This window comes from Lithobates pipiens, unplaced genomic scaffold (assembly GCF_037356315.1).
Source record: "Lithobates pipiens isolate NorthernLeopardFrog02 unplaced genomic scaffold, aLitPip1_a1.2 Scaffold_27, whole genome shotgun sequence".
Taxonomy (NCBI): domain Eukaryota; kingdom Metazoa; phylum Chordata; class Amphibia; order Anura; family Ranidae; genus Lithobates; species Lithobates pipiens.
This window is the reverse complement of record NW_027507788.1, coordinates 12,407,818-12,479,906: the sequence shown is the minus strand read 5'-3', so window position 1 is coordinate 12,479,906 and position 72,089 is coordinate 12,407,818. Positions and strand designations below refer to the sequence as shown.

General features: G+C 46.2%; 2 protein-coding genes across 4 annotated transcripts in view; both read left to right on the top strand.

The window, feature by feature from the left end:
- The window catches only part of LOC143933535 (uncharacterized), a 74,443-nt gene extending 64,355 nt beyond the window's left edge, over window positions 1–10,088 (top strand). For all 3 annotated transcript variants that reach the window (XM_077456448.1, XM_077456447.1, XM_077456449.1), the window contains one exon: window positions 1–10,088. This exon is cut by the window's left edge and continues 767 nt beyond it. The gene's annotated coding sequence lies outside the window, so the exon portion shown is untranslated.
- Window positions 10,089–22,783: 12,695 nt separating this feature from the next.
- LOC143933530 (uncharacterized) lies at window positions 22,784–58,366 on the top strand. The gene is made up of 9 exons (XM_077456442.1): window positions 22,784–22,988; window positions 33,357–33,429; window positions 35,074–36,569; window positions 40,268–40,537; window positions 44,923–44,976; window positions 45,997–46,257; window positions 49,726–49,912; window positions 57,536–57,598; window positions 58,056–58,366. Exons 2-9 carry the CDS (start codon window positions 33,407–33,409, stop codon window positions 58,156–58,158), a joined length of 2,457 nt encoding a protein of 818 aa, XP_077312568.1. The 5' UTR covers window positions 22,784–22,988; window positions 33,357–33,406; the 3' UTR covers window positions 58,159–58,366.
- The last annotated feature ends 13,723 nt before the right edge of the window (window positions 58,367–72,089 follow it).

Sequence of the window (72,089 nt, the reverse complement as noted above, 5' to 3'; positions counted from 1 at the left end):
GGAAAAGTTTTGTCCTGAAATGCGTACCCCATTCAAGTCTATGGGAGCCGAACATGAGAAATCAAACGTCCCCATTTTGAAGGCTTATATGCAAGTAATTGGCCATAAAAAGGGTATGGGGGCCTGGGTACTGCCCTGGGGGGCACGTATCAATGCAAATTGTTTAAAGTGAAACAAAAAAAAAAGAATATTCTTCAAATATAGTGTCTGGGGAGGTCCCCTTAGTCTGCCTGTAAAGTGGTGCATCTGTAGCATGTATAGAACCTGCTGCAGGAAAAAAAGACATTTCCAAAGAAAAAAATCATGAGTCAAATCACATTTAAATTGACTCGCAGTTGCAATTGCTATCACCTGTCTATTTTAAAAAAGTAAGAAAAAAAATGGCGTGCAGTCCCCCCCCCCCAGTCCATAGCAGGCCCTTTGGGCGGACTGCTGATGACTAATCCATTGTTAAGGACACGGCAGCTGGCTTCCCGGCCACACTCCTTACCAACATAATGACTGTGCGTTTCAGAGAACACCCGAAGTGCGGGTCAAAATTTTGCTTCTTGGCCCAAACCATTGGCTCAACACTACTTGCAACTGGCCCTTAGCATTCTGCCACTGTGGAGGGCGGGAGGAGGGGGCGCTGCAGGACTGTAAAGTTTAGTTCACACTGATGTGACCCCAAAGTCGCGTGACTTGCTTATGATTTCCTTTCAACCTTTTTTTTTTATTAAGACCGCACCCATTGAAATGATTGTGCTTTGACTTGTCATGCGACTTTATGTCGCATGACTAAATCCCCCACGATGGGAGTAAAAGGCCCCAGGTTCAGTGGGGTGGGCCCCAGGAGTGGAGGATAGAGACCCCTGGGACCAGAGGAAAGGGCCCTGGGACCAATGGAAAGGGCCCCGGTGTTCTGGCAAAAACTGTCCCTCCATCGGATAGTGTCCGCCCCGTACTGCACAGGCGCAGCGCTTGCGCAGTACGGAGGATAGGGAGACTCCGAAGGTTTCCAAAAATGAACGGCGCCTGCGCACTAAGTCCAGGTTCAAGCCCCACCATCCATGTGGACATACGGTAGCACTTAGTAAGAGGGCCCCTTGCGGGCTCGCTTTGCTCGCCACGCTTCGGGCACAGCCTCGCTATGTTAGGCAATTTTTTATTCTAACTCTATGTCCACTTGGATGGTGGGGCTTAAAGTGCGCTCAGTGCGCAGGCGCAGGCGCCGTTCATCTTCAGAGACTTTTGGCATCTCCTTGTCCTCCATACTGCGCAAGCGCAGTACAGGGCAGACACTATCCGATGGGGGACAGTATTCTACATAACACCGGCAGTCAGGGGGGCCCTTCATGGTTTGTTGCACCGGGGTCCTGAAGGTTCTAGTTATGCCAGCTTGCAAATGACTGAGGATTCTCTCCGTGTTCCAATGTGATAGCTGTGAATGCCAGAATGGCAAGTCGGCACTATCATGTGGGAGGAAGCGGAGGTAGTCATATGATCCCCTATACCTGGAAGTACTTTGTTGACCTGATCAAATAGAGCAAACGGGGAATGGAGGAAAAGTAAGCATAAGCAGCTGCAGGGGTGTTCTTTAAGAAGCCATTCACACCATTTTCATATGTTGAGGTGCTTAGCATTATGTAGCTCTTTTGAATGGCCTGTCAAAACACCCCAAAAATATTTGCAACGGAGCATCTGCCCCCTTATGTTATGCTGCAGGTACACTAGAGTGAACTGTGTATGTGGATTGGAGTGCAATTACCAATAAGAGTCAATCCATTGCAACACACCTACTGTATGCAGTGCATTAGCATGCGTTGTGGTAGTGCATGCTATCACACTTTGTGGTTTTAAAGTGCTGTTAAAGCCAATTATTTATTTTTAAATGGCAAACATATTATATTTACCTGCTCTGTGTAATGGTTTTGCACAGAGCAGCCCCAATCCTCCTCTTCTTTGGTCCACCTTCTGTGTTCCTGGCACCTCCCTCCTGCTGAGTGCTCCCAGAGCAAGCAGTTTTGCTATGGGGGCACCCAAATAGGCTCACTCCCAAGCCACTGTCCATTCACACACAGACCAGGGGTTCAGTTCCACCCACTCTCTCTCCTCATTGGCTCACTGGCTGTGATTGACAGCAGCGGGAACCAATGGCTTCTGCTGCTGCTTCAACCAATGAGGAGGGACAGCCTCCAGAGAGCCGAGGCTCTCGAGCACAATGCTGGATCGTGATGGGGCTCAGTTAAGTATTAGGGGGGTAGCTGCACACAGAAGGTTTTTTTTTTTACCTTCATGCATAGAATGCATGATGGTAATAAAAAAACTTGAGCCTTTGCAACCACTTTAGGAAGTCCTTAAAGTGGAAGTAAACCCTCCTTTCATATTCACCCAAGGAAGCCGCCATCTTGGCCTCTGTTTGATCTTCAACTGCCATGATGCTGCACATGCAATCAGTTATGACTCCAGCCATTGGATGATTTGACGGTTTGGTTGAGAGCAGGGGCGTACCTAGAGCATTTGGCACCCGGGGCGGATCCTATATCTGGCACCCCCCCCCCCCCACCATAAAATGTAAAAACACCCACCGTGTCCCCTGCATACCTCTGCATCCTTCAATATCTTTTTGTCACTACTGTGTACCCCCCTCCACAACTGCACCTCTGGACCCCTTTAAATTACACAGCACCCTGCACCTCTGGACCCCTTTACATTACACAGGACCTTGCACCTAAGGACCTCTTTACATTACACAGCCCCCTGCACCTCTGGACCCCTTTACATTACACAGCAGCCTGAACCTCTGGACCCCTTTACATTACACAGGACCTTGCGCCTAAGGACCTCTTTACATTACACAACAGCCTGCACCTCTGGACCCCTTTACTTTATACAGCTCTTGTACCTCTGGACCCCTTTACATAACATAGCACCCTGAACCTCCTGACCCCTTTACATTACACAGCCCTTGTACCTATGGATCCCTTTACATTACACAGCACCCTGAACCTCTGGACCCCTTTACATTACACAGCACCCTGCACCTCTGCAACCCTTTACATTACACAGCCCCTCACAGCTCTGGACCCTCTGCATGTTACACACATCCCCTACAGTGCAGACCCCCCTCCCTACCATACAGACCCCCATCTACAGTGTAGACCCCCCTACAGTACAGAATCCTCCCCTACAGTGCAGACCCTCCTACAGTACAGACCCCTCCACCCTATAGCGCAGACCCCCCCCTACAGTGCAGACCCTCCTACAGTACAGACCCACCCCCCTACAGTGCAGACTCCCCTACAGTACAGAATCCTCACCTACAGTACAGACCCCCCTACAGTGCCGAATCTTCCACTACAGTACAGACCCCCCCTACAGTGCAGGACCCCTTCTACAGTGCAGGACACCCCTACAGTGCAGGACCCCTTCTACAGTGCAGGACCCCTATAGTGCAGGACCCCTTCTACAGTGCAGGACCCCCCCTACAGTGCAGGACCCCCTACAGTGCAGGACCCACCACAGTAAAGAACCCCTTCTACAGTGCAGGACCCCTTTTACAGTGCAGACCCCCCTACAGTGCAGGACCCCCCCCCCCTACAGTGCAGGACCCACCACAGTAAAGAACCCCTTCTACAGTGCAGGACCCCCCTGCAGACCCCCCCTACAGTGCAGGACCCCCCTACAGTGCAGACCCCCCCCCAGTGCAGGACCCCCCCTACAGTGCAAACCCCCCTACAGTGCAGGACCCACCACAGTAAAGAACCCCCCTACAGTGCACAGCCTCCCCTAAGGACCCATAGTGTACCTGGCAAGGCAGCGGCATTGCAGGGGGGAGGTGTGGGCAGCACCCGAGTGGAGTGTCACCTGGCTGTCGGCTCAGTGATGCGGGACCCGGCGCACGTGACTCCGGGACTCTGTAATCCACTATTCAAAGGCTCCATTGTTAAGATGGCCATCTGAACTCTTGCAGGAATTGGACACCTTACCCAAAGAGAACTAATGAAGGCTCTCCAAGGGGACAATATTCCCTAACAGACTCCCCTTCCCCTATAGCACTGATACAATTCCATCCACAGGAAAGAAGAATACCTGTACTTGCCTACATAGTATACATAACATTTCTGCTTCAGGATCAGTCTAACTTCTATTACGGACACCAAAAAAAAAAAAATCGCAATGTTGTGACACTCATTGACCCATAGTGTACCTGGCAAGGCAGCGGCATTGCAGGGGGGAGGTGTGGGCAGCACCCGAGTGGAGTGTCACCTGGCTGTCGGCTCAGCGATGCGGGACCCGGAGCACGTGACTCCGGGACTCTGTGGTCACGTGACTCACGTCGCGCCGTTCTGATCAGTCTCGGGCATCGGCTGTCACTCACAGCCGAGCAGAGTGAAGCCACCTCCCCCTCCTTGTCTACACAGTGCTATGCATGGAGAAGGGGGAGGCGGCTTCACTCTGCTGGGCTGTGAGTGACAGCCGCTGCCCCAGACTGATCAGTTGCGGAGGGGGGGGGGGGGGTGCTGGCCTGACACCCCCCCCCAGTGTGTGGCACCCGGTGCGGCACGCCCCCCCCCCCACTTAGTACGCCTCTGGTTGAGAGCACAACCAATGTGACAGTTACATTCCTGACACACACCGGAAATGTAACTGTTTTTTTAAACTGTTAAATCGATGGGTTTACTTCCACTTTAAAAAGGAACTAAACCCTTGAAACTGTGCCCAAAAAAGACTGGCAGAGGCAAAAAAAAAAAAAAACAGGTAACTAGTATTGCCTGTAATCTCCCTACAGCTTGATTTTCCTGTTACTGACTTATTATGCACTGTTCTGCACTGCGGAGGCGGCCATCTTGGTAGAGGCAGGGTTTGGCTTCCTCGTGTCAGATCCTCCAGCAAGGAGAACAGTGAGCAGCACAAATGTGATATCATTGAATCTCACTGAAAAAACCCCTGAGATTAGCACTCGGAGGCATTAGAGGCTCCCACTGCAGATATACAGCTAGGAGACTACAAAACAGGAGTGCCCGGGCACACCTACATACCTGGAAGTACACTGCATTTTGTTAGAAAGAATTCTAGCTAAAAGGTAGATTTTTTCATGGTACTGCTTAAAAGCAATTCACATTTCTAGATCTTCCATATCATATAGGATAGGGATATGCAATTAGCAGACCTCCAGCTGTTGCAGAACTACAAGTCCCAATAGGCATAGCAATACTCTGACAGCCACAAGCATGACATCCAGAGGCAGAGGCATGATGGGACTTGTAGTTTTGAAACAGCTGGAGGTCCGCTAATTGCATATCCCTGATATAGGATATCTTGAGGGTGCCCATATTCCCTTGCGGCCAGTGTTGATGGGCTGAAAATGTAGCCCACTCGTGACATCAGCCTGAGATCCTTCTGCAATCATTCAGACTCTATTGCAGGTGCATTTTACCTAAGTTAGCTCTTTCTGACCTGCTTGAAGCTGCTTTTGCATTCCCATAGATTAGTATTGTAAGTGAAGCAGCTCTGGATGCAGACCCTTATAGCATGGATGGGCTGCAGTTCCCATTATGACAATAAGGCCCCATTCAGATTTGGGCGATTCTGCCCATGATTCCAATTCTCAGCAAAACGCACGACGCGCGTTCGAGTGTCATTCATCCTGAACGGCATCCCAAACATGGTGCAATTTTGCTGCAATTGTTGCACAATGAACATGGTAAAGCATGTGTGTAAAATCATGCCTGGCTCAAGGCATGACAAACACACATAGGGCAGCCCATACAAGCCCTATGTGCAACACGCGGATACGAGTGTGAATCGCTCTTTTAAAATCACAAGTGGGAACGTGGGTTCCCGCTACACAATATAAAAATGGGGCCTTATGAGGTCTGACGAACCCCAAATTGCGTGGAGCGCCTGGGGAAGTTGTATTGAACACAGTGACACACCAATTTTTCTTCAAATGTCGGTGACAAAAATTATCAAATTTAAATTTTATGTCTTTGCTAGGCAGCTATGTAAAGTGAATAATTTGACAAAAAAAAAAAAAAAAGATGCCAGCTTCAAACACATTTAACTAAAGTCAAAACCGTTATAAAACACAACTAAAAACATTGCAAAGTAGAAGCAATACCTCCATTAGCCAGATTCCACTCTCAATGCAGCCCTGTCCTAAATGGCCAGATCATAAATAGTCTGGCAGAACAGCTAAGTAATACACATCCTGACTGAGTCTGTTTTTTTTTAACTACCAAAAGCCAAACTCTATCCATATTCCATAAATCCTGCAGTGGTGGGGTTACCTTCATAAAAAGTGGATACACTGATGTGTGGGAAGATGATAGTCAGTTAAACACCAACAATGCTGTATAGGACACTAGAGTTGGGTCCTGGATGGGAGACAGCCCTTGTACACACGATCGGAGATTCCGACGGAATGTGTCTGATCGGAGCGTTTTGTCGGATATTCCGACTGTGTGTGGTATGCATCGGACTGTTTCCGTCGAAATATCCGTCGGACCAAATTTTCCAACTTGCCGGAAATATTTTTCGGCAAAATGCTCCGATCGGACATACTCCGATCACGCGTATTGAATTCCGATCAGACAAAGTGCCACGCATGCTCAGATCAAATTCCTACATCAAAGCTATTGGCTACTAGCCTGAACATAGTCCCGTCGTAACGAAATAACGTCATCACGTTCTGAACGATCGGATTTTCCGACAACTTCGTCCGACCGTGTGTATACAACAGTTTCGGACAAAATCCGTCGGACAAAATCCGACAGACAAAATCCGACGGATTTGGCTGTCGGAATCTCCGATCATGTGTACAAGGGAATACTCAAGAGTTCTCACCCGTGTGGGTTGAGGGGTTTTGTTTGGAAAGGGGTAAATCGGTTTGCCCAGGAAATCCTTGGTAAGTCCTTATATGGAAACTGGAATTTGGAGGTTCGGAGAGACTTTGGGTTAGAAAGAGCCTCCAATCTTAAGTACTGAGATTAGTTCTGAATGGATGAATCCACCTGCAGGGAAGGGCCTGAAAGGGGCAGTAAGGAGTCAACACCTGTCTGCGAGGTGGAGAGTGAGGCATGTCACAGCTGTGTGTGCTGTCTGGCAACTGAGACAGTGTTTGCAGAATTCCTGTGGCCTTTGCAGCACCCTGAGGCAAACGTGAACCATAAAACCCTGGTGTGAGACTGGTATACTGGCTGTGAGCCTCCGTGTTCTTTTCTTTATGCTACAATTATGGACTGTTTGCATGTACTTTTGCTGAAGAAAGCTATTTTGTTTGCTTGATTTTTTTAAAACAAAGACTGTTTTACTTTTACAAGCGGCTGGCTGGTGATCCTGGGCCCCCTATATTACGACACCTAGGTCCCATTCACTTAGCAATTTGTACTCGTGAGCGAAATTGTAAGCGCAATGCGCGTGTGGGTGCTTTTTATTGTAAATGGCAACTTAAACATGGTGATGTTTTGGGCGATTGTTACATAGTTACATATACGGTAGTTGGTAAGGTTAAATAAAGACACCAGTCCATGCACAAATTATGCTGCGATTGCGGCAAAATGTGACATTAAACATCGTGTGAAGCCTCTCACCCCAAACAGGAGCAGGAGCTTTTTTTGGCGATAAACGTGCATTGAAGTGAATGGGCTGCCCAATGTGTGACATGTGGAATCCTGTGACAATCGCTCACACAAAATCATGGATGGGAACACGAGTTCTCGTTGCGTGAAGTGTGAATGGGGCTTTAGGCTACAAGGTCCAGCAGGATAATAAAACACGTTAGACCTCTTGAGTGAAACATACATATTATCCTCATATCCAGTCTCTAACAAATCATAATTTCATTCTGTTCTATAATATGTTGGTTGTAGACTTGTGCACAATGGAAAATTTTGTTTAGTTTCGGTTCGTTGTCATTCCTAAAATACATAATTTCGTTCTGTTATATTCGTTATGTTACGTTAATAAGTTTTCGGATAATTCGTTATTATTCGTAGAGTGTCGAATTCATTCATTCGTATTCGTTGAAATTCGCTATTTATGTATGTATAGACATTCGTGATAATGATTCGTAGTTTGGAAAGTCGTTTATTTATTGAATCTTTTAACACACACAATGACAATGTCTCTTCTCCTCGGCTAAAATACAATACAACACCCTTCTAACTCAGTTCTCAGGAATGCACTTTGCCAGTAATCCATCCTCCGGCACAAAATGAATTAACTGATTGGACTATAAGATTTACTTTGAGCTGAACTTTTGTTTCATTAGATCTTTAAAGAATTACCGAATCATGTCGAATTCATTCAAATTCATTTGTTATATTTCTTTCATATTTGTTGTTATTCGTTATTTTTTTATTCGGACAGTCGAATGCATCCGAATGTCCGAAAGATGCAAAATTTGTCAGAATTTTGATTAGTTACGAAACGAATCGCACAAGCCTAGTTGGTTGTCAGATAGTAAAATCGTGTCAGATTATTGTTAGCATTATTATTATTAGCATTAGAAGTACATCTGCTGAAAATACTTTGCCACACCTATCAACAAATCACTCAACCGTTTGATTGGATGTCATTAGATCTGTGAGACCCTCTGACTGGACAAAAAATGCTGTTGCTTTTGTCAACTACTGCGAAACTCTCATTAACCATTGAAACTATAAAGGAATGCTTAGAATGATTTATGAGATTTGGTGGTTTCCGATCAGATTGGACTTACTCTGCAAACGAATTGCACAGGAACAATGTGCAAGGATAAAGGAAGGCCGTAGACATGGTGTATCTAGATAAAGGAAGGCCCGTAGATGTAGTGTATCTGGATTTTGCAAAAGCATTTGACACAGTTCCCCATAAACGTTTACTGTATATAATAAGGTCCATTGGCATGGACCATAGGGGGAGTACATGGATTGAAAACTGGCTACAAGGGTGAGTTCAGAGGGTGGTGATAAATGGGGAGTACTCGGAATGGTCAGGGGTGGGTAGTGGGGTCCCCCAGAGTTCTGTGCTGGGACCAATCCTGTTTATTTTTTTCATAAACTACCTGGAGGATGGGGTAAACAGTTCAATCTCTGTATTTGTGGACGATACTAAGATAAGAAGGGCAATAACTTCTCTGCAGGATGTGGAAACCTTGCAGAAAGATCTGAACAAATTAATGGGGTGGGCAACTACATGGCAAATGAGGTTTAATGTAGAGAAATGTAAAATAATGCATTTGGGTGGCAAAAATATGAATGCAATCTATAGACTGGGGGGAGAACCTCTGGGGGAATCTAGGATGGAAAAGGACCTGGGGGTCCCAGTAGATGATAGGCTCAGCAATGGCATGCAATGCCAAGCTGCTGCTAACAAAGCAAACAGAATATTGACATTAAAAAGGGGATCAACTCCAGAGATAAAACGATAATTCTCCCGCTCTACAAGACTCTGGTCCGGCCGCACCTGGATTATGCTGTCAAGTTCTGGGCACCAGTCCTCAGGAAGGATGAACTGGAAATTGAGCGAGTACAAAGAAGGGCATCCAAGCTAATAAATGGTCTGGAGGATATTAGTTATGAGGAAAGGTTGTGAGCTCTGAACTTATTCTCTCTGGAGAAGAGATGCTTGAGAGGGGATATGATTTAAATTTATAAATACCGTACCGGTGACCCCACAATGGGGATAAAACTTTTTTGCGGAAGGGAGTTTAACAAGACTCGTGGCCACTCATAGAATAGAATTAAAGAGGTTTAACCTTAAAGTATGTAGAGGGCTCTTTACTGTAAGAGCCGCAAGGATGTGGAATTCCCTTCCACAGGCGGTGGTCTCAGCGGGGGGCATCGATAGTTTCAAAAAACGATTAGAAAAGCATCTGAAAGACCGCAACATACAGGGATATACAATGTAATACTGACATATAATCACACACATAGGTTGGACTTGATGGACTTTTCAGCCTCACCTACTATGTAACTATGTAATGACGGGGGGAACCTTGCTTAAGTATTATCCAATCCCATTTGTTTTACTGCTGTTTTCTGCTTGTTTTATTGTGTATTTGCTGTAAATAATTCCTGCACTGTTTTTCTATTCTTTTCATTAAAAAAAAATATTGAAAAATCGCTAAGCTAAATCTCTGAATGCTCTAATTTGAAATTGAAATAACTTTTGCCTCTGTGGGGACCTACCATATTATAAACTCTGTTACATTCCTGTCTGGGAGTGGCAGCGAGTGATATGGACATTATTCTTAAGGGTCAGAATTGCAACAACATATGCTGTTATTGGTGCGTTTCCCTTAAATCACAAGGTGGCGGCTGCTGTACTTGAATGATGTATCTGGTAGAAGAGCCTGAAATGATGAGGAAGGCCTCTCTTACACCTCTGAGTTGGGGCCCTGGTAGTGTGAACAGGAAACCCAGGAGTGCAGAGTGTCACGAGTGCCTGTGAGTCTTGCTAGCAGAGCAGGTGTCCAACCAGGCAGGGGTAGTCACCAGAGGTCTTCAGTGAAGCAGGCAGGCTGGGTGGCAACTCTTGAACAGCAAACTGAAACAGTCCGGTACTGGCAATAGAAGACAGGCGAGGCATATACTAGTAGGAGACAGTGGATAACAGTGGTGGCCCGTCTACATGGGGAGCAGGGGTGCCACCCTTATAATCCATGTGCCCAGCCCCATATCTACATGCAGGGCACTAAACGCATGGATTCCAATGTTTTTGTGTTTTTTTTGTTTTTTTTAGAAGCACATGATTAGAGTGTGAGGATCTAATTGGCTTAAAAAAAGGGTGGGCTTGGGGTGCAAAGCACTGCGCCCCGATCCCACCCACTTGTGTTACAATAGCGAATTATTCGCTATTGTCTTCCTAATTCTCCTCCTGGCCAATCAGGAAGCGGGTCCTGAGACCCGTCCCCTAATTGGCCGAGAGGAGAAGCAATCCTATTGGACGCTGAGGAGAAGTAGGGAGGAGATGCAGAGGAAGCAGCCATAAAGAGGAGGAGAAGGAGATGCAGGGTGAAGCCGCTGCCCGGAGGAAGTGCTGCCCGCGACCTGGATGGGGTAAGTGCGGGCAGGTTACCGACTGACCGGGGGGAGAGGTGGATGTGGCGGGTAGATGGATAAGCAGACCGCCGGAAGGCAGGCAGATCCTGGTGACAGCAGGAGGAATATCAGAGTCTGGCAGGCTGGGTCATACACTGGCAAGATGTGGTACAGGGGCACAGGCAAAAGCGCGGTCAGGGTACAAGCTGGGTCAGGATCTGATCAGTGGAGCAGTAGCAAATGGAGCAGGCAGAAGCAGTGGTCAGAAGGCAAGCTGAGGTCAATACAGGCAGAGTTCAGGGAGTAGTCATCAGGAGGCGGGACAGCAGTTGAAGTCAGGATACAGGAACACAGGGTCATAAGTCACATGGAAGGCTGAAGACAAATCAGCACTGAACCTGAGAACTGGCTCAGTTTAAATAGCCGATTTGGTGCCAACATCTGTCACTGGTGTGTGTGAGCACTCATTCACGCATGCATGAGCATGTCTGGTTTCTACATCCACCCAGAGGAGCCATCTTGTCTACTGGTATGCCCATCCTGACAACATGTATTTAAAGCATATAGAAATGAATTAGTGTGGGCTAAAACACAATATCAATGAGCTTGCATCCATAAATATATATATATATATATATATATATATATATATATATATATATATATATATATATATATATATATATACAATAAAAAGATGCATTGGTCATGGGACTTTTTATAAGACAAATCACTCCAAAACCATAATAGTGCACATTATTACAAATTTATTGCATGGTAGCAGATTTCATATTCACAGTTTATAGACACAATAAAATTCCCAAAAAAATAATAATGAACTGATCCATAATAAACTAACATAATAAACAATATAAAATTAATTTTAAAAAACGTGGTATTCGTATACATGATGTTTTTTGCAGATGGAGATACATGAATACATAATGACTCCTCTTGGTATTCGTATGCATTATGTTTTTTTTTTCAGGTCTAAATGCATGATTACATGGAACATAGCAATCCAGAAATTCTTAGCATCCTATAACTCAACGCGTTTCATGGATCCCTGCCCACTTCCTCAGGCGTAGCTGCAAGAAAATTGTCTAAAAGAATAAGAAAATGCCAGAGTAATAGTATCGTATACAAAATAGATGACTCCCAAGAGAAGGAGGGGGGGGAGGGGTAAAGAGAAAAAACTAAATATTGTGGGCAAATAGCCCTATTACTTACAAGTCAGCTCAAAAACAGGCCCAGCAGCCCAGTGAGTACAAGGGGATGTCCATCCCAGGGGCTGTGGCAACATGACAGAAACAGACCTCAGGAGCAAATGCAGGGTGGACCAAGTTTCCATTATAAGGTGAATCAATGAAATGTGTGAATTGGTGATCAGTTGTCTATAAAAAATTTACTATATGAATATAAATTGTGGATTCAAAATAAATATTCAGGTCCATAATGTGTGGCATGTGACAAGGAGACAAGAATGTTAAAATTAAAAAGTGAGCAAAGGGTACATAATATAGAACTGGTGAATCAAAGATTTTTAATACCAACCATTGAAAGGTAAACTGTAAAGATGCATAAACTGGCCCACCTAAAAAAAATTCTATGATGCCCGAGTAGTTAGATGTGCAACAATATAAATACACTTTGTAAAGCAGCCACTTAAATTCCAATAAACACTTCCACCAGATGTCAGTCACACTATACAGGGCTCCAGTAAACCATGTGAAAGGAATGAAATCTCCACATGATATAGCATTGCTTATTTAATTAAAAAAAAAAACTTTTAAAAAATATGCGTACCAAATATACATTACAATGAAGCAAAAAATAAAGTGCACTGTGCCTGTATGTTTCCTCGGTGGCCAGAAAGTTGAGAAAGCGGCCGCTGTGTACAGCAGCGAGACACTTCCTGGTTCCTCGGTCCCTGGAGCGCACACGTCACTTCCGGATAATATCGTAGATCACGTCACTGGCGCGTTTCGTCACTTCCTGACTTCATCAGAGGGCGCGATCTACTGACAAGTAGTCCGGTATTTGTGTAGAGCCACAGACCTCTCAGCCAATCAAAACCTCAATGTCACAGCTCAGCTATTAAAGTGGTTGTAAACCCATGGGTGAAAAAAAAAAAAAAAGCAACCTGCAAGGCAAAGGCATAATGAGCTAGTATGCATAGCATACTAGCTCATTATGAATAACTTACCTGAGAACGAAGCCCCCGAAGCGGTCCTCCGACTTCATGTCCGCCGCTGCCATGGATCCTGGAGTGACTTCCGGGTCTCGCTGCTCCGGCGCTGTGATTTGCCGGAGCAGCAATGACGTCACTCCTGCGCATGGGCACGGGAGCCGACACTCGCGTCATATCACCGTGATCTGCGGCCTGCCCGGTGCGCCTCCGCACCGCTGTCTACAGCGCATGTACTCGACCTTTACTCTCAGAGATGAATGTACACCATGGCACTGCAACTGTTCTCCAGTTACCCTTGTGACAATGTACACCTTCTCTGTAATCTGAATTTAGGAGGGACACACTGAGCCTTGTCCACATCCACCTGTCCAGCATTTTCCGATACTACTCCCAAGTAGCGGAGTGGGCCCTGCCGTGCACTCTGCGTGGGGCTCCACACATACACTAACCCAATTTCCATACCTCTGTACAGAATGGGAAAACCTTTGCAGCCCCATTCCGTTGTCTGTGGATAGAAACTGGCCAAGGGGTCACTGGGACTGTCTCTACTTTCATTAATGCAAAACTTTTTATCCGCTGGCTGACGCAGGAAGGCACCCGTCTGTATTCTGTGTCTCTGCATTGGGCCTGTTCATGCTAATGATCGGTCCTCCCATGACCTCCTGCTCTCAAGCAACCTTGTCACCTTCCCCCATGCTTGCCTCCAGGACTTCCTCAGAGCCTCTCCCATTCTCTGGAACTCACTACCCCAATCTGTCTATCTTCTACTTTGTCCACTTTCAGATTATCCCAGAAAACCCATCTCTTCAGAGAGGTCTATCCACCTAACAACTGTACTTTTATTTTCTCCATCAACCCATCCCCCACAGTTAATACCTTTTTTTTATCTCTTGACCCTCCCTCTTTGATTGCAAGCTCGAAGGAGCAAGGCCCTCTGATTCCTTGTGTAATAAACTGTTTTGTAACTGTACTGTCTGCCCTCCTGTTGTAGAATGATGTGCAAACTATTGGCACTATATAAATCCTGTATAATAATAATCGTAATTAAAACTGTCCTGCCACTGAGCAGCTTCTATCAAACTCTCAGATACAGATGTGTAAAAATTGGCCAGTGGCAGGGCTTTAAGTAGCAAAACAAATGATCAGATCAGATCAAGGCACAAATTAAAACCAGCAGAACTCAATAGGAGGACTGTTAGGTGAATGTTAATGATGTAATGTTATGTGCTGGGTCTGCAAACAGTTTTTCTTTCTTTGCAGCTGTTGACAGGATGGCAGCAAACCATGACCGGCATCCTCAAATTACACAATAAATAAAAATTAAGGGGAAAGAACCCTAATAATAGGGAACAAATTAAAGCAGTAAAGGGGGTCATCGTCCAAGAGCTAGAAATCAGACTTGTTGCTGACACAGATATTAGTCCTAATGAGGATTTTTGGGTTAAATAAAGAATTGGAAATGTTGGAGGAGAGGGGGGCAAACACGACCCCACCACTGAAATTCACAGATGTACTGCTTGCTATCTGACCCCAATCTCTCTGTACAATCTTCCCCAGATCTCCCCATCCTCTCCCTACAGCAGCTTCAATACACTGACACTCTTGCTGCTCCGTGGCCATGGGTCAAAGGTCATGTAGTGCATTATGGGTTTAAAAAACTCAGGCCAGCAAATCTGGACAACAATTCAAACATTTGTTCAAATTTGAATTCTGCAGATCTGAACCTCATTATCAGCAGCTGTGCAGTACACTAAATGAATATAAACCTAGACACATACTTTACATATACGCAGCGCATAGGTGTGCGCGCAGGGTGTGTGGTGCATATTCCCCCTGTTTAGACGCCTGATAATTCACCTATTTCTGCTAAAATAATTGTAAAAAAAAAATTAAAAAATAATAAAAAAAAAACTGCTGACACCCTTCACTGCTCTACTGACACCGCCCACTACTCTACTCACACCATCCACTGCTCTACTGACACCATCCACTGCTCTACTGACACCGCCCACTACTCTACTGACACCGCCCACTACTCTACTCACACCGCCCACTACTCTACTCACACCGTCCACTGCTCTACTGACACTGTCCACTGCTCTACTGACACTGTCCACTGCTCTACTGACACCATCCACTACTCTACTGACACCGCCCACTACTCTACTCACACCATCCACTGCTCTACTGACACCGCCCACTACTCTACTCACACCGCCCACTACTCTACTCACACCATCCACTGCTCTACTGACACCGTCCTCTGCTCTACTGACACCGTCCTCTGCTCTACTGACACCCTCCACTGCTCTACTGGCACCGTCCACTGCTCTACTGGCACCATCCACTGCCCTAATGACACCCACAACTGCTCTACTGACACCTTCCACTGCTCTACTGACACCGTCTGCTGCTCTACTGACACCGTCCACTGCTCTACTGACACCGTCCACTGCTCTACTGACACCGTCCACTGCTCTACTGACACCGTCCACTGCTCTACTGACACCATCCACTGCTCTACTGACACCATCCACTGCTCTACTGACACCGCCCACTACTCTACTGACACCGCCCACTACTCTACTCACACCGCCCACTACTCTACTCACACCATCCACTGCTCTACTGACACCGCCCACTACTCTACTCACACCATCCACTGCTCTACTGACACCGTCCTCTGCTCTACTGACACCGTCCTCTGCTCTACTGACACCCTCCACTGCTCTACTGGCACCGTCCACTGCTCTACTGGCACCGTCCCCTGCCCTAATGACACCCACAACTGCTCTACTGACACCTTCCACTGCTCTACTGACACCGTCTGCTGCTCTACTGACACCGTCCACTGCTCTACTGACACCGTCCACTGCCCTACTGACACCGTTCACTGCCCTTTGATAAAGTCACGAGGTTGTGACGCAAGGCGTCAAGGAGGAGCTAGGTGTTACGTGTGCCACTTCCGGTCGCAGCCGAGACCGGAAGTCTGTGTGTTTACGGATTCGTGATTACTTCTGCTTAAATGTGAGTGTGGATATTGTTTAATTAAATTTATTATTTTACATACTTCACATGGGAGCCCCCTTTGTCTTTTTCCCATCTCCTACATGATCTATGAACCATTTATTTTAACGGGCTGGACGTATGAGGAGAAGCGGTGGAAGTGTCATCTATATATGTACAGCGCTATATTGGCCATTGCTGGACGTATGAGGAGAAGTGGTGGAAGTGGCATCTACATATGTACAGCGCTATAATGGTATATGTTTGAGGTGAGAGGCTGGGGGAAACTGGTGGTGCACAAGCTGAGCACTGAATTTTTGGTGGACTGTCACTCATTAGAGGTTATTGCTACTTTTTCACTGCATGGACTTTTTCTTTATGGTCACCATTTACCATTGGAGTTGGCACTGCATTGATCATCAAGCTATTATATTATATTATAACATATCACTTATGGACTTTCCTTTCATATGTGCACTTATGTGAATATTGGTATTTTATATATATTTATATTCATATCATTTATCTTGTATTATATTTAATATATTTATTTGCACTGTTTGGATATATTGCACAGAATACCTTGTAAGTGAGGTTAATACCTCTTGCACTTTTTTTCTGCACTTTTTTGCAGCATTTGCACTATTGTAATTTTTCTATTTATTTATTTATTTTTTTATTTATTGCTTAATAGAGTAGGGTTGGTAGCGCCACATATTTTCTTATTTTTATTTTATGTGTATTGGTGTAGAGATCACTATTTATGTTGGCAGCTTCCTATTATTAGATAGTCAGTAGGATCATTGGTTGGGTGGAGCGCATTAGCACTTTTTTGTTTCCACAACTGCTCTACTGACACCATCCACTGCTCTACTGACATCGTCTGCTGCTCTACTGACACCGTCCACTGCCCTACTGGCACCGTCCACTGCCCTACTGACACCGTCCACTGCCCTACTGACACCGTCCACTGCTCTACCGACACCGTCCACTGCTCTACGACACCATCCACTGCTCTACTGACACCATCCACTGCTCTACGACACCATCCACTGCTCTACCGACACCGTCCACTGCTCTACGACACCATCCACTGCTCTACCGACACCGTCCTCTGCTCTACTGACACCGTCCTCTGCTCTACTGATGCTGTCCACTGCTCTACTGACACATCCACTGCTCTACTGACACATCCACTGCTCTACTGACACCGTCCACTGCTCTACCGACACCGTCCTCTGCTCTACCGACACCGTCCTCTGCTCTACCGACACCGTCCTCTGCTCTACTGACGCATCCACTGCTCTACTGACACTTTTCACTGCTCTACTGACACCGTCCACTGCTCTACCGACACCGTCCACTGCTCTACCAACACCGTCCTCTTCTCTACCGACACCATCCACTGCTCTACTGACACCATCCATTGCTCTACTGACACTGTCCTCTGCTCTACTGACACCATCCACTGCTCTACCGACACCATCCACTGCTCTACCGACACCATCCATTTCTCTACTGACACCGTCCTCTGCTCTACCGACACCATCCATTGCTCTACTGACACCATCCTCTGCTCTACCGACACCGTCCTCTGCTCTACTGACACCGTTCTCTGCTCTACTGACGCATCCACTGCTCTACTGACACTTTTCACTGCTCTACTGACACCGTCCTCTGCTCTACTGACACTTTTCACTGCTCTACTGACACCGTCCGCTGCTCTACTGACACCCTCCACTGCTCTACTGACACCATCCACTGCTCTACTGACACCGTCCACTGCTCTACGACACCATCCTCTGCTCTACTGATGCCTTCCACTGCTCTACTGACACCGTCCAGTGAAAAAACACCTGTCAGTGACTGGCCCCCAGCCCCCCCACCCCCTTTTTACTTACCTGAACCCTCAAACTTGTCCCACAGGGACGAGCCTTCTCTCTGCTAGGGGGTTCTCAGCTGCTGATTGGATAGATTGATGGGAGCGCAGTCATTGGCTCCCACCGCTGTCAATCAAATCCAATGACGCAGGCGCCGGGGGGTGAGGCCAAGTCCTGTATTTGGCGTCTGCTGCACTCGGGGGCGCGCACGCAAGGTAACCCCCCCCCCCCCCCCCAGAGAGCGCTTCTCCCAGGGGGTTATCTGATGTGGGGAGGAGCCGAGACAGCCACAGAGGGACCCCAGAAGACCAGTATCGGGGGCCACTCTGTGCAAAATGAGCTGCACAGTGCAGGTAAGTATGACATGTTTGTTATTTAAATAAAAAATAAATACTTTTAGTGTCACTTTGCTTCCTCAATAGAGATAGGTATCACCGAAAGTGAAAGAAAGTGAAAGAAAGTTTTAGCTGCGGCCAGGGCCGTCTTTAATTTTGATTGGGCCCCGGGCAAACATTTTCTTGGGCCCCCCCCCCCTCCATTCTGAGACATACAAAAAATAGCAGGTAGACTCAAAATCAGTTTACTGCAGCAGATAACGCAGTGATTGCAATTGTTTGCCAGAGGTTACAGCCTATCCTTACTGCTTGCTGGCTGGTTGCTAGAGGTTACAACACATAATTTCTGCTTGCCGATTGGTTGCTAAAGGTTAATGCACATCATTACCACTTACTGATTGGCTGCTAGAGATTAAAGCAGATCACTACTGTTCACTGATTGGTTGCTACAGGTTAATGCACATCATTAGCTCTCATTGAGCAGTGGAGCAATCCTAAATAATTGAGCAAGTAAAGGGGCACATTAATACACACACATACTACAGGAGAGTGTCAGAGAGTGCAGACATACTACAGGAGACAATCAGAGACTGGGGACATACTGCAGGAGACATTTAGAGACTGGCGACATACTGCAGAAGACAATCAGAGACTGCGGACATACAGCAGGAGACAATCAGAGACTGCGCACATACTGCATGAGACAATCAGAGACTGGCGACATACTGCAGGAGACAGAGACTGGGGACATACTACAGGAGACAATCAGAGACTGCGAACATACTGCAGGAGACAATCAGAGACTGCAAACATACTGCAGGAGACAATCAGAGACTGCGGACATACTGCAGGAGACAATCAGAGACTGCAGACATACTGCAGGAGACTATCAGAGACTGCGGACATACTGCAGGAGACAATCAGAGACTGCAGACATACTGCAGGAGACAATCAGAGACTACGGACATACTGCAGGAGACAATAAGAGACTGGGGACATACTGCAGGAGACAATAAGAGACTGCGGACATACTGCAGGAGACAATCAGAGACTGCGGACAAACTGCAGGAGACAATCAAAGACTGCGTACATACTGCAGGAGACAATCAGAGACTGCGGACATACTGCAGGAGATAATCAAAGCCTGCGGACATACTGCAGGAGACAATCAAAGACTGCGGACATACTGCAGGAGACAATCAAAGACTGCGGACATACTGCAGGAGACAATCAGAGACTGCGGACATACTGCAGGAGACAATCAGAGACTGCGGACATACTGCAGGAGACAATCAAAGACTGCAGACATACTGCAGGAGACAATCAGGGACTGCGGACATACTGCAGGAGACAATCAGGGACTGCGGACATACTGCAGGAGACAATCAAAGACTGCGGACATACTGCAGGAGACAATTAGAGACTGCGGACATACTACAGGAGACAATCAGAGACTGCGGACATACTGCAGGAGACAATCAGAGACTGCGGACATACTGCAGGAGACAATCAGAGACTGCGGACATACTGCAGGAGACAATCAGAGACTGCGGACATGCTACAGGTGATGGTCAGAGAACTTTTAGCAACGCACAGCTTGACAGTTGAATAACACAGCTCAGGGTTTAAGCAGTCAGGCATTTTATGGGTGTAAGGACATACCTGGGCAGCAAAACTCACTACATACATTTAGAGGTATGTGGGTGGGGCTTCCATTCTCTGATCTCACTACAACAACCTGGAGCTCCACTCAGCACCTGCCCTGGGCCCAATGTTTGTAGGGGGCCCCGCACTGCTACTCGCGAATTGGGGCCCCAATGAAGGTTTTGCAGAGTGCACAGAGGACACGGGAGGTTGTATTCCTGCGCTAGCCAGCTGAGAGGGGGCGGGGCCGGGAACTCCACTGACGCTCTGACCCCGCCCCCCGTGCAGCCTGTATGCTGGGAACAGAGCGGCTGTAGTGAGAGCCAGTGATCGGAGTGGGAGCGTCAGTGGAGCTCCCGGCCCCGCCCCCTCTATACTGGCTGGGGAATACAGAGGTCCGGGGGCGGGGCCGGGAGCTCCACTGACACTCCCACTCCGATCACTGGCTCTCACTACAGCCGCTTTGTTCCCAGCATACAGGCTGCACGGGGGTGGGGTCAGAGTGTCAGTGAAGCTCCCAGCCCCGCCCCCTCTCAGCTGGCTAGCACGGGAATACAGCCTCCCGTCCCGTGTCCTCTGCGCACTCTGCAAAACCTTCATTGGGGCCCCAATTCGCAGGTAGCAGTGCGGGCCCCTCTACAAACATTGGGCCCTGGGCAGGTGCCCCTTTTGCCCTGCACTAAAGATGGCCCTGGCTGCGGCCTAGTATCAGCCTTGCATGAGCTTGAGGCAGGGACGGGTTTGTTTTTTTGTTTTTCTCAATCAGATGTTTGCCACGGGGCCATAATATAAATACAACTTCCAGGGTCCAGCAGAACGTTTCAGAAACTGTGAAGCCACACGTTGGGATCGCGATTACTGGATCTGGGCCTCCCCGCAGACATCCATGTGATGTACTTCCTTTATTATTAGTATCATTACATTGCAAGTTTGTTTCTATTTGTATGATGTTTATTTAGGTTCGGGATTGTTTTCTAATTTGTTTTTAACAAGAATTGACAACATTTACTTTGTTGCAACATTGTTCCCCTATCTCCTGCTCCACACATATGTGTGCACTCTTCTTCTAGTCCAGGGGTCTCCAAACTATGGCCCATGGGCCACATCTGGCCTATTGCAAGATTTTATCCAGCCCATAGCTAATGAGCACAGATCGAGGATCCAGATCAGTTGGTCACTACTGAAGTGTACTCTGATATAAGGGGGGGCTCTTATGGAGAGCCTGATGTAAGGGGAACTCCGATAAGTTCATTGATGAAAGCATTGTCAGGAAAAGGTCATCTGGTGCCCAGGGCAAAGATGCCAAACTGCACAACCCCCTTTCCCTTTGGGTTAGGGTCAGGGTGCCCCCCCCCCCCCCCCGCAATAAACCTTTCAACCCAGGGCAGGGATGCTGGGACTGTGACGTCATAACGGACGGGGACCCGGTGATGTCCCTATATAAGTCGCCACACACCGCATCCCTGTCATTGCAGCCAGGGAGAGCATCGAGTCAACATCTCAAGGAAGAAGAACAAGAAAAAGAATAAGAACAAGAACAAGAAGAAGAACAAGAAGAAGAGAAGACCACCGCTAGTAAAAGAGCTGGAAGAACGAGCAGAGGCCCGGCAAGAAGAACCGAAGAGGGGGACAAGACCCCCGAAGTCGGAAGAAGAGTCGGCGGCGACAGAAGACCGAGCCACCGCTAGTAAAAGAGCTAAAGGAAGAAAGCGGAGGGCCGGCAAGAAGAACCGAAGAGGGGGGCAAGACCCCCGAAGAGGGGGACAAGACCCCCGAAGTCGAAAAGAAGACCCGGCTCATCCCCACCCCCTTTCCTGACCAGCCAGGCTGCGTGCTCGGATAAGGGCCTGATATGGACCTTGGGGGGGGGACCCCCACGCCGTTTTTTCAGCGTAGGACTTCCCCTTTAAGTCCATACCAGGTGACAGGGCCAGCGACGTGTCAATCTCGACGCCGAAGGCGGCGACATTGATTTCCTTCGGTAGTCCCGTCTACCTGGAGCCGCGTTCAAAATGAACGGACTTTCGTGTGTGTGGGCAAGTCCAGTCATTTCAAAAGTCCGGCAGTTTGTCCACTGCACCTGGTCCGCCGGAAAAGTCCGGTCGTGTGTGTGGGCAGGTCCGCTCGTTCGGAAAGTCCAGCGGACCTCCGCTTCAAAGTCCAGAGGTTTATCCGCCGGATAGTCCGATCGTGCGTACGCGGCATTAGAGTACCTGAACTACCTTTCCAACCCCCTGATCCCAAGTTGAAAGACTGTTCAATTGTCTGAGTTTTGCGAATAAAATCCATTCAAGTGGATCGGTTGTCAGTTTCAAGTTACTGGGCTATTTACCACGCGACATCCCCTAGACGTGCAACAAGGAGAACAGAAGGTAACGGTAAGCCCAAATCTAACCAGCAGCTCCTTCGGGGGTTAGTGCTACATATATATATATATATATGTATATATGTATATATGTGTATATATGTATATGTATATATATATATATATATATATATATATATATATATAATTTTTTTATTATTATTATATATATATATATATATATATATATATATATATATATATAAAATTTATATGTAGTAATACATTATATGTATGTGTGTGTGTGTATATATATATAATAAATATATATATTAGATGTATAGGCAACACTAAACTATTACAGGCTTATATGGCCAGAAAGTGAAAGCAAAAACTTTCTCAAGTGACAACTTTCCGTCAGCCATTACAGGATACATTCAGACCTTTTCCCCCATAGGTCCCCTCTCCCAGTCCTTGTACAGGGGGGTCTCTGGACATCTTCAGCGATTTCAGCATTCACATTCCGATTATCAGAACCAAACCGATCCGGAAACAGAACTGACAGACACTTCAGAGGATCGGGTCACACTCGGATCTGCAGGAAATTCCCCGATATAGAAGGTAATCCCCCGCTGTAGAAGTCAATCCCCTGATTATGAAGGTGATCCCCCCCACACTGTGTACCTGGAGGCTGCGCTGGGAGGTGTGCGGCCCGCGGGCCATGCGGTACCAGCGCTGTCGCTGCGCAATAGGATCCGCGGCTCTGCGCTTCCCTGCGCTACTACATTGATTTTTGGTTATTTGCATGCTGTTTATTTCGTTTTTTTGTGATTTTGTGATTATTTCCTGAAACAATTTGGATACTTTTATAGTATATTATGTTATATGTAGCTATATGTAGCCTTAGTCCCACCCTGGAGTATTTCCTGGATGTGTGGCTTTAGGCCATGGGCTATATAATACACTTCAGGATGTGCTTTGTTACTCCTTTTAAAGCAGAATTAAACCAAAAAAGCAAATATTTATTATGTGATGGCTGCATATTTTTTTTTTTCACCAGTAATGCTGGCCATACACTATAGGAAAAATCGTCCGAACCCATTTTCAAAAAAACGAACATTTGGCCGTGAGTGCAAACGATAGCGCCAACCATCGTGTAATGACCGATAAATCGCTCAGTGGACATAAATGAATCAATTTTTTTTTTTACATATACCTAGTGCAAACAGTTCTGATGGCAAACACATTAACCTTTCAATTTATCGTTCGTTCGGCAAAGAAATTTCCAAACTTTTACTTCGTTTTCCTCAAAAACGTCCCAACGATTACTGATTTTGTGCCCAATAGCTGGCAGAAAAACTAACGAACTGGTCACTTTCGGGTGACTTTTCGTATAGCGTATGGCTAGCATAATGCCCTGTACACGCGGTCGGACATTCCGATAACAAAATCCATCGGATTTTTTCTGACGCATTTTGGCTCAAACTTACCTTGCATACGCACGGTCGCACAAAGTAGTCGGAAAATCCGATTCGTTCATAAAACACGGTGCTGTAAACCACGTACGACGGGATTCTAAAGAGGGCCAGTAGCCGATAGCTTTGGTCTCGTAATTTATTCTGAGCATTGCGCGGCACTTTGTCCGTCGGAATTGTCTACACGCGATCGGAAATTTAAACGATCGGATTTTGTTGTCGGAAAAATTTGAGATCCTGCTCTCAAACTTTGTGTGTCGGAAAATCCGACGGAAAAAGACACACACGTGATCCGATCGCACATTTTCCATCGGAAAGCCTGACCGTGTGTACGGGGCATAAGTCTGTTGTTTTTTCAACAGAACAAGCTGTCCTGCAGAAGTAGCAGTTAAAGAGATGAGGCAAACCATTTACCACTGGCAAGGGTGCTTAAAAACCATCAGTTTTTATATATTAAATAAAACCTTTATCCCAAAATAAAAAGAAATAAATAAATACAAGTTTTTACTGTAAGGTCCCTTTCACACTGACGTTTCCGTTCAGGCCCGCCTGTCAGTTTTTCAGGCGGACCTGAACGGGTGCTCCATAGAGCTCTATGGAGCGTCGGATGTCAGCGGTGACATGTCCGCTGACATCCGACCCGCTCCGATCCGAAAAAGTGTAACGGAGGAAAAAGCTATTTTTCCATCCGTCTGCGGATCGGATCGGATCGGGTGACGACGGGCACTGCGGTCCGTCGTCATCCGATCTCCCATAGGGGAGAGCTGCGCTGTGACAGGTCTGTCCCTGCGCAGTGTGCAGAGACGGACCTGTGATCTCCCTGCTCAGCGGGGAGAGCAAACGGATATCCACGGGGCGGATCAGAACTGATCCGCCCCGTGTGAAAGGACCCTAACTGCTTAAAGTGATTAAAGGTTCCTGTCCTTTTTTTTTCTTTAAAATAATAAATCCTTCATACTTATCTGCTCTGTGTAATGGTTTTGCACAGAGCATCCCCAATCCTCCTCTTCTCGGGTCCCCTGCCAGCACTTCTGGACCCTTCCCCCTTGCCTAATGCTCCCCCATAGCCAGCTGCTTGCTCTGGGGGCACTCCCAAGCCACCTCTGTGTGTCTATGGGGCTATGCATAGGTGTGCACAGCCTATGGCATTAGGGTGTGCACCCTGAAGCTCAAACACGTTCACTCACATATGGAAGCATAGTAAGCATAGTTTACTATGCTTCAGTTATGAACAAACACAGTGAGTGTGTTCACTGTGTTCATTTAGAAAAGGAAGGGGCCGACAAATGGCATATTTACTAGCCCCTTTCCCCGTTCTACATTCTGAAATATCCGTGGCAGCCGGTAGACGCAATTTTTTTCAGCAAAAATCAAACAATATGCGCTTATTGGGATTTTTTTTATTTATTTTATTTATTTATTTTTTGCATATATGTAGCAGAATACATATTGGCCTAAATTTATGAAAAAAAATATTTTTTTTTTATTATTTTTTTTTATTGGATATGTTTTATAGCAGAAAGTAAACGACTATAAACGAAAAAAAGACAATTTTGAAAAAAAATAAATATATATATATATATATATATATATAAACAATGTGTTCCATTGTTTACATTTTTTTTTTTAATTGTCTTTTTTTCTCGTTTATAGTGAAAAAAAATGCAGGGGGTGATCAAATACCACCAAAAGAAAGCTCTATTTGTGAGGAATAAAACAATATAAATGTAATTTATGTACAGTGTTGCATGACCGCGCAATTGTCAGTTAACCACGTCAATACCGGGCACTTACTTCCTGCCCAGGCCATTTTTCAGCTTTCAGCGCTGTCACACTTTGAATGACAATTGCGCGGTCATGCTACACTGTAACTATGTGAAATTTTTTTATAATTTTCTTTACACAAATAGAGCTTTCTTTTGGTGGTATTTAATCACTGGTGTTTTTTTTTTATTTTTTACTAAAAAAAAAAAAAAAAAAAAAAAAAAAAAACGGAAAATTTTGAAAAAAAAAAAAGTTTTTCTTCGTTTCGGTCGTGATGACCGCTGGCCATGAGCGATCGCGGGCACGAGAGGCAGAACAGGGACATGTAAACACACAAGTCCGGCGGACTTGGCCACACACGGACACACAGAAAGTCCGGCGTTTGCTAGTGCGATGACGTACAGCACGTACGACGGGACTAGAAAAAGGAAGTTCAGTAGCCAATAGCTTCCTTTTCATACTTGCTTCTGAGCATGCGTCATTCTTAGTCCGCCGGACTAGCATACTGATGAACGTATTGTCCGCTAAAACCCAAGTCCGGCGGAAAGATTGGACTGCAAAAATACTTTCTAAGTCCGCCGGACTTTAAGCCGAGAAAGTCCGCTGAAGCCCACACACGATCGAATTGTCCGGACAATTCGATCGTGTGTACGCGGCATTAGAAAGAAAAAAAAAAAGACTGGCTGAGAAAATTCCTCCAAATCACTCTCCTTTGCCCCAAACATGGTGGCCAGGGTCACAGGGCCTGCTAACATGCAATAATTTTTTGATGTGACCGCTGTATGTGGCATGGCTTGCTAAAAAAAAAAATGTGATAGGACCCGTTTAAAAGAGAAGCATGGCCAAAGCTTTTTTGGCCATACGTCTCTTGTGGGCCACAGGCGTGCACTTACCTTTCAGTGACTCAAAATCAGCTGACAGCAGCTGCAGGCTCTGGAAAGATCCCAACAATTTTGTCGGGATCCACCCAGTAGTCTGAGGGGCCCTGTTACTATGAGCAACCGTATGTCCACTTGGATGGTGGGGCTTCAACCTGGAGATGTTCTTCATCTGAAATGTTCGGCTTCTCCTTGTCCCCCCCCCCCCGTACTGCGCAAGCACTGCGCCTGCGCAGTACGGCCCAGACACTATTCGATAGGAGGACACTTTGTGTCAGGACACGGCTCTTACCGGGACATTTTTGTTGCTTATTTTATTTTGAAACATTCATTATTTTGATACATAACTTTATATAAAGAGATTTATTTTGTACTTTTTTTTTTAATACATTGTTGCTGATGGTCGTTTGCTGTTACATTGTATACATCTGTTTACAAATGAGTTTATTTTAAAGTTTAGTCCAAAGTAATTTTTTTTTTTTAGTTTGTGGAAAGGTTGAAATATCTGTTAGGCTGGTTTCACACGGACGTTCCATTTTTTGTTCAGTTCAGTCACGTTTTTTCTTTTGTAAAAAAAAAATAAAAATCAAAAACGGATACGGATGTCAATTTTTATATCCGCTTTCCTATCCGCTGAATTCCGTTTTTTTTACAAAAATAAAAGTGACTGACCTGAACCTCAAACACTTTATATAGCTGGTTGCTAAGGAGGGTGCCGGGAACCCACCCTTCACGTCCTTAACGACTGATGAGTCCTCAGCTGTCAGCGAGGTTCCCGCTGACAGCTGAATGTAAAAAAAAAAATTTGACGGAAAAAACAAATCCCGAAAAAAACGATGCCTTTGGGCCTAGTATAGATTTGGAGGAGACCCTTCCCACATCAATTTTTTTTTTAAATGGCATGGGGTCCCCCCCCCCCCCCAAAACCCATATCAGACCCTTATCCGAGCATGCAGCCTGGGAGGTCAGGAAAGGGAGGGGACGAGCGAGTGCCCCCCCCCCACTTGAACCATACCAGGCCACATACCCTCAATATGGGGGGGGGGGGGGGGGGAGTGGGTGCTTTGGGGCAGGGTGCTTTAACAAGGGGGCACCCAGATCCTACCCATTCACCAAAAAGGCAGTGAAATGTAAAAAAAGCAAAAGGAGAGGACAGCTCTGGGAAAAGACAGAGCTATCAATAAAGGAATTGTCAAAAAACAGCTCTTGGGTTTTTTTTTTTTTACATTTCACTGCTTTTTTGGTGAATGGGTAGGGGTATAATTTACCCGATACCCATTCACATGGGGGGACAGGATCTGGGGATCTTGTTAACCACTTGGCACCCATACTACGTCTATTGACGTCATGGGCTTTGTGGTGTAATATCTGAATGATGCCTGAGGCCACAGACATCATTCAGATATCAGCGTTTTCAGCCGGCGATTCCCTGCACCATAAGAACGATCATAGCGGCTGTTCCGCCGCTTGATCGTCCTTACATCGGTGAGTCGGTCACAGGATCCGCCGGCCCCCGGAAGTTACCATAGAGATTTTCAGCAGACCAGATCGCCCCCGGAGTCTCTATGATCGTTCGGAGGCCGGGCGCGATGTTATGACGTCACACCCGACCTCTGCATTCAAATTAATGGCGCAGTTTTGGCTGGGAAGCCAGGATCGTTTTTTTTGTTTTGTTTTTTTATTTTAAGCTTCCCAACCTAGAGGTGGGATGTAGAGTCTTATATACCCCATAAATATGTCCGATCGTGCCATATTCCTATTACAAGGGATGTTTACATTACTTGTAATAGGAATAAAAGTAATCAATTTTTTTTTTTTTTAAAGTGGCAAACTAAAAAAATAAAAATAAAATTAACAATAAAAAATTTTTTTTTTTTTTAAAGCGCCCCTGTCCCCGTGAGCTTGTACGCAGAATCGAACGCATACGTAAGTCCCGCCCACATATGAAAACTGTATTTAAACCACACATGTGAGGTATCGCCGCGAACGTTAGAGCGAGAGCAATAATTCTAGCTCTAGACCTCCTCTGTAACCCAAAACATGTAACCAGTAAAAAAAAATAAAAATTAAAGCGTCGCCTATGGGGATTTTTAAATACCAATGTTTGGCGCCATTCCACGAGCACGTGCAATTTTGAAGCATGACATGTTGAGTATCTATTTACTCGGCGTATCTTCCTCTTTCACATTATGCCAAAAAATTTGGCTAAGTTTACTGTTTTTTTTTTTATATAGCATTTTTTTCAGAAAAAAACCTGTTCGAAAAATTGCTGCGCAAATACCGTGCGAGATAAAAAGTTGCAACCCCCCCCCCGCCCCAAAGCACCCACCTCCCATGTTGAGGGCATGTGGCCTGGTCTAGTTCAGGAGGGGGGGGACGCTCGCTCCTCCCCTCCCTTTCCCGACCTGACGGGCTGCATGCTCGGATAAAAATTGGATAAAAAAAATGGCGTGGGGGGGGGGGCTCCTCCGAATCCATACTAGACCCAAAGGACCTGGTATGGCGTGGGGGTGGGGGTTCCCCTCTGAATCCATACTAGACCCAAAATTTATTTATTTATTTTTTTACATTCAGCTATCATCGGGGAATCCCGCTGGCTGGCTGATGACTCATTGGTTGCTAAGAACGTGGCAGCCATCTTCCAATCCTCCTCCTTAGCAACCAGCTATATCCACTTTCAGACCGGACCAATTTGCTGGTCAAAGACCAGACCACTTTTTGCGATTCGGCACTGCGTTGCTTTAATTGACAATTGCGCGGTCGTGCGACGTGGCTCCCAAACAAAATTGACGTCCTTTTTTTCCCACAAATAGAGCTTTCTTTTGGTGGTATTTGATCACCCCTGCGGTTTTTATTTTTTGCACTATAAACAAAAATAGAGCGACAATTTTGAAAAAAAACGCATTATTTTTTACTTTTTGTTATAATAAATATCCCCCAAAAATATATAAAAAAAAATTTTTTTCCCTCAGTTTAGGCCGATACGTATTCTTCTACATATTTTTGGTAAAAAAAAATCGCAATAAGCGATTATTGATTGGTTTGCGCAAAAGTTATAGCGTTTACAAAATAGGGATAGTTTTATAGCTTTTTTATTAATAATTTTTTATGATTTTTTTTTTTACTAGTAATGGCGGCGATCTGCGATTTTTATTGTGACTGCGACATTGTCGGGGACCCATCGGACATTTTTGACACATTTTTGGGACCATTGTCATTTATACAGTAATCACTGCTATATAAATGCAGTGATTCCTGTGTAAATGACACTGGCAGTGAAAGGGTTAACCAGTGGGTGGCAGTGTAGGGGTTAAGTGTTCCTAGGGGTGTGTTACTAACTGTGGGGGGGTTGGGCTTTCATTTAGTGTACACTGATCTCTGCTCCAATCACATGGAGCAGAGATCAGCGTCACTAGTTGCTAGGCAGAATGGAAAAATGTTGTTTACACAGCATTTCCTCCATTCGGCCGCTCCGTGAGACGATCGCGGCTATGCCCGCGGCGATTGAGTCCGCGGGTCCCGCGACCGGACTCACGGGGGTCCCGACCAGCGCGGGAGAGCGCCGCCGGCGGCACGCTCCCGATGGCAGGGCGGCATTGAATATTGGACGTACCTGTACGCCAATATGCCTGCCCGTGCCATTCTGTCAACGTACATCGTCGTGCGCTGGTCGGGAAGTGGATATACAGTGTGTTTATTGTGGGGGGGGGGGGGAGGGTTTAAAAACAGATATCAGCGGATTGGATGTAAGCAGGCCGTCCGCTAACATCCGTTTTTCCTCCTTTACGTTTTTTTTTATAGATGAAAAATTGGGTTTTCGTTTGTCATAAAAAACGGAGCTTGGCAGAGACGCACGTTAGCGGATGTCAGTGGATGATCTTCCACTAACGTCCGCTATCCCATAGAGATACATGTATGTCTGTTTTTCATCCGTCAACAGATGGATGGAAAACCGGACATATGGAACGTCTGTGTGAAAGGGGAATAGGCTTCATTTACACTTGATTTTACCCCCTTCATTATGAGAGCATTTTTTGCTATTCAGCACTGCATTACTGGTAATTGCACAGTCCTGCAATGCTGTACCCAAATTAAATTATTATAGTGATTAGTAATAATACTGTGCACTGTCACTGCACTAATGGCACTGGCTGGGGAGGGGTTTACAACATCTGGGGGGGGAAATCAAAGGGTTAAATGTGTGCCTAATAATGTTTACTGTGTGTGTTATCTTCTGCTGTTACTAAGCAATCTTGCATTCCCCCCCCCCCCCCCCCACACTTTGCTGGGAATAAAGTAAAATAAATCACAAGATTTACTGTCACTATTTAAAGCTCTGAATTTCTTCAGAAAGCAATGCTAGTATAAACCAGTCTTATGGGTTTTACTTCTGCTTTAGGATTTTAGGTTTTACAAGGTGCGTACACATTACAATGCTGTTTGGGAAAACCCTTGTGCCATACCGGTTTCCTGCACTGCATTCCAATCACAATGCCCTTGCCCACGACCGGACTTTCCGGACAGACTAGGTCTGACGGAATCAGTCCCTCAGACAATCCGATCGTGTGTGGGCTAATCCGATAATTTTTCATTAACCAGTTCCCGACCAGCGCACGCTGATGTACGTCGGCAGAATGGCACGGGCAGGCGTATTGGCATACAGGTACGTCCAATCTTTAATGCCGCCCTGCCATCTGGTGCTAGTCGGGACCCCCGTGAGTCCGGTTGCGGGTCCCAGCGGACTCGATCGCCGCGGGCATACCCGCGATCGTCTCATGGGGGGGGGGGGGGGGGGGCGGCTGAACGGAGAGATGCCGTTGTAAACAGCATCTCCCCGTTCTGCCTAGCAACTAGTGACGCTGATCTCTGCTCCATGTGATTGGAGCAGAGATCAGTGTTCACTAAATTAAAGCCCAACCCCCAACAGTTAGTAAAACGCCCCTAGGAACACTTAACCCCCTACGCTGCCACCTACTGGTTAACCCCTTCACTGCCAGTGTCATTTACACAGGAATCACTGCATTTGTATAGCAGTGATTGCTGTATAAATGACAATGGTGCCAAAAATGTGTCAAAAATGTCCGTTGTGTCTGACATAATGTTGCAGTCACAATAAAAATCGCTGATCGCCGCCATTACTAGTAAAAAAAAAATTTTTTAATAAAAATGCCATAAAACTTTCCCCTATTTTTTAAACGCTATAACTTTTGCGCAAACCAATCAATAATCGCTTATTGCGATTTTTTTTTACCAAAAATATGTAGAAGAATACGTATCGGCCTAAACTGAGGAAAAAAAAATGTTTATATATATTTTTGGGGGATATTTATTATAACAAAAAGTAAAAAATAATGCGTTTTTTTCAAAATTGTTGCTCTATTTTTGTTTATAGCGCAAAAAAAAAAAAAACGCAGAGGTGATCAAATACCACCAAAAGAAAGCTCTATTTGTGGGGAAAAAAAAGGACGTCAATTTTGTTTGGGAGCCACGTCGCGCGACCGCGCAATTGTCAGTTAAAGTGACGCAGTGCAGAATCACTAAAAGTGGTCTGGTCTTTGGCCAGCAAAATGGTCCGGGGCTGAAACTGGTTAAAGAAATCCCACAGACCTAGAAATAAAAACATGTTTCAAATCTGTCCAACGGACTCAATCCCTATCGGGAAAATTGTTCGTCTGTGTGCTGGTCCGACGGACCAAATACGACGCAAGGGAAGCTATTGGCTACTGGCTATTGAACTTCCTTTTTTAGACCCGTCTTACGTCATCACGTTCAAAACGAACGGACTTTTCGAACTGACTCAGTCCGTTCGTGTGTGGCCAAGTCCGTTCGTTCGGAAAGTCCGTCGGAACTCAGTCGGAAGACCGTTGGACCTAGTCTGCCTGAAACTCCAGTCGTGTATACGCGGCATAAGTTTCTACCCTGTTTCCCCCGAAAATAAGACCTAGCGTGGTTGTTGGTGATGGCTGCAATATGAGCGCCTTACCCCCCAAATAAGCCCTAGTTCAGTGTTTCTCAAATCCAGTCCTCAGGCCCCCCCAACAGGTCATGTTTTCAGGTTTTCCATTATTTTTCACAGGTGATTTGATCAGTTTCACTGCCTTAGCAGTTACCAAAGCCGTTTCATGTGAGGGAAATCCTGAAAACATGACCTGTTGGGGGGGCCTGAGGACTGGATTTGTGAAACACTGCCCTAGTTAAAGTCCTTGTAGGTCTTATTTTCAGGGTTGGGCTTATTTTCGGGGGAAGCAAGGTAGGACTTATTTGGGTGGTAGGGCTTATATTGCAGCCATCACCGACAATCACGCTAGGTCTTATTTTCGGGGGAAACAGGGTAGCAAAAAAAAAAAAAACACAGATTTAAACTTTTAAACAAAAAGTTCCAGAAAGGGCCTGGTCTTCAACAGGAGCAAAAGAATGTTCAGAGACTTCGGGCCAGTGTTTGTCAACTCCAGTCCTCAAGTCTCAACAGGTCATGTTTTCAGGCTTTCCATTATTTTGCACAGGTGCTTTGACCAGTTTCACAACCTTAGTAATTGCTGCAGAGTCGAGAAAAACTGCTTCAGGCAGTAGAAGGTTATTTAAAAGGGGAAAATCCACAATGCATAAAAAGTATGTCTTTCGTCACCCTTCCCTCTCCTACGCATTTTGCTGATTACATGCAGATCATAGAAAACATAATAATGCATATATCTGAATAATAGAAGGATCATCTCCAGGAAAGCTCTGAAACCCGTATGAAAAATAATAATATATTTCAAATATATAAATATAGTATATATATATATACAGTATCTATATGACTGAGGAGGTGAGAAAGAAAATTATAATTTCCCAATTCATTGTTTTTTTTTTAATGATTTTTCTTTAAATAGACCAAAACCGGTTACAGATCGCTGACCTAAAGAAGCTGGGATTGCTTGAAATGGACTGTGAAGACCACACCAGGTATTGGCTTTAAAACCCAACTAAACCTTCAATTAATCCTTCCTGTCAATTTGCACATTCAGAGAAAATTAAAATAATAGGAGCCCCACACACACGCATTCAGTCCCTAGGGCCCCTTTCACATAGGCAGACTCTGCACTGATCAGCAGGGGATCCGCTCACAGATCCCCTACTCCGTTATCCATTTACACCCAAATAGCCTCTAATACGATCCAACTAAATGGAAAAGGACAGATCCCTTTTGGGTTTTTTTTATTCGTTTTTTTTGGTGGACCTGATTGGACCCAGAGGTAGGCATGGACCCCCAATCAGATCCACCTGAAAAAATGGCGGCGGCCTTAATCCGACCAGCCATGGGAAAGGGGCCAAAAAGATTTTAGTCTGCTACAAAATTGAATGAGTTTCAGGGGCTCAAACACCCTTTTCCTCAGGGCATGTAGGGCAATAACCATAGGGTGATGGATACCGTCCTGGACTGTAAGTTTAACATTTCCAGATCATGCAAGTGCTTGGACAAAGATAGCCCATTCAGGGAACCCACCTCCACCAACTAATGCTTACCTTCACTGCTCTTCTGCATTACACCATTTATCCATCAGAGCCTTCAGAAATTCCCATTACTTGTTATGGGTTGCTTGTGACCGTCTCCATAGATTGCAGAGTTTGGGCTTAAGGGGCTAATTGCCAGTCCCAAATGCTGTCACCCGAAGAGGGTAGAATGCCATTAATCCATTGTAAGCTCTGGCATAGACCAATGTGGAATATACATAGGAGCATGGGGAATGTGATGTGAGTATCAGAGAAGGGGGGAGGAGGCAGTGGCGTCGCTAGGGAGTGGCTTTTGGGGCTATAGCCCGGAATCTGGGGCCCATAGCCCTGAGTCTCTGCAGGAGCCCCCAAGGGTAGGGGAGGCTCTCTGGGGACCCAGATGTAAGTGGGGGGCTCTCTGGGGACCCTGATGCAAGGGGGTAGGCTCTCTGGGGACCCTGATTTTAAGGGGGAGACTCTCTGGGGACTCTGATTTAAGGGGGGACTCTCTGGGGACCCTAATGTAAGGGGGGACTCTCTGGGGACCCTGATGTAAATGGGGGGGCTCTCTGGGGACCCTGATGCAAGGGGGAGGCTCTCTGGGGACTCTGATGTAAGGAGGAAGCTCTCTGGGACCCTGATGTAAGGGGGGCTCTTTGGGGACCCTGATGTAAGCGGGTGCTCTCTTAGGACCCTGATGTAAGTAGAGGGCTCTCTGGGGATATATACACACACATATATTACTGTGTATACCCGCCCAAGCATATGACTTTCTTTAGTACGCTGCTATGGGCTCTAGCCCCAGATCTTTTGTAGACCTAGCAATGCCCCTGGGAGGAGGTGTCCTATCAAGGTACTCTAAATCTCAAGTTTGGGAAGCTTGGAAAAATTGCTCCTTGCGGTGGGGCTGCACCCACAATGCAATGGTTAACTGCTCATTCATGTCTATGGGATAGCTAGGCCTAAAGGAGTAGTAAACCCCTGCAGTGCAAGTACAACCACACTGCAAGGAGGAAGTTTCTGATTCCCCAAAGTTGGGATAACTATATTTTTCTGAGCAAAATAATGAGATAATGATGGATGGCGTATGATAATAACAATGTTTGTATATTCCAGCCTTTCTCAACCAATTGAGAAACCTGAGGAAACCCCAAAGGATATGAAGGCCTTTACTTTTAAGAACACGGGGGAGGAGGGAGACATCAACCATGTGGGAGAAGAGGCAGTAATATTCGAAGACTCAGATGTGGGTGAACCTGATGAAGGCAACAGCAATGAAGGCAATGGAGAACCACACATAGACAACATCGCTCATGAGATTGGAGAACCTGCAAAGGAAGTAGTAGATGTCGTAGCTGGAGAGCCAACTGTTGAGACGGATGCTGAGAAGGATGATGAGTCTGGGGCCTCTGTGGGTGAACCAGTGGAGGAGGAGAGCAGCAATTCCATGCAAGCACTTGAAAAGGAGCCCTCAACTGAATGCTTGAAAGTCACTGACAATGAAAACTGCTCAGTAAATGAAGAAAAGATCCTGAAAGGCTGTGGTGAACCAGTAGAGGAGGAAAGGGACCAATCCATGCAAGAAGTTGAGGGGGGTATCTCAAATGAATGTGTGAAAGTCATTGACAATAAATGTTGCTTAGTAAGGGAAGAAGAGATCTTAAAATCCAGCGGTGAACCAGTGGAGGAGCACAGCAGCAATTCCATGCAAGCGGTTGAGAAGTACAACTCAGATGAATGTGTGAAAGTCATTGACAACGAAGATCGCTCAGTAAATGAAGAAGAGTTCCCAAAAGCCAGTGGTGAACCAGTGAATGAGGAGAGCAGCAATTCCATGCAAGAAGTTAAGGAGGAAAACTCAACTGAATGTTTGAAAGTCATTGACAACGAAGAGTGCTCAGTAAATGAAGAAGAGTTCCCAAAAGCCAGTGGTGAACCAGTGAATGAGGAGAGCAACAATTCCATGCAAGAAGTTGAGGAAAACTCAACTGAATGTCTGAAAGTCATTGACAACGAAGAGTGCTCAGTAAATGAAGAAGAGTTCCCAAAAGCCAGTGGTGAACCAGTGAATGAGGAGAGCAGCAATTCCATGCAAGAGGTTAAGGAGGAAAACTCAACTGAATGTTTGAAAGTCATTGACAACGAAGAGTGCTCAGTAAATGAAGAAGAGTTCCCAAAAGCCAGTGGTGAACCAGTGAATGAGGAGAGCAGCAATTCCATGCAAGAAGTTAAGGAGGAAAACTCAACTGAATGTGTGAAAGTCATTGACAACGAAGATCGCTCAGTAAATGAAGAAGAGTTCCCAAAAGCCCCTGGTGAACCAGTGAATGAGGAGAGCAGCAATTCCATGCAAGAAGTTAAGGAGGAAAACTCAACTGAATGTTTGAAAGTCATTGACAACGAAGAGTGCTCAGTAAATGATGAAGTCCCAAAAGCCAATGAAGGCAATATCCAATGTGCTTTGACAGCTAATGATACCATTTCCGAGATCAATACAAAATCGGAAGTCCCCAAGATTTGCATAAGTGATACAAAAGCTTTGTCCAATGTGAAATCCAGTAGTGCCTTAAAAAAGGGGAAAAGAAAGACTTCATTGAAGAGTTCTTCAAACGGTGAGTTATTCATTCCGCATGCCGACAATACATTAGTAGTGGAGTTTTTTTCGCAAGGCCTATGTTTCAACAGTAGAACATCTGTGAGAGAGTCCTCTTTGAAGCCTCCTAAGCCCCTGTACACACGGTCTGACATTCTGCCAACCAAATCCGTTGGATTTTGCCCGTCGGATCTTGTCCGAAACTGTTGCATACACACGGTCGGACTAAGTTGTCGAAAAATCCGATCGTTCAGAACGTGATGGCGTAATTTCGTTACAATGGGACTACGTTCAGGCTAGTAGCCAATAGCTTTGATGTAGGAATTTGATCTGAGCATGCGTGGCACTTGGTCCGATCAAAATTCTCTACACATGATCGGAGTAGCGGAAACAGTCCGATGCAGACCACACACAGTCGGATTATCCGACAAAACGGTCCGATCGGACACATTCCGTCGGAATCTCCGACCGTGTGTACAAGGGCTAAGACTACTATGGGGAAATTTTAATGCTGAAGTATCAGTAACCTTGAAAATGAATAAACCCAGCAATCCCCACTTAAAGCAAGTATATATGTTTTGGGTAGAGCTGGCTTTTAAAGTGAACCCATGCTTTGTCCCTTAGACATAAATGCCTCCCGTTCCTTTACCCACTGCTCTGTTCAGGGGCAGACTGACAACTCATGGGGCCCCTGGGCAATAGGAGATTATGGGGCCCCCATGCAATCAGAGATTATGGGGCCACACAGTAATCACAAACACACACACACACACACAGTATACAATCACACAGTATACACATACATGTACACACAGTATACACAGACATGTTTCTATTGGCTGAGAAGGTACTGGAGAGGTGGGGCAGCTATAATCTCTGGATTTTTAGACCAAAAGGATGTCGGTAAGGGATATTTCAGAGACAGATGCAAAAAAAAAAAAAAACACACATTTTTACATACTGTCCCTAGTTTTACTGAGGCTGGCAATCCTGATGGGGCCCCCTAGTGGCCCGGGGCCCTCGGCAGTGCCCAAGTGGCCAAATGGCTCTGTTCAACCAAGAAAGAAAATTCAGATACCAGTTCCTGTGGTCATCAGGGAAACTGGCAGCCTCTCTTCTTTCTAACCCGTGACAGCTCTGGTAGTTGCAAAATTAGCTGTCCTGGCACCCAGTGATGTCATTTTAGGTCGGGAAGTAAGTCCTTGACCCTTCGTAAAGTCCAACTGGAGACAACAGGGAACTTAGTCAAAGTTGTTTCTGCTTGTTTGCAAGGCCAAGAAACATGGCTGCAATTGGTGATAAGTATAAGCAGCTGAGGGGGAGAGGTGGAGGGGAGAGTGATGTTCAAGGGAAACGATTTTCTTGAAGTCGGGGTGACAAAAGTTTTACCAGAAGGTTTCCAGGAAGGTTCTTAAAGTGGAAGGGCCACCCTAAAAAACAAAACTACATTAAAATGTTCCAAAAAATATAAAAAAAAAAGGAAAAATGTAGTTTTTTAAACTTACCAAAAATGCCTGTTGCTAGGCAGATCGTCCTAATCTGCCTCTACCCACTCCACGGTGATCTTCGCTGGTCTTCGGTCTTCTCCTACGCGTGTTGTCTTCTGGGGAATGGGGCACGGTGTGTTGTGGGAACTGTGTGTGTCCCAGAGCACAGCTCGCCCCATTCACAAAGCGCTGCGCGACTCACGCGTGCGCAGTAGGGAACGGGCAGTGAAGCTGCAAGGCTCCACTGCCTGTTTCCCTTAGCCCTTGTACACACGGTAGGACATTTCGACGGAAAATGTCCAATCGGACCGTGTTGTCGGATAATCCGACCGTATGTGGGCTCCATCGGACTGTTTCCATCGGAATATCCGACCGACAAAGTTTTAGAGTTGGGCTATAAAACTTTCTGACAACATGATCCGATCGGACTTTGTCCGATTGTGTGTAGAGAATTCTGATCGGACAAAGTGCCACGCATGCTCAGATCAAATTCCTAGACCAAAGCTATTGGCTACTAGCCTGAACGCAGTCCCGTCGTAAATGAAATAACGTCATCACGTTACCTACGATCGGATTTTCCGACAACTTTGTCTGACCGTGTGTATGCAACACAATTTTCGGACAAAATCCGTCGAACAAAATCCGACGGATTTTGTTGTCGGAATGTCCGACCGTGTGTACAAGGGCTTAGATAGAATGGCGGCGCCGGGACCCGAGAGCCCCGAGGGACGGGTCGGCCACGGGCGGCCGACATCGCGGGCACCCTGGACAGGTAAGTGCGCTTATTAAAAGTCAGCAGCTACAGTGTTTGGAGCTGCTGACTTTTAAAAAAATAAAAAAAAATTCAGCTGGCCCTCCCCTTTAAAGTTATTGGACTAGAAAAAGGGAGTCCCCTAGTGGTGGACTTTAGAGGCATGTACAACAATAATGTAAAATATAAAATGTATTTATTCATTGGATTAATATAAAATCATATCATAGAAAAATGATCAACAAAACATAGTACAAATAGCTGATAAGCTTATCACCCATACAGAATACAATTGGCTATAGAGCTCATCGCCCTACGCGTTTCGGAGCGCTGGGAGTCTCCTTCCTCAGGGGTAGATATATATAGCATAAAGGGCAATTCTAATAATAGAAATACAAATAGCAGGACATTAGGACAATGGAATAATTCACAGAAAATAATTTTTTATTTTTTTTATCTATATACTTACATATCAGAATATAGTATTATACAGGTGTAACATGGTGTTGATTTAAAGGGGTTGTAAAGCTTTGTTTTTTATTTTCTAAATAGGTTCCTTTAAGCTTGTGCATTGTTGGTTCACTTACCTTTTCCTTCGATTTCCCTTCTAAATGTTTTTTTTTTCTTTGTCTGAATTTCTCACTTCCTGTTTCTCCTCAGTAAACTTCACACCATCATCCGAGCGGTGTTTAGTCAGCCAGAACAGCTTACTGAGGAGGAACAGGAAGTGAGAAATTCAGACAAAGAAAACTAAGAAAAAAAACATTTAGAAGGGAAATCGAAGGAAAAGGTAAGTGAACCAACAATGCATTAGTTAAAAGGAACCTATTTAGAAAACGAAACACGAACCTTTACAACCCCTTTAAAAAAACATCTATATAGCTTTCTTTAAAGTTATTGTAAACATTCACCTTGTAAAACAACCCATTCAGTTTAAAATTTAAATGAAAGGCAAACATTTGTGTATAGATATAAAAAAAAAAATTATAAATACCTTTTTTCCGCTTTTTTATAAGTGATCATATTCCCTCGGTTCTCAGCAGCTGGGGGGAGGAGAAGCAACAGCAACGATCTTCCCAGTGAAAGGTTGTGCAGGGGGGGGGGCATGCCAGGACAAGTTTGAACATTGGAGGAGAGCAGGCTGAGTTCCCAGCACAGCTAGGGAACTGACCACGGTGAGCTCTCCTGCTTAGTGTGGTCAGTTGTTTGTTTGTTTTTTAACAGGAAAGCAGAGGGACTGGCAGGAACACCAGGAAAGGAAGCAATACATAAAGGAAGCAATACAAAGAGAACAGAATACTTTCTCATACAAGTACATGGTACAGCAGGCGCATATAAGGGATTTGAACTTTAACCTTCCTTATTATATACAAAATATTGGGCCGGACACACATTTTTAAAATATAAAGAGTTATCAATTCATAAAACGTGTTTGTTTTATTGCTGTTAATCAAATTGTGTTGATTTATAATTGATCAGAGGAGAAGTCCAAAGTCGAAGATGTAAAATCTCCGGAGGGGCATGTGCTGGACATCCATGGGGATGACTATGACAATGGAAGTGATGGAGGTGGAATCGAAGGTCTGAGTGGGATTTATAAAATAAAGGGAAAATCCAAATCCGGAAGTAGAAGAGCTCCAGAGGGGTATATGCCGAGCCTACATAGCGATGACAATGACGTGGGCACAGACCGAGCTGAGGCTGAATGTCCTGGAACCTCGAGTGTGAAAATTAAAGGTCTTCCATTGGGTAGGTGATATTCTATATATGATAGAGGCCCCAAGTCCTTCATCAAACAAGTTTGTTTGTTGCTATTAATCGATACGCCATGAGAGGTATAAGGCAAACAAACACGCCAATAACCATAATGGTGGCCGGGACGGAGGTGGTCCCGAATGTCATAGAGCACATGTGTCAAATTCAGGGCCCGCTAGGCCATCTCACGTGGCTTTCGCACCCACGGCTTTTTTCGGCCGGAACGTGGCGGAACTCCGTTTTGCCACCTCCAACTCTCTCCCTTCACTCCCCGTTCACCACTGTTACCTGTAAACACGGAAGCCTCTGTGTTTACAAGGGCAGCTTTCCTCTTGGTGGCTCAAGACTCCCACAGATCCCTGCCTGCCTTGCATGGACTTATGACGGGGACAGACATCGACCAATCATCTCCCTACAGGTGAGAGAGAGAGAGAGATGGAGTCACTTACACTGCTGGGAGGTAATAGAGGCAGGCTGGGTAAGTGAGATGCGAGGGAGCTTTGGGGGGGGGGGGGGTGAGGGCAGTGAAGGGTGATGTGTGCAGAGGTGGGGGATGGGAGAGAGTGGTGCAGATGTCAGAGTCAAGGAGGAGGTGTGGAAGTGAGATTTGGGCAGTCCATGAAAGAGATCTGAACCCAGCACACAGTGTATAGCATACCCCTAAACCCTGCACTCTGTATGTAGCACACTCCCCAACACTGCACTCTGTATGTAGCACACTTCTCAACACTGCACTCTGTATGTAGCACACTCCCCAACACTGCACTCTGTATGTAGCACACTCCCCAACACTGCACTCTGTATGTAGCACACTCCTTAGCCCTGCACTCTGTGTGTAGCACAGTCCCCAACCCTGCACTCTGTATGTAGCACACTACTCAGCCCTGAACCCTGTATGTAGCACACTCCTTAACCCTGCACTCTGTATGTAGCACACTACTCAGCCGTGGACTCTGTATGTAGCACACTCCTCAAACCTGCACTTTGTATGTAGCACATTCCTCAGCCCTGAACTCTGTATGTAGCATACTCCTCAACTCTGCACTCTGTATGTAGCACACTCCTCAACCCTGCACTCTGTATGTACATACTCCTCAACCCTGCACTCTGTATGTACATACTCCTCAACCCTGCACTCTGTATGTAGCACACTGCTCAGCCCCACACTCTGTATGTAGCATGATCCTCAAATCTGCACTCTGTATGTAGCATACTGCTCAACCCTGCACTCTGTATGTAGCACAGTCCCCAACCCTGCACTCTGTATGTAGCACACTCCTCAACCCTGCAATCTGTATGTAGCATACTCCTCAACCCTGCACTCTGTATGTAGCACACTCCTCAACCCTGCACTCTGTATGTAGCACACTCCTCAACCCTGCACTCTGTATGTAGCACACTTCCCAACACTGCACTCTGTATGTAGCACACTCCTCAGCCCTGCACTCTGTGTGTAGCACAGTCCCCAACCCTGCACTCTGTATGTAGCACACTACTCAGCCCTGAACCCTGTATGTAGCACACTCCTTAACCCTGCACTCTGTATGTAGCACACTACTCAGCCGTGGACTCTGTATGTAGCACACTCCTCAAACCTGCACTTTGTATGTAGCACATTCCTCAGCCCTGAACTCTGTATGTAGCATACTCCTCAACTCTGCACTCTGTATGTAGCACACTCCTCAACTCTGCACTCTGTATGTACATACTCCTCAACCCTGCACTCTGTATGTACATACTCCTCAACCCTGCACTCTGTATGTAGCACACTGCTCAGCCCCACACTCTGTATGTAGCATGATCCTCAACTCTGCACTCTGTGTGTAGCATACTGCTCAACCCTGCACTCTGTATGTAGCACAGTCCCCAACCCTGCACTCTGTATGTAGCACACTCCTCAACCCTGCAATCTGTATGTAGCATACTCCTTAACCCTGCACTCTGTATGTAGCATACTCCTCAACCCTGCACTCTGTATGTAGCACACTCCTCAACCCTGCACGCTGTATGTAGCACACTCCCCAACACTGCACACTGTATGTAGCACAGTCCCCAACCCTGCACTCTGTATGTAGCACACTACTCAGCCCTGAACCCTGTATGTAGCACACTCCTTAACCCTGCACTCTGTATGTAGCACACTACTCAGCCGTGGACTCTGTATGTAGCACACTGCTCAAACCTGCACTTTGTATGTAGCACATTCCTCAGCCCTGAACTCTGTATGTACATACTCCTCAACCCTGCACTCTGTATGTACATACTCCTCAACCCTGCACTCTGTATGTAGCACACTGCTCAGCCCCACACTCTGTATGTAGCATGATCCTCAACTCTGCACTCTGTATGTAGCATACTGCTCAACCCTGCACTCTGTATGTAGCACAGTCCCCAACCCTGCACTCTGTATGTAGCACACTCCTCAACCCTGCAATCTGTATGTAGCATACTCCTTAACCCTGCACTCTGTATGTAGCATACTCCTCAACCCTGCACTCTGTATGTAGCACACTCCTCAACCCTGCACGCTGTATGTAGCACACTCCCCAACACTGCACACTGTATGTAGCACACTCCTCAGCCCTGCACTCTGTGTGTAGCACAGTCCCCAACCCTGCACTCTGTATGTAGCACACTACTCAGCCCTGAACCCTGTATGTAGCACACTCCTTAACCCTGCACTCTGTATGTAGCACACTACTCAGCCGTGGACTCTGTATGTAGCACACTCCTCAAACCTGCACTTTGTATGTAGCACATTCCTCAGCCCTGAACTCTGTATGTAGCATACTCCTCAACTCTGCACTCTGTATGTAGCACACTCTCAACCCTGAACTCTGTATGTAGCACACTCCTCAACCCTGTACTCTGTATGTAGCACACTCCTCAACCCTGCACTCTGTATGTACATACTCCTCAACCCTGCACTCTGTATGTAGCACACTGCTCAGCCCCACACTCTGTATGTAGCATGATCCTCAACCCTGCAATCTGTATGTAGCATACTCCTCAACCCTGCACTCTGTATGTAGCACACTCCTCAACCCTGCAATCTGTATGTAGCATACTCCTCAACCCTGCACTCTGTATGTAGCACACTCCTCAACCCTGCACTCTGTATGTAGCACACTCCTCAACCCTGCACTCTGTATGTAGCACACTCCCCAACACTGCACTCTGTATGTAGCACACTCCTCAGCCCTGCACTCTGTGTGTAGCACAGTCCCCAACCCTGCACTCTGTATGTAGCACACTACTCAGCCCTGAACCCTGTATGTAGCACACTCCTTAACCCTGCACTCTGTATGTAGCACACTACTCAGCCGTGGACTCTGTATTTGGCACACTGCTCAAACCTGCACTTTGTATGTAGCACATTCCTCAGCCCTGAACTCTGTATGTAGCATACTCCTCAACTCTGCACTCTGTATGTACATACTCCTCAACCCTGCACTCTGTATGTACATACTCCTCAACCCTGCACTCTGTATGTAGCACACTGCTCAGCCCCACACTCTGTATGTAGCATGATCCTCAACTCTGCACTCTGTATGTAGCATACTGCTCAACCCTGCACTCTGTATGTAGCACAGTCCCCAACCCTGCACTCTGTATGTAGCACACTCCTCAACCCTGCAATCTGTATGTAGCATACTCCTTAACCCTGCACTCTGTATGTAGCATACTCCTCAACCCTGCACTCTGTATGTAGCACACTCCTCAACCCTGCACGCTGTATGTAGCACACTCCCCAACACTGCACACTGTATGTAGCACACTCCTCAGCCCTGAACCCTGTATGTAGCACACTCCTTAACCCTGCACTCTGTATGTAGCACACTACTCAGCCGTGGACTCTGTATGTAGCACACTCCTCAAACCTGCACTTTGTATGTAGCACATTCCTCAGCCCTGAACTCTGTATGTAGCATACTCCTCAACTCTGCACTCTGTATGTAGCACACTCTCAACCCTGAACTCTGTATGTAGCACACTCCTCAACCCTGTACTCTGTATGTAGCACACTCCTCAACCCTGCACTCTGTATGTACATACTCCTCAACCCTGCACTCTGTATGTAGCACACTGCTCAGCCCCACACTCTGTATGTAGCATGATCCTCAACTCTGCACTATGTATGTAGCATACTGCTCAACCCTGCACTCTGTATGTAGCACAGTCCCCAACCCTGCACTCTGTATGTAGCACACTCCTCAACCCTGCAATCTATATGTAGCATACTCCTCAACCCTGCACTCTATATGTAGCACACTCCTCAACCCTGCACCGTCAAGCTTCGTCTCCTCCATTGCAGGGAACTAAATTGATTCAATTTGTTTTATATAATTTGAATATAATAACCTATCATTTCTTTTTAGGATCTTACTTGGAAATTATGGTAAAAATATGGGCGATGGTAAACGTGGCATCAGGTATGTAAATAGGCTGAACTCACAATAATTGAATGGTATTAATCTAGGACTACTGGGGGTACAAATTTGAAGATCAGGATGTCAAAATTACTGCTCTCCCTCCCTGGTCCCAAACCCTCAGGTTGGCACCCAGTTGACTGAGACTGCTAGATTGTGAGCAAGATGAGAGGAAACTCAATGCATGTGGAACCATGGGTGCTACCTGTTGGCGGTACTCAGTACTGCATTTACATTTGCAATATAGCATGCCTTTAGAGAGACTCTGTCAATGTTAATAATAAAGTGACAGAGTATCTTAAGGCTCGCTTCACCTATATGCAAATTGTATGCGTTTTGAACCACATATGATTCGCAGGACATGGGGTGTGGCCATCCAATGATGTCATCTGGAGACCCTGCCTCCTTGTGATGTCACCATCCGCAGCATGATGGGGCAGTGACGTCACAGAGTTTGCTTCTTTTTGTCACCACAAGATGTCCTCAGTCTTCTGCCCAGCGACATACAACCTAGAACAGTGTTTCTCAACTCCAGTCCTCAAGACGCCCCAACAGGTCATGTTTTCAGGATTTCCCTCAGATGAAACAGCTGTGGTAATTACTAAGGCAGATCAAATCACCTGTGCAAAAAAATGACTAGCCCTGAAAACATGACCTGTTGAGGCGCCTTGAGGATTGGAGATGAGAACCACTGACCTAGAAGAATGAGGACATACTATAAATGAGTATCTTGGCCCCTCCCATAAGGGGGTAACACCATGGTGCACTCAGTGCAGAGAGTGATGACTGATGATATAACGGCAGCAGCACTCTATAGATCAGTAAGGACCACCCAGCCCAGAGAAGTGACAAAGATTAAGAAGACCCTGCGGCATCATTTGTCTGGCCCGATGACCTGAAAAAAGTACGTATTCTAAAAAAGCATAACACAGCCAAGGGGACTGTTTAAGGGGAGCACATAGCCCGGAGTGGGGCTTTAAAACAGAGATCTGAAAACTTTTCTCTCTTTTTTTTTTTTGGCAGGTGCAACGATTACCCCTCAGTCTAACAAGTGTTATACGTTTGAGGCTTTAGACTCTAAAATATCAAACTTTTCTATAAAATTGGGTATGGAGGTCATATGTCTCCACAATCCTAATGCAGACCTTTTTAGTTGCACAAAGGGGTCTTTATATTTTATAATCAATAGCTACAATGTGAAGTTTTGCAACAGAAAACATACCACAGAGGCCTTAATTATGGAGCATGGACAGAGCAGAACTGCCATCCACCCGTCAATTCCAGGTATGTAAACCCTGTGTGACTATTATAAAATCGGGTGGGAACATTACAAGTTCATAAGTACAGATAAAGGAAATGTGTATAGTTTTTGGGTCAGCTCTGTGTTAAATTCTATTTTTGAAGGCCTTATGGTGTTATACAGTTGTTTTATATATAGTTTTTTTTACCGTATTTATTGGTGTATAACACGCACCCCATGTTTAGGAGGGACGTTTAAAAAAAAAAACTTACATTTTAAATGCCCATCAATGCAGCCTTGTACAGCGTCCATCTGCAGCCTTGCGGTGTCCATCTGCAGCCTTCTCCAGTGTCCACTTGCAGCCTTCTCCAGTGTCCATCTGTAGCCTTCCCCAGTGTCCATCTTCAGCCTTCCCCGTTGTCCATCTGCAGCCTTCCCCAGTGTCCATCTGCAGCCTTCCCCATTGTCCATCTGCAGTCTTCCCCAATGTCCATCTGCAGACTTCCCCAGTGTCCATCCGCAGCCTTCCCCAGTGTCCATCTGCAGCCTTCTCCATTGTCCATCTGCAGCCTTCTCCATTGTCCATCTGCAGCCTTCTCCAGTGTCCACCTGCAGCCTTCTCCAGTGTCCATCTGCAGCCTTCCCCATTGTCCACCTGCAGCCTTCTCCAGTGTCCATCTGCAGCCTTCTCCTGTGTCCATCTGCAGCCTTCCCCCATGTCCATCTGCAGCCTTGCACACTGTCCATCTGCAGCCTTGACCAAAATTGCAGCATGATAGGTTTTTAATTCAGCACTAGCGAGATACACAGATGTTGTGTGTATTCGGCTCCTCTTGGCTCCTCCCCGCTGTCTGTGAGGGCAAGCGGAGCGCTGCCGACATAGACCGAGCCAAGCTGAGCCAAGTGTACTGTGTACTCGGCTACTCCGCTCGTGGTCACGCCCCGTACCCCCTCTTGGCCCGGCTCCTCTGATGGACAAAACACCGGTCCAATGGCAGGAGGTAAAGGCTAGGAGGTGGGACTGGGCGTGACTGCGAGCGGAGCCGAGCCGAGCCGAGTACACAGTATACTTGGCTCGGTTTGGTCTATGTCAGCGGAGCTCCTCTTGCCCTCACAGACAGCGGGGATCGGCTTATAACACCCACCCACCATTTTCCCCTGATTTTAAGGGGAAAAAAGTGTGTGTTATACGCCAATAAATACGGTACATATATTCAATCTTTGTTTTAAAGATTAACATTTTATACATGAAAAAGGAATCCCAAAGTGCTATGGGTTTAGCTAAAGAGAAAGCATCAGTGGGGGCCTCTCATACAGGGCGCACCCCCTAATCAATGCGCCCGTCCCCTAATCTTCAAACAGGGCGCTAGACGCATGGATTTCAATGTTTTTTTTTTTTTTTTTTAAGCGCATGATTTGAGCCTGAGGCTCTAATTGGCTTCAAAAAGGGTGAGCCAAGCCCACCCAACTGTGTGACATTAGCATATTAATATTCGCTATTGTCTTCCTCCTTCTCCTCCTGGCCAATCAGGAAGCGGGTTCTGAGATCCGATTGGCCGGGAGTCCCAAGACTCGATTGGCTGGGAGGAGTAGCGACCACTGGGACTTAGAAGGAGACATAGTGGGGGAAGCTGCCAAAGCCACGACCTGGATGGGGTAAGTGCTGGTCTGGTGGTGGGCCTGGTGGGCGACGGGCTATAAATCCAGCGACTGGGGGGGGGGGGGTCTGGGTGGGAGCCACCTCCCCCAAGAAATTTGAGCACCAGCCACCACTGGAGACCACTAAACACGAAGCTTGCTTTGAGGTAGGGCCAGGACAAGGGGTGTGTAGGAGGGACGGTTGCCCTGGGCGCAATGGTTTACTGTAGGGATGGGGGTGCCTTCCTTCTGTTGCAATGCTAACAGGAAAAGTGACAGCGGCAGTGATTTTACCAAGTGAGTTACTACTGGGTGTAGGATCCCCTAAACTTTAACATCGTGAACTGGGGAAGGAGGCACTATTTGGCATCTTTGCCCTAGGTGCTGGATGACCTTGTTGATGACTGCTTTGATGATCCCTTTGTCTCAATGAAACCCTTATTTTGCTGCCTGATTGCACACAGTGGGAGCCAATCAGCAGGCCGGGCAGACCCGATGTTCGCCGGCACCCCGCGATTGTTCACAGGAGAGGCAGAACCGCGGTCTGCCTATGTAAACAAGGCAGACCACCGTTCTGTCAGAGGGGAAGATGTAGATCTTGTGTTTTTCTGCTAAGCAGGAAAACAGATCTCTGTCTTCCCCCCCAGTCAAAGCACCTCCCCCACACAGCTAGCAAGCACTTCCAGGGAACACATTTAACCCTTTGATCACCCCTGATGTTAACCCCTTCACAGCCAGTGTTATTAGTTATTGCATTGGTGTCACTGGTCACCAAAAAGTGTCACTTTGTGTCAGATTTATCCGCCACAATGTCGCAGCTAAAAATCGCTGATCACCACCATTACTAGTAAAAAAAAATGTAAAAAAATAAAAATTCAATAAATATATCCCATAGTTTGTAGATGCTATAACAAACCAATCAATATACGCTTATTGGGATTTTTTACCACAATTATGTAGCAGAATACATATTGGCCTAAATTAATGAAGAAATTAGATTTTTTTTTTTTACTTTTTTTTTATTTTATATGTTTTATATCAGAAAGTAATTTATTTTTTTTTTTTTTAATTGGTCTTTTTTTGTCTGTAACACAAAAAATAAAAACCACAGAGGTGATCAAATCTCACCAAAAAAAAAGCTCTAGTTGTGGGGGAAAAAAAAGGGCATTAATTTTATTTGGGTATAGCGTTGCAAGACCGCGCAATTGTCAGTTTAAAGTAAAGCAGTGCCGTATCACAAAAAAATTGCCTGGTCGTGAAGGGAGGGGTAGTGGGGCTGAAGTGGTTAAAGGGGTTGTAAAGGTTTGTTTTTTATTTTCTAAATAGGTTCCTTTAAGTTAGTGCATTGTTGGTTCACTTACCTTTTCCTTTGATTTCCCTTCTAAATGTTTTTTTTTTTCTTTGTTTTCTTTGTCTGAATTTCTCACTTCCTGTTCCTCCTCAGTAAGCTGTTCTGGCTGACTAAACACCGCTCGGATGATGGTGTGAAGTTTACTGAGGAGAAACAGGAAGTGAGAAATTCAGACAAAGAAAAAAAACATTTAGAAGGGAAATCGAAGGAAAAGGTAAGTGAACCAACAATGCACTAGCTTAAAGGAACCTATTTAGAAAATAAAAAACTAAGCTCTACAACCCCTTTAAAGTATAGTATCTCTAGAGCCAAATTTTTTTTTCTTTTTTTAAGGAACGGTCACATTTGTGATTGATGATTTATTGCTATGTGTATGAGCAGTCTACAGAGATCCTCTAGGGAGTATGAAGTACTGTATACACCCATTTGTGTGTATTTAATTCATTATTTATTATTTAATTCTTTTTTTTTTTTTTTTTTATTAATTAACTTGATTAATTTATATCTGATATTTATATTTCAGAGGAGCTGTCTGATAAAGAGTTGGCACATTTAAAGGAACATTTCGTTTACAATTCACCAAGAACCATGCCCAACCCATTTCCCACCACACAGCCAGAAACAAGGGTTCATTTCCCTACGATTGCCTCTGCCGTGGTAGTAGTCATACTGGCACTGGTCCTATGTTGTGTTTTTTTTTGCTGTTGTAGGTACGTTACAAACATTCTTTTTTTTTTTTTTTTACTCTTTTTTTATGTGTTTATTTGTCAAATTAGAGTTTTAATGTTAAATACAAAAAAAAAAAAAAAAAGTGGTGAAAGAGAGTAGAATAATAAAAAGAATAATAAAATAATAAAAGTCCCAAAGTTCATGGCCAGACCTCGAAAGAGTGACCATGTAACCTTATAAACTTTATCACAGCTCCAAGCCACTCTTCTAGATGTAACGCGCTGAAAATGGCGCATGCGCGCTGTAAAGCCCCATACACACTATCAGATTGTCTGCTGAGTTTTTCCTTCAGATTTACCAAAACCATATAATATGAGGTCAAACCTTAGGAGTTTCAATGTGTATGCAATCAGGCCGGCCCTTCTACTACATGGTTTTGGTAAATCTGAAGGAAAAACTCAGCAGACAATCTGATAGTGTGTACGGGGCATAAGGGCTTTCAAGCGCTCCTTGCAAACATTTGTAGTCAAGTTGATAATGGAGAAAGTGGGGGGAGGGGGGGAGGCTCACCCCTCCGCCCGAGCCCACCGCCGCCCCAAAGTTACAGCCCCCCCCACACAGGCAAGAGCAGTCGCCGTGGGTCAGGGCCAAGGGAGATGGCCCGCCTCTGCACCCTCCCACTGGTGAACCATTTCCCCCCCACCAGGAAAAAAAAAGAGGAAAATGGAATACAGTGAAGACACGGGCAGTCATCGTGGGTCCACCACTCCCAACCTAAGAGCAAACCTTGGTGGAAACAGTGGAAACGCCTATCCTCCCCTACGCTGAAGAAGGCTCAAAGTGTTCCATCAATGGGCAAAGTATGGCAACGATTACCGATTACCTTCAGAAAGCACAGACTGGGGACTTCTGTGCGACAGCGATTCGTCATTTTCGTCGCGCTATCATGGTGGGAAGATGTGGTGTGCCCTGGAAGGGAGGGAGTCTTGTTCCATCAGGATAATGCTCTTTCACTCCAATCTGCTGTTCCGATGGCTTCTATAGATTCCTGTGGCTTTTCTCTGGTTACCCATCCACCACACTCACCAGATCGGATCTTGCCCCATTGGACTTCCACTTATTCCCGAAACTAAAAAGGAACTGTCTGGTGTTCACTTCACCAGTGACGATGACGTCATTGTGTCAGGAGGATCACTTAGTGCCAGTGGCGTAACTAGAACCTTCAGGGCCCCGATTCAAGAAACCATGAAGGGCCCCCCTGAACCCCAGCCAGGGCCCTTCCCTCCGAGTCCAGGGGTGGAACTCCAGGGCGTGGTCACAGGTATGATCTTTGTGAGCCCTGTAGTTCCACCACTGGTATCAGTAGTTTTTTTTTTTATTATTTTATTTTTAGGTGCCCCATTGGGGGACTGTCCCTAGGCGGGATGGGGTCCCCGTCCCCAGAAGAGATGAGGTCCTTTTCTCCAGGGCAGATGTTATTGCCCCCAGGTGAGAAGGGGTCCCTGTTCCCAGGGGAGGTGGGGGTTCCTGTCCCCACATGAGAAGGGGCTCCTGTCCCCAGGGGGAGATGGAGGGGGTATGTAATTGTGTGTGGGGGATGGGGTCCTCTCACTCACCATGACCAAGCTGCAGGCCGCACACTCATCCATGTTGGCCTGGGCTCCATCCAGTGTGCTGGACGGGCGATCAGCATATCTCCCAGAAAGACCTTTCATCATCTGTGTATGACGGGGTAGGAGGGGGGCTGGCAGACAAGCCTGCAGTGTCCTCCGGGGGGCTCTCATAGGGCTGCACTGCATCTGTGTGCTTAAAGTTTGTTTACCCGGGAGAAGTATGCAGTGCAGTGTGGGCCGAACTCAGGGGGGGCGGGACTCTGGCTGGGGAGAACAGACATCGGACTGAGCGGCAATGCATGGAGTAGGAGAGGGGTACTCTGAGGAGCCGGCCAAGGACACAGGTCATGCGGGGAATGCACAACTAAAAAGCAACCAGTGCGACAGTCGGGCATGGATCTCTGCTTGTCACCCTCCACCTCCAGCCACCCGTGTGCATGGTGCACTGGTACGCCTAGCTGCCTATGCTGAGGGGGCTGCATGGGCCTCCTGCATCACAGGGCCCGGTTGCGGTCGCGACTGCTGCACCCCCTATAGTTACGCCCCTGCTTAGTGCTCCTCATTCCAGCATCCGAGTGTTGGCTGGTGCATTCCCCCTCTGTCTGTCTTCACCTGCAAGGCCATTGATGGTCAGTCACCTGTTTTAAGCAAACCGAACACTCTATCCCTTGCTTGTGACAGAGACAAATTTTGTCAGTTTTTGAAAATGTTTCCATTGAAACAATTTTGAATGCGAATGGTGATTCGCAGTTTCCGAATCCGGTCCAATTAACCACTTGCTTACTGGGCACCCCCCTCCTGCCCAGGCCAAATTTTCAGCTTTCAGCACTGTCAAATTTTCGATGACAATTGCGCGGTCATGCTACACACTGTACCCATATGACATTTTTATCGATTTTTTCACACAAATAGAACTTTCTTTTGGTGGTATTTAATCGCCACTTGGGTTTTTATTTTTTGCTAAAAAAAAAAAAAAAAAACGAAGAAAGACCAAAAAAATAAATAAATAAAAAAGTTTCATAGTTTGTTATAAAATGTAGCAAACAGGTAATTTGTATCCTTCCTTGAGCACTGATAGGTGGCACTGAAGGGCATGGATAGGTGGCATTGATGGGCACTGATAGGTGGCACTGGTGGGAATTGTTAGGTGTCACTGGTAGGCAGCACTGATGATAAGGCATTGATGAGCACTGATTGGTAGCACGGATGGGCACTGGTAGGTGACACTGATTGGCAGCACTGATAAGGCATTGATGGGCACTGATTGATAGCACTGATGGGCTCTGATAGGTGGCACTGGTGGGAATTGATAGGTGGCACTGGTAGGCAGCACTGATATGCACTGGTAGGTGACACTGATAGGCAGCTCTGATGATAAGGCATTGATGAGCACTGATTGGTAGCACTGATGGACTCTGATAGGTGGCACTGGTGGGAATTGATAGGTGGCACTGGTAGGCAGCACTGATGATAAGGCATTGATGAGCACTGATTGATAGCACTGATGGGCACTGGTAGGTGACACTGATAGGCAGCACTGATAAGGCATTGATGGGCACTGATTGGTAGCACTGATGGGCTCTGATAGGTCGCACTGGTGGGGATTGATAAGTGGCACTGGTAGGCAGCACTGATATGCACTGGCAGGCACTGGTAGGTGACACTGATAGGCAGCTCTGATGATAAGGCATTGATGAGCACTGATTGGTAGCACTGATGTGCTCTGATAGGTGGCACTGGTGGGCATTGATAGTTGGCACTGGTAGGCAGCACTGATATGCACTGGTAGGCACTGGTAGGTGACACTGATAGGCAGCTCTGATGATAAGGCATTGATGAGCACTGATTGGTAGCACTGATGGGCTCTGATAGGTGGCACTGGTAGGCAGCACTGATATGCACTGGTAGGCACTGGTAGGTGACACTGATAGGCAGCTCTGATGATAAGGCATTGATGAGCACTGATTGGTAGCACTGATGGGCTCTGATAGGTGGCACTGGTAGGCAGCACTGATATGCACTGGCAGGTGGCACTGGTGGGCACTGCTTAGCAGCACTGGGTGTCCATGTGCGGGACCGATGTCCCTCTGACAGAAGCCGGTAATCTGCTTTTTTTTCCTCGATTACGATCTTCTGTTCACTTCACATGATCAGCTGTCATTGGCTGGCAGCTGATCACGTGGCAAGGAGTCGAGTCTCGTGGACTCGCTGATCACAGAGCGTGCCTGCACAGGGGGCGCACAAGCCAGGCACGCTCGGGAGGACATACATGGACGCCCTCACAGCAATTTAGGCCCGCATTGTAGCCGTCTTTCGGCTATAGCGCGGGGGCGTGAGGAGGTAAAATTTCAATTCGGTTGAATTTGGAAAGTTCGAATCGAATTTGAAAAACGAATAAACAAAAGTAAACTAAACAGGTTCTGAAAGAAAATTTAATGAAATCAAGTTAGTTACCGAATCAAAGCAAATTAATTTTTATGCTGCACGTCTACTTCATTGACTTCGGACGCATTCTTCTAAGTCAGGCTAACAAATTATTGAGGCATCACTCGTAAACAAGAATTTTAAAGCTTATTACCTATTATTATGATCTATAATTATTTTTTTATTTTTTTTAATACAAACGTTTTTATTGGGTGAAAATAAAAAACAGTTACAAAAATTTGTTGGGATGCAACCCGAGACCAACCAAGGGTATATATCAATTTAATTCCTATACAGAGAAGTATAATTTGGATCAGTGGCGGCTGGTGCTCAACATTTTTGGGGGGGCGCAAACAAATAAAAAAAAAAAAACATCAATTGCAGCCTCACTGTGCCATCAAATACCGCCACTGTGCCATCAAATACCGCCACTGTGCCATCAAACGCAGCCACTGTGCCCATCAAACGCAGCCACTGTAACTGTGCCCATCAAACGGTGCCACTGTGCCATCAAATGCAGCCACTGTGCCATCAAACGCAGCCACTGTGCCATCAAACGCAGCCACTGTGCCTATCAAATACAGCCACTGTGCCATCAAACGCAGCCACTGTGCCACTCAGTTGCAGCCACTGTAACCATCAAACGGTGCCCCTGTGCCATCAAACACAGCCACTGTGCACATCAAACGCTGCCACTGTGCCATCCAATGTTGCCACTGTGCCATCAAATGCTCCCAATAATGCCACTGTGCCATCAAATGTTCCCACTGTGCCATCCAGTGCTGTCACTGTGCCATCAAATGCTCCCAATAATGCCACTGTGACATCAAATGTTCCCACTGTGCCATCCAATGCTGCCACTGTCCCTTCCAATGCTGCCACTGTGCCATCAAATGCTCCCAATGCTGCCACTGCCATCAAATGCTCCCACTGTGCCATCCAATGCTGCCACTGTGCCATCCAATGCTCCAAATGCTGCCACTGTGCCATCCAATGCTGCCAATGTGATCCCCCTTCGCCCCTGCCCACTCGCCATCTGCTGGGCACTTACCCTGTCTTGGCAGGGCAGCGGGTGACGGCGAGCGTCGTCTTCCATGTGTCTTCTCCCCTCCATGTGTCTTCTCCCGTCCTCCCCTCCTTCAGTCCTCTCCTATGATTGGACGCCTGATAGGCATCCAATCGCAGCGCCTGACGTTTCAGCCAATCAGGAGACCAGTAACAGACCCGCTGAGAGGCGGGTCAATGTTAGCAAAGTGAATTCCCTCGGCTTTGCTAACATTGAGCTGAGTGACAAGGAACGCACCACGTTGCGCCCGCTTCTCACTTTTTTGGGCGCCTATTAGAGCTTTCAGCTCTAATCAGGTGATTCCAAAAAACATCCCAACCGCAGTAATTCAGGTGCCCGGTGACTGAAAAGGGGCCGAGCACCTGAATAGGGGGTGTCAGCAGCAACCATAGATAGATTTATGCAATGCATGAATCTATCTATGGTGATTAGAGAGTGACAGGAGGAGGGGGGGGACGGCGCTCCTGCGCCCTTTATAGACGCACCGCCACTGGATTATCTTGGTTGTTGAGTACAAACTAGTAGCCATATAGACCAATCGATAATAATTCTATATCATTCTGAGCATCCAGACAATATAAACGTTATTAACAACTACAACAGTCAAACAGATCTTTCAACAATAACGTCTTAGCCCTTGTACACACGGTCGGAGATTTCGACAACCAAATCCGTCGGATTTTGTCTGTCGAATCTTGTCCGAAACTGTTGCATACACACGGTCGGACTAAGTTGTCAAAAAATCCGATCTTTCAGAACGTGATGACGTAATTTCGTTACGATGGGACTAGGTTCAGGCTAGTAGCCAATAGCTTTGATGTAGGAATTTGATCTGAGCATGCGTGCCACTTTGTCCGATCAAAATTCTCTACATATGATCGGAGTATGTCCGATCGGACCAGTTGGTCGGGAAATATTTCCAACATGTTGGAAAATTGGGTCCGACGGATATTCCGACGGAATCAGTCTGATGCAGACCACACACAGCCGGATTATCCGACGACGCGGTCCGATAGGACACATTCCGACGGATTCTCCGAGCGTGTGTACAAGGCTTTAGTTCTGTGCATATAGTCATGTAACTACTCTGGCAATATTATTCTTCGGGAGAAGAAAAGATAGAGGGATTAAAGGGGATCTATGAAACAGTTACCTCGGCTGCCACGGGGTCCATCTTTTGGCATACCGTCTCGTTTAAGGTAGTTATAAACCATTCTCTCACTGAGGAGGAGGGAGAGGGTCAAATCTAACGAGCCACGGGTCTGAGGCCAACTGGCCCATTTGTTGGTGTACAGGTGCATTGTGTCCATGATCGTATGTTGAATGCGTTCCATGAGGCGGATGGTTTCCATCCTTCGAAGAACCTGAAGCCAAGGAACTGACTGTGAGTGTCAATTTAGGGCTATAGTCCACTGGATAGCGCAAAACAAGGTATTAACCAGTTTCTGAGATGGGGGGGGAATTCCAGGAATTGGGGCAAACAGAAGGCACCTTGGTGCCGTTAACTCGATGCTAGTCCTGGTGATCAACACCACCTTGGAGGTAGCTTGGCTCCTAGATGTGTTGAAGGTGTGGGCAGCTCCAGGAGGTGTGAAGCAAGGTGCCCACTGTTAGGCAACCCCTAAAGCATTTATCCGAAAGCGCGGTGTAGAACTTGAGGACCCTATCAGGTGTGAGCAGGGCAGGACTTAGGGTGGTGGGGGCCCCTGGGCTTGAGTTTCTTTTGGGCCCTACCGTATCTATACATTACCGTATTTATCAGCGTATAACATGCACCGGCGTATAACACGCACCCCAAGTTTAGGAGGGAATTTTAAGGAAAAAAAACTTTTAGGAGGGACGTTTAAGGGGGAAAAAAAACCTTACATTTAAATGCCCATCAATGCAGCCTTATCAGTGTCCATCTGCAGCCTTGCCCATCCATCTGCAGCCTTGTCCAGTGTCATTTGCAGCCTTGTCAGTGTAGCCTTGTCATTTGCAGCCTTGTCATTGCAGTTTTGAAGTTTAAAAATGGCGCCGCCTTTCGGGGGCTCTCGGCGTCTCTCAGGTCCTCACGACGGCTCTCGGCGGCACTCGGGTCCTCTCTGAGTCCTGAGAGTAGCCGAGAGTACTCGGCTCGGCTCTCAGTCACGTCCAGTCCCTGTGTTATGTCCATCATAGGGCGGGACTGTGAGCGGAGCCGAGCCAAGTACACTTGGCTATGTATCTCAGCTGGGCCTGCGGGGCCCCCTATTGGGTGGGGCCCATGGGCTTGAGCCCAGTCAAGCCCAATGGTAAGTCCTGCCCTGGGTGTGAGGTACCAACGTGTGTGCAGTTTAACTATCGTTTCTTTAAAAGATATTGAGCGAGAACATTTTCTGAGCCACAGATTAGTTAGAGGGGGTTCATCTTTATACCAGAGATAAGGTTTAAAAGACATACATTGAACTATTGTCCACTTTTCTGTTGAAGGAGCTAAAACCATATAATATGACCCACCACAAAGAGAAGGAGGATGGGGCTAGCTGTAGGTGGTTGTAACCATTGTCTGTATATTGGCACATCTCTCTCTTCTTTTATAGATCCTTTGGACGACGGGACTATTGCCAAGCTACATTCAACGGTAGCCAATCATCAACTGCCAGGCAAGTCATCATTTCTCTTATAGGTGCCACCACTGACCAAACCACCTCCTGTACCATATTCCCATAGGTTGGGGGGGGGGGGGGGGGGGCCTGCAATATTTTGCCTGTATCCCCCAAAATATTCATTCCAATCACTCCCCATTGGTCAGAGAGTCTACCCATGATAATGATAAACCAATAGTAATCCACCATGGGGAGGGGCCACGCACAACTTTAAGAATGCTAATTTCGACCGCACATTAAAGCATCCCAGGATTCAGGGACCTCCTGAAAGCTCAACCTTCTCGTCTAACCTCAGTGCCTGACCTCACAAATGCGCTTCTGGAAGGATGAAAGGTTGCAGAACTGCGACCAGATTTGAGATCGCGTCATTGTAAATGGAGTCATTACATAAATCTATGTTCTGTATATCTGGCTTCTTCTGGGAATTTATAACACGTATTTCTGTATCCTACAGACTTGGTGATGACCAGATCCACCGACCTCTCCGAAGTGAGGAGGACGTGACTGCTGAGAAGGAGAATGAATGGAATGCAATGAAAGAGAAGGAAACGGCTTAGAATTATACTGCGCTTTTCAATAAAAGAATGCAAAGAACAATGATGATGTGCAAACATTGATTATTTTTAATCCTTATGCTGCTAACAGTCACGGGACTCTTACAAGCTGATTTAAAGCTACAACAACAATCTAACAACCGCAATTGTTTTTACCTGCCTTTGTAAGTAGTTTTAATCTTTTATGAATAAACCTGATTCCTAAACGTTATCACACTATGGATGTGCATCTCTTTTAACATACACAACGTGGTACACTTCACTCACGGAATAACGAGGGATCCCCAACATCATATCAGAAGCAAGCCAGAGAGCGACACAACAGCTGATGTTGTGAAGGCTGATCCACCCCGGACGGGGTCTTTTTTCCGGTGAGAGCATAATATAGAAGTGACCACTGTGCACGGAGAACAACATCTGAAATCATCACCCCCCCCCCTCCCCCACTTACGGCAGATTCTGTCACTCACCAGAGACTATATTTTTTATTATTTTAATTTTTGATTTGTTCTACTTCTATTTTTATTGCACACGTTTTTATTGCACACCTCTTCACTTGACGTACTAGCATTGTGTCATTTACTATTTATTTATTTATTCATTTCAATTTTTTCACATAAAGTTTGTGTAAACTCCACAGCCACCACACTCACAGGCAGTTTTAAGATAACCCATCCTGCCTTTCTTCTTTTTCACATTTATTTTTTCACATTTATCTTTTCACAGTTATTTATTACAAGACATAAATATTGGCACATATAGTTGCACTGGCACTTTACCAATAACAGCAATTGTTATAGTTTTCTTGGTATATGGACTAATAGTTTTCACTTTATGGTTTTTATTTCACCAGATTTCATTTAATTACCAGCACGCTGGAAATTATATATAATTAGGTTTTTACTGTTATAGCCATTTTTAGTATATGCACTCTTTATCCCACTAATTCTTATTCTAATTGCCAGTATGTTATAAATTTTATATAATTAAGCCCTTATTGACAAAGTCTTTAGCAGTAAAAGGTATAGCGCCAGATCTATTCACTTTTATTGCAGTGTCAGTAAAAAAATGTGCCAGTAAATGACATGATTTTTGCCAGCAAAAAATTGGTGCTGTTTGTAAATTCCACGTCTCTCTTATCTATATATAATACACTCTTCAAATGTGCTTTAAAATGCATGGTTTTCCCTTTAGTGAACAAGAAAATAATGACGCTATGTTGTTGGGCTGGTATAATAATGCTATGGGGCTGGTCTGAAATTATTTCCAGGGCTGGTTTTTATTCCCAGTCCGGCCCTGTTTCCGGGGACCCTGATGTAGGAGGAGACTCTCTGGGGACCCTGATGTAGGGGGAGACTCTCTGGGGACCCTGATGTAAGTATGGGCTCTCTGGGGACCCTGATGTAAGGGGAGCTCTCTGGGGACCCTGGTGTAGGGGGAGACTCTCTGAGGATACTGATTTAAGGGGGGCTCTCTGGGGACCCTAATGTGGGTGGAGGCTCTCTGAGGACCCTGATGTAAAGGGAGGCTCTCTGGGGACCCTGATATAAGGGAAGACTCTCTGGGGACCCTGATGTAAGGGGGGCTCTTTGGGGACCCTGATATAAGGTGGGGGCTCTCTGGTGACCCTGATGTAAGGGGAGACTCTCTGAAGACACTGATTTAAGGGGGCTCTCTGGGGACCCTAATTTAGGTGGAAGCTCTCTGAGGACACTGATTTAAGGGAAGACTCTCTGGTGACCCTGATGTAGGGGGAGACTCTCTGAGGATACTGATTTAAGGGGGGCTCTCTGTGGACCCCGATGAAAGGGGAGGCTCTCTGGGGACCCTGATGTAGGGGGAGACTCTATCAGGACAGTGATTTAAGGGGGGCTCTCTGGGGACCGTGATGTAAGGAGAGGCTCTCTGGGGACCCTGATGTAAGGGGAGAATCTCTGAGGACACTGATATAAGGGGGGCTCTCTGGGGACCCTGATGTAAGTGGAGGCTCTCAGAGGACACTGATTTAAGGGGAGGCTCTCTGAGGACACTGATTTAAGGGGAGACTCTCTGGGGACCCTGATGTAGGGGAAGACTCTGTGAGGACACTGATTTAAGGGGGGGCTCTCTGGGGACCCTGATGTAAGGGAAGGCTCTCTGGGGACCCTGATGTAAGGGGAGGCTCTCTGGGGACCCTGATGTAAGGGGAGGCTCTCTGGGGACCCTGATGTAAGGGGGGTTTCTGGGGATCCTGATGTAAGTGGGGGATCCGCACTCAGATATGTAACGATATACATGTATATATATATATATATATATATACATACACGTATATTATATACATGTCTGTTCTATATTGTTCTACTTATTCTTTGACTGTTTTGTTGATGTAGGGGGAGACTCTATGAGGACAGTGATTTAAGGGAGGCTCTCTGGGGACCCTGATGTAAGGATGTAAGGAGAGGCTCTCTGGGGACCCTGATGTAAGGGGAGAATCTCTGAGGACACTGATATAAGGGGGGCTCTTTGGGGACCCTGATGTAAGTGGAGGCTCTCTGAGGACACTAATTTAAGGGGAGACTCTCTGGGGACCCTGATGTAGGGGGAGACTCTGTGAGGACACTGATTTAAGGGGGGGGCTCTCTGGGGACCCTGATGTAAGGGGAGGCTCTGTGGGGACCCTGATGTAAGGGAAGGCTCTCTGGGGACCCTGATGTAAGGGGGGCCTCTCTGGGGACCCTGATGTAAGGGGGGGGCTTTCTGGGGACCCTGATGTAGGGGGAGGCTCTCTGGGGACCCTGATGTAAGGGGGGTTTCTGGGGATCCTAATGTAAGTGGGGGGATCCGCACTCAGATATGTAACGATATACATGTGTGTATATATATATATATATATATATATATATATATATATATATATATATATATATATATATATATATATACACGTATATTATATACATGTCTGTTCTGTATTGTTCTACTTATTCTTTGACTGTTTTGTTTAAAGGAGGGAGGATTGTATTGGGAGCACTGAAGTGTCAGGTCTGACTGTGTGGCAATGGCAAATGCCCACAGCATCATGGGTCAGGTAGAGGGCCCCTTAGCAGAATTTTGCTTTGGGCCCCTGGGAGGTCAGGATCGGCACTGAGTTTAGGGCATCTCCATAGCATATGTATTCGATTAGCGGGGCTCCCTTTACATCTGGGACATTGGGCTGTATCTCCACGTTTCCATTTAAATCATTTCTCTGGTGTATAATGAGCCTTATGTAAAATAAATAATTGTGTTCAATTTTGTGTTCGGGATAGGGGGGCCAGGGGGGTATTTCTGACAATGCCAGTGCCCCACTGTTCATCTGAAATTGGCCCTATATCGCAAGACCAGGCTGACCTTGCTGGTGTATGGAAAGTATTTAGGGAAATTACTGCGCTAAGCCAAAATATATCGGAAAAGCTGCTAACATTCAAACAAACAAGGTCCAAACAAATGCAAAGAATACAGTGTAGCACTAAAAAGGAATATAACAGTGATGAACTGAAATAATATATGTGCATAACATATAAACAAATGTAGTGAACATGCAAGGAATCCAATGTTCACTTGGTGTTAACTGGAAAATTAGTGAAAGTTAAAAAAAAAAAAAAAACGTATCCATCTAATACATAGTGGTGAATCTTCAATGGAATAGGGATAGTGCAAACAATATGAGACTAGCTGCGAAGCTGTAGATATGAAGAAATCCTCTATCAAAGAAATATGGATGGGTACTCTTACCGGATATGGTGGACCCACTTACCAGCGGCAGTGGATCAATCAGGCTTATGTAGGCTGAATGCCTCAAGGTTAGGGTTGGCAGGAAGAGGGTCACTCCAAACGGGATGCTTCCACTCCTCGACAGTGATGGTCCAGCCGAAGCTCCTGAATTCTTATGGCTCTCCAATACCTTATGCGACCTCCACCCAGTAGGGGAGCAGTCTGGAGGTCAGAGGTATGTACAAATGGGCTCAATCAAACTGGGGTAAATATAAGAAAAAATGGAGAAGCGCCATATGGTGCAAGTCAAAAAAGTGAGAGGTTTTTATTTAAAAATGCAGTACATCATAAGAAATGAGTACAAAAAAGACTGGTGATCATGAGTAATAAAAGTATAAAAAGCAATGTGGGGAGCAAGCGCAGCGAGCCCGACGTGTTTTGTCCCAACAGACTTCAACCAGTCTTTTTTATACTAGTAGAGGGAACCTGCTGATCTCTGCTGCAACTGGACACAACACGAGTTTTGTCAGCAGGTTACAGCCAACTCATTTTGGCTGTATACCTGCTGATTGGCTGTGACCAATCACAGCACAAAGATCTGAGTGATTGTAAACACACAACAGACAGATTCTGTCGGTATGCCTCCCTGCTTTCAGATACCTTTCAGATGCATCATATAACATTTTGTATGTTAAAATAGTCAAATTTGCATAATATGCAAGTTATGAGCTGGACAGGAGTTAGAAATGGGGTCCAGTGAGAGTTTGAGCAATTCGGATTGACAGCAGGCTGTTGCTGAGACTGTGATCTGTGTCTTATAATAAGTTCAGTTTGGTGCACCTGCACTGTCACTTCCCCAGCTTACGTCATAATTCTTAGAATCAGAGCTGTTTACTTTTGATTCATATTTTAAAGACCTTTGTGGTTTCTGTTACAATTTTCAGTAGGCGAGATCAGGGGCGTACTAAGTGGGGGGGGGGGGCGGGAGGCCGGCCGCCCCGGGTGCCACACACTGAGGGGGGTGTCAGGCCAGCGCCCCCCCTCCACAACTGAAGTGTCAGACAGCGCCATGCCTCGGTTCCACAGCCCACACAGAGAGAGCCCGAGGCACTGGCAGTGGGCAGCATTGCAGGGGGGGGTGCGAGCAGCACCTGAGTGGAGTGTCACCTGTCGGCTCAGTGATCCGGGACCCAGCGCAATAATCCCCTTCACTCTGTGGTCGCGTCGCGCGGCCGTTCTGATCAGTCTCGGGCAGCGGCTGTCACTCACAGCCGAGCAGAGTGAAGCCGACTCCCCCTCCTCCATGCACAGCACTGTGTAGACAAGGAGGGGGAGGCGGCTTCACTCTGCTCGGCTGTGAGTGACAGCCGCTGCCCGAGAGTGATCAGAACGGCGCAACGTGAGTCACGCGACCACAGAGAGAAGGGGATTATTGCGCCGGGTCCCGGATCACTGAGCCGACAGGTGACACTCCACTCGGGTGCTGCTCGTACCTCCCCCCCTGCAATGCCGCTGCCTTGGGCTCGAGGTACACTATGGGTCCTTAGGGGAGGCTGAGCACTGTAGGGGGGTTCTTTACTGTGGTGGGTCCTGCACTGTAGGGGGGTCTGCACTGTAGGGGGGTCCTGCACTGTAGGGGGTCCTGCATTGTAGGGGGGGTCCTGCACTGTAGGGGGTCCTGCACTGTAGGGGGGGTCCTGCACTGTAGGGGGTCCTGCACTGTAGGGGGTCTGCACTGTAGGGGGGTCCTGCACTGTAGGGGGGGTCCTGTAGGGGGTTCTGCACTGTAGAAGGGGTCCTGCACTGTAGGGGGGGTCCTGCACTGTAGGGGGGGTCCTGCACTGTAAGGGGGTCCTGCACTGTAGAAGGGGTCCTGCATTGTAGGGGGGTCCTGCACTGTAGGGGGTCTGCCCTGTAGGGGGGTCCTGCACTGTAGGGGGGGGTCTGTACTGTAGGGGAAGATTCGGCACTGTAGGGGGTCTGTACTGTAGGTGAGGATTCTGTACTGTAGGGGAGTCTGTACTGTAGGGGGGTCTGCGCTGTAGGGGGAGGGGTCTGTACTGTAGGAGGGTCTGCACTGTAGGGGGGGTCTGCGCTATAGGGTGGAGGGGTCTGTACTGTAGGAGGGTCTGCATTGTAGGGGAGGATTCTGTACTGTAGGGGGGTCTACACTGTAGATGGGGGTTTGTATGGTAGGGAGGGGGGTCTGCACTGTAGGGGATCTGTGTAACATGCAGAGGGTCCAGAGCTGTGAGGGGCTGTGTAATGTAAAGGGGTGCAGAGGTGCAGGGTGCTGTGTAATGTAAAGGGGTCCAGAGGTACAAGGGCTGTGTAATGTAAAGGGGTCCAGAGGTTCAGGGTGCTGTGTAATGTAAAGGGATCCATAGGTACAAGGGCTGTGTAATGTAAAGGGGTCAGGAGGTTCAGGGTGCTATGTTATGTAAAGGGGTCCAGAGGTACAAGAGCTGTGTAATGTAAAGGGGTCCAGAGGTGCAGGCTGCTGTGTAATGTAAAGGGGTCCAGAGGTGCAGGTTGCTGTGTAATGCAAAGAGGTCCTTAGGTGCAAGGTCCTGTCTAATGTAAAGGGGTCCAGAGGTGCAGGGTGCTGTGTAATGTAAAGAGGTCCTTAGGCGCAAGGTCCTGTGTAATGTAAAGGGGTCCAGAGGTGCAGGGCGCTGTGTAATGTAAAGGGGTCAGGAGGTTCAGGGTGCTATGTTATGTAAAGGGGTCCAGACGTACAAGAGCTGTGTAATGTAAAGGGGTCCAGAGGTGCAGGCTGCTGTGTAATGTAAAGGGGTTCAGAGGTGTAGGCTGCTGTGTAATGTAAAGAGGTCCTTAGGTGCAAGGTCCTGTCTAATGTAAAGGGGTCCAGAGGTGCAGGGTGCTGTGTAATGTAAAGAGGTCCTTAGGCGCAAGGTCCTGTGTAATGTAAAGGGGTCCAGAGGTGCAGGGCGCTGTGTAATGTAAAGGGGTCAGGAGGTTCAGGGTGCTATGTTATGTAAAGGGGTCCAGAGGTACAAGAGCTGTGTAATGTAAAGGGGTCCAGAGGTGCAGGCTGCTGTGTAATGTAAAGGGGTTCAGAGGTGTAGGCTGCTGTGTAATGTAAAGAGGTCCTTAGGTGCAAGGCCCTGTGTAATGTAAAGGGGTCCAGAGGTACAGGGTGCTATGTTATGTAAAGGGGTCCAGAGGTACAAGAGCTGTGTAATGTAAAGGGGTCCAGAGGTGCAGGCTGCTGTGTAATGTAAAGAGGTCCTTAGGTGCAAGGTCCTGTGTAATGTAAAGGGGTCCAGAGGTACAGGGTGCTGTGTAATGTAAAGGGGTCCAGAGGTGCAGGGCACTGTGTAATATAAAGGGGTCAGGAGGTTCAGGGTGCTATGTTATGTAAAGGGGTCCAGAGGTACAAGAGCTGTGTAATGTAAAGGGGTCCAGAGGTGCAGGCTGCTGTGTAATGTAAAGGGGTCCAGAGGTGCAGGCTGCTGTGTAATGTAAAGGGGTCCAGAGGTGCAGGGTGCTGTGTAATTTTAAAGGGTCCAGAGGTGCAGTTGTGGAGAGGAGGGGTACACAGTAGTGACAAAAAGATATTGAAGGATGCAGAGGTATGCAGGGGACACGGTGGGTGTTTTTACATTTTATGGTGGGGGGGGGGGGGTGCCAGATATAGGATCCACCCCGGGTGCCAAATGCTCTAGGTACGCCCCTGGGCGAGAAAACTCACTCCAGAAGTTCAGCAAGGATCTCTGAATGATCCAATGTTGTCCTAAATGACTGATGGTGATAAATAGAATCCACCTGTGTGTAATCAAGTCTCTGTATAAATGCACCTGCTCTGTGATAGTCTCAGGGTTCTGTTGAAAGCGCAGAGAGCATCATGAAGACCAAGGAACACATCAGGCAGGTCCGTAATACTGTTGTGGAGAAGTTTAAAGCCGGATTTGGATACAAAAAGATTTCCCAAGCTTTAAACATCCCAAGGAGCACTGTGCAAGCGATCATTTTGAAATGGAAGGAGTATCAGACCACTGCAAATCTACCAAGACCTGGCCGTCCCTCTAAACTTTCAGCTCAGACAAGGAGAAGACTGATCAGAGATGCAGCCAAGAGGCCCATGATCACTCTGGATGAACTGCAGAGAACTACAGCTGAGGAGGGAGAGTCTGTCCATAGGACAACAATCAGTCGTACACTGCACAAATCTGCCCTTTATGGAAGAGTGGCAAGAAGAAAGCCATTTCTCAAAGATATCCATAAAAAGTCTCGTAAAGTTTGCCACAAGCCACCTGGGAGACACACCAAACATGTGGAAGAAGGTGCTCTGGTCAGATGAAACCAAAATCTAACTTTTTGCCCACAATGCAAAACGATATGTTTGGCGTAAAAGCAACACAGCTCATCACCCTCAACACACCATCCCCACTGTCACACATGGTGGTGGCAGCATCATGGTTTGGGCCTGCTTTTCTTCAGCAGGGACAGAGAAGATGGTTAAAATTGAGGGGAAGATGGATGCAGCCAAATACAGGACCATTCTGGATGAAAACCTGTTGGAGTCTGCAAAAGACCTGAAACTGGGACGGAGATTTATCTTCCAACAAGACAATGATCCCAAACATACAGCAAAATCTACAAAGGAATGGTTCACAAATAAATGTATCCAATTGTTAGAATGGCCAAGTCAAAGTCCAGACCTGAATCCAATCGAGAATCTGTGGAAAGAGCTGAAAACTGCTGTTCACAAACGCTCTCCATCCAACCTCACTGAGCTCCAGCTGTTTTACAAGGAAGAATGGGCAAGAATTTCAGTCTCTCGATGTGCAAAACTGATAGAGACATACCCCAAGCGACCTGCAGCTGTAATCGCAGCAAAAGGTGGCTCTACAAAGTATTAACGCAAGGGGGGCGAATCATTTTGCACGCCCCACTTTTCATTTTTTTTATTAGTTAAAAAAGTTTCTAAAATCCAATAGATTTCGTTCCACTTCACAACTGTGTCCCACTTGTTGGTGATTCTTCACAAAAAATAAACATTTTATATCTTTATGTTTCAAGCCTGAAATGTGGCAAAAGGTTGAAAAGTTCAAGGGGGCCGAATACTTTCGCAAGGCACTGTATACAGCGATCAGTGCTATAAAAATGCAGTGATTACTGTATAAATGACACTGGCTGGGAAGGGGTTAACACTAGGGGGGTGATCAAGGGGTTAACTCTGTTCCCTAAGGAGGGGTTTCCAACTGTATGGGGGGGGGGGGGGCTGGGCTGACTGGAAGAGGAGAGAGATCACTGTATCTAATCAATAGCCATAGACGATCTCACTCTACTCCTCTGACAGAACGGGGATCTGCTTTGTTTACACTGGCAGATCCCCATTCTGCCTCTCTCTGAAGCTATCTGCTGGTTGGCTCCTCTGCTAGGGAATGGGCACACACCTGCACCCACAGCTCGCTCTGTACACGCTACAATGACAGCGAATCGTGCAGCCGAGCCAACCTGCTGCAGTACAATTGTGGCGGCTGGTTGGCACATGGCTACAGTGATTGTACATATCATACTTACCTCCAATGTGCAGCTTGTTTACATAGTTTGGAAGGTTGAATAAAGACACCAGTCCATCCAGTTCAACCTGAGTGAGTGTCTACAATTGTCTCTACATTGCACATTCACATTGGTCCCTGCCCTCAAGGAGCCCGCAATCCAAGGTCCCCATTCATATACTAGGGACAATTTTTTGGACAGAAGTCAATTAACCTACCTGCATGTCTTTGGAGTGTGGGAGGAAACCGGAGTACCCGGAGGAAACCCACGCAGGCACAGGAAGAGCATGCAAACTCCAGGCAGGTAGTGTTGTGGTTTGGAATCGAGCCAGCGACCCTTCTTGTTGCTAGGCGAGAGTGCTAACCACTACACCACTGTTTTGCACAGAGTGGTTCCAAACATCGTCTTCTGGGCTCTCGCGGCTCCTCCTTGCATCAGATAACCCCCTAGGAGGAGCGCTCTCCCGAGTGGGTTACCTTGCAGGGCGCGCTCCCCGAGTCCAGAATTTGCGTCCACAGACACGAGTGCCGGACTCGGCCCCTGCCCTCCATCGCTCTTTTCATTGGATTTGATTGACAGCAGAGGGAGCCAATGGCTGCACTGCTATCAATCTATCCAATCAGGAGCCGAGAACCCCCATGGAGAGAGAGATTGCACATCCCAGCTGAACAGATGAAGGGGCTCAGGTAAGTAAAACGGGGGAGCTGGGGGGCCGGTGACTGCAAGGTGTTTTTTCACCTTAACCAATACCGGGCCTATTCTGGCACTCCTCTCCTACATGTAATAATCATCATTTTTTTGCTAGAAAATTACTCAGAACCCCCAAACATTTTATATATATATATATATATATATATATATATATATATATATATATGTGTGTGTGTGTGTGTGTTTTTTTAGCAGACACACTGGGGAATAAAATGGCGGTCATTGCAACTTTTTATCTTGCACGGTATTAGCGCAATAATTTTTCAAACACCCTTTTTTTGGGAAAAAAAAACGGTTTCATTAATTTAAAAAATAACAGTAAAGTTAGCCCATTTTTTTGTATAATGTGAAAGATGATGTTATGCCGAGTAAATAGATACCAACAATGTCACGCTTTAAAATTGCGCACACTCATGGAATGGCGCCAAACTTCGGTACTTAAAAATCTCCATAGGCGACGCTTTGAAAATGTTTACAGGTTACCCCTTTAGAGTTACAGAGGAGGTCTAGTGCTAGAATAGTTGCACGCGCTCTAACGCACGTGGCGATACCTCACATGTGTGGTTTGAACGGTGTTTACATATGTGGGCGGGATTTGCATGTGCGTCTGCTTCTGAGCGTGAGCTACCAGGGACAGGGGCAATTATTTGTAATTAATTGTAATTATTTACAATTATTTTTTATTTTACTTAATGTTTTTATTTTTACACCTTTTTTACATCTTTATCCTAATGTAAACATCCCTTGTAATAGGAATCTATTTTGACAGGTCCTCTTTATGGAGAGCTGTGGGGTCAATAAGACCCCCACATCTCTCCTTCAGGCTGGAAAGTGTTAGGTGTGACCTCAACAAGTCACCTATTTGTCAGGTTATGTTACCGTTTCCCAATTGTTAGTTAGAGTTCTTATCCAAGCAAAGAGACACGGAGATATTATTCAGTATTTCTGCTCAGAAGTCCGTCGTTAACTCTGACTGTCTCTGACTGACTCTGGCTCTGAGGCTTCTTTATTACATCTTTTATAGACAGAAAAGGGCAAACATCAGCAAATGTAAAAAAACAACATTTTTGCAAAGGAAAGACAATTCTCCGGGTGTTATCAGCTGATAAGACAATCTTCTGGGCGTAGACTGCTTTTTAGGGCTGATGCGGCCTCTTCTTGATGAGTACGTGACAATAGATGACGAATCCTTATTTTACAAAGAAGGATAGAAAAATACATGTATTTAGTAAGACATAAGGTCAACCATTTTGTTTAGACACCCCTTAATCCTTACATTTCCCCCTTTGACATCACCCCTCCCTCTTGCCCTGGGTCCACCTGAACAAGTTCTAGTCAGCCTATATCCAGAGTACTCTCCCTGACCGCGAGTTGTCAGAGGGGTATACACCCATCCCCCTGGACAGTACCAACATCTAAAATTCAGGAAGAGTGGCTTTTCTGACAGATGGGTGATGTCAAGAAACTAAATCTACCTATCTTCACAAAAGTTCCATCTTTTCCGCATCATTTACCTTGGCTTTCTTGCAAAAGCACATGAGCAGTTTAAAGCATGCATAAAAGAAAAATACGAATAAGAGCACCACTATAATCGTCATTGCTGCCTTCTTAACCCAAGAGAATAACCCTGAGAAACTAAAAGTTCCACCAAACGGATCCCAGTCGCGACCAATATTTCGGGCCTTCTCTTGTAAATTCTTTACTTCCGTACGGTGTTGTGCAATGATGTCATAATAATCAGGTACCTCAATGCTGGTGTTATGTATCCAAGTACAGCACTCATAGTCCTCAGTAGTTTCACAGAGTCCTGTCAGTGCTGCACTCATACTTTCAATTGCTAATTCATGTAATTCTAATTGTTGTCTGATGGCTCTGGTCTCCAGATTTAACTTAGTAATATCATCAGAGTTTTTCTCCAAAACATCATTAATAATTCCTGTATAGTTATTTAGTCTTTTCATTAAGTCTATACCCCATCCTGTCCAGGACGGGAACCAAGCCCATGCCATGTCCTTCTTCAGGAATATTTCTCTTTTACTACGATACCTGAGGGGATATCTAGGATGCATGCTAGCTTCTAATAGGTGATCACCTCGTTCATCACCTACTACTCCCATTACTGGTACTAAACTTGCGAGGTAGCACCATCCCTGAGCTCTTCTAGGTATCCAAGTATAACATTTATCCTCACAACAGATGTATATATTATTTCCCAGTGCTACTGATCTTGAACTGATATCATTTCTATAACGAGAGGTGTATCCATAGAGGGATAAGTTGGATACTAACCACCTAACATTATTATCCACAATGTTAGTGAGGAAGTCAGATAATGTCTGGTGTGTGCTGGAATTACTGGGGTAGAAGCTTCCATTTAATACGACAATGGACAAATTAAACTTGCTGTCTTGGCATTCTCCATTTCCTCCCGTTGTGTTCCCTAAGTTGAAACACCAATCAGGGGAAAAGGCGAGACCATTTGACTTAAACATTACTGTCTCGCTGGTATTTGTTCTAATTATGTTAATGCTACTGTTAGCAAGATCAGTATAGTTTATAGGAACTGCCATCAGTGGTATACTTGCTGAGCTGGGGTGTAATTTGCTACAAATCCAACATTTCTCATATCCTGACTTCTGGGCATAAGCATATTTAAACTTCAGTAATAACATTTTTTTAGAAAATCCTTCATCCTTGTATATTTTATTCTGTGAGGTAACCAAACTATTAGCCAGAATTACTGAAACAATAAAAAGATACATGTTGTCATTTGCCAACTGGCTCCTTTTTACAATGAGAAGCGTGGATCCAGGTAGGTTTCCCTTCCAATTTCACTGAGGTTGCTGTAATCAATAGCACCTGGAAAGGACCTTCAAACCTTGGTTCCAGTGTCTTTCTGGTATGTTTCTTTACATACACATAGTCTCCTGGTTGTAGATCGTGTGTACCTGTGACAGAATTAGGGTCTGGAAGAGAAGAATACACACTCTTGTGGATTTTAGTCAGACGCTGTTGCAACTGTATTACATACGTAGTTAAACTATCACATTGTAATTGCATACTTTGAGGAAAATATAAACCTAATCTAGGTGCACTTCCAAACAGTATTTCATATGGGGATAACCCTGTTTTTCCTGTTGGGGTGTACCTAATAGAGAACAAAGCTAAAGCTAGGCACTCAGGCCATGGTTTGTTCAACTCCTGCATAGCCTTTTGTATTTTCAGCTTGATTGTACCATTTACTCTTTCTACTGATCCTGAACTCTGTGGGTGGTAAGGAGTATGAAAACTTTGTTGAACCCCTAACATTGCCATCACATTTTGCATTATTTCTCCCGTGAAATGTGTCCCCCTGTCTGATTCTATTGTTTCTGGGAGACCAAACCTAGGTATCAGCTCAGTAATCAGTTTCTTGGCGGTGGCTTTTGCTGTAGCTGATTTCACAGGATAACTTTCGGCCAGCCTGAAAAATAGGCAGATGCACACGAGAACAAATTCAAAGGGGCCGCTCTTAGGCATTTGTATGTAGTCAATCTGCAGTCTCTGAAAGGGATATTGGGCCCGGACCTGATGTTTACGTGGGGTTTTCACTCTCTGTCCTGGGTTATTAATCAGACAGATTTGGCATGCAGCACAGTAGTTCCTTGCAGTACTACTGAATCCAGGGGCTAGCCATCCTTGGCTTACAATCCTATACATAGAATTGGAGCTGACATGAGTGGGTAAGTGAACAGCCGCTGCCATTGCGGGGTATAGAGAAGCGGGTAGACATATTTTGTCTCCTTCTCTCCATACATTGTCAAGGCCTGGTGCAGCTCCCTCCTTAACCCAACGGTCCTTCTCAATAGCCCCTGCTTGTTCCTGTAGTTCCATTAGCTGCTGCCATGTGGTTTCGGGCATACTCACCTGTACCGTGGCTAAGGTCTCAGGGCTTACTTCCCCTAGAGCTGCCTTCTTTG

Coding starts and splice junctions, on each gene's coding strand:
- LOC143933530 (XM_077456442.1), top strand. CDS start 33,407: ATGGACTGTGAAGACCACACCAG. Junction 36,570..40,267: donor ATTGAAGAGTTCTTCAAACG/GTGAGTTATTCA, acceptor ATAATTGATCAG/AGGAGAAGTCCAAAGTCGAA. Junction 40,538..44,922: donor AATTAAAGGTCTTCCATTGG/GTAGGTGATATT, acceptor ATTTCTTTTTAG/GATCTTACTTGGAAATTATG.